At 36.5% G+C, this 72,089-nt stretch overlaps 1 protein-coding gene across 1 annotated transcript; it reads right to left on the reverse strand.

Moving 5' to 3' along the window:
• Window positions 1-26,001: 26,001 nt before the first annotated feature.
• Window positions 26,002-44,723, reverse strand: LOC129875786 (cytochrome P450 72A225-like). Its single transcript, XM_055951026.1, has 5 exons — window positions 44,472-44,723; window positions 43,973-44,205; window positions 27,367-27,439; window positions 27,007-27,138; window positions 26,002-26,461 (listed from the first exon to the last, which is right to left on the reverse strand). Exons 1-5 carry the CDS (start codon window positions 44,721-44,723, stop codon window positions 26,036-26,038), a joined length of 1,116 nt encoding a protein of 371 aa, XP_055807001.1. The 3' UTR covers window positions 26,002-26,035.
• Between the last annotated feature and the right edge of the window lie 27,366 nt (window positions 44,724-72,089).

Below are 72,089 nucleotides of genomic sequence, written 5' to 3' on the forward strand. Positions count from 1 at the left end.
TTGGTTGAATTATTAGAGGTCTCGAGTCCGTTTTGGTATTTTGAAGCCCTAAGTTGATTTAGTTGCGACTTGTGAGTTTTGGGTCAACGAGATCTCGAATTCAAATTCTGATGGTTCCATCAGCTTCGAAATGACCAAATTAGGCTAGTAGCACTGTTGGAATGACTATTGAGGCAATCGATACAAGTTTGGGGCCATTTGACACTTTTGACTTTGAAACCTAGCCTATGGTTGATTTTGGTCAACATTCTTGGAAAACGTGCTTGAATGAAAATTCTGACAGTGCGGTTAGTTCCAGAATGTTGATTTTGGTCTAGAACGACCCTTCATTCGCTTTCCGAGGCTTCCGGACTAATATCGAGACCCGTTGTGGAATGAGGCTTAAAATGGCTCTTGGGTGTGAAATTCACTTTTTATTAAAATAATCTCGTATGAAAATTCTGAATGTGCCATTGAGTCCGGAATGTCGAACTTAGTGGGGTAACATATTTGGTTTATTTTTATCGGATTCCGAACGAATCCCGAGCACCCCGTCGGAGATTTTGGAATTTTCCAAAATTACATATTGTAGCAAAAAGCTGATGCAACAAAAAAAAATCATTTTTGGGTTTTTCACTCAACTTAAAAACCCCATAACTTGAGCATTAGGGCTCCACATTGGGTGATTCAAAAGGCAAAATTGTGAGGTTTTTCGTGGAGAACTCATTGGAGAGATTGAAAACTGATTTGGAGCAATCGATTGAGGTAAAAATCGCGATTTTAATTGCAGCTGTGTCCATTTTTCTGATTGAGTTTTTGAAGAAATTTGAGTAATTGTTTCTTGACCTATATAAACCTGATTTTGGTGATTCAAGGGTCTAAATTCAAGAGCATTTCGTGAAGAATCTTGTGATAATCTCAGAAACACGAGGAGAAGCTTCGTTTGAGGTAGACATGCGTTTTAAGTTACTGATTTAGTCATTTTCGGAATGAAAGTTTGTGGAATTTTGGAAGAGTGTATCTTGGTCAATATAACTCCGTTTTGAGTGATATTTGAGGCTATATTGTATAGATTTTTGTAAGGAACGTCATGGTGTAATTTGTTTTGATCGATAAAATTTTGTTTTTGAAAAATCGACGTGTAAAGAGGCTGCCTTATATTGTTTTCTTAGTTTGAAAATGTGGGAATTGATTGTTTGATCGTCTTACATAATTTTGCACCCCGAATTGTGTTATAAATCTTATTTATGAGCTTGGGGTGACATTTAGAACATATTTTGGGGGTCAAATCCAGATTTTCATATGGGGGTCCCATAATTCCCATTTTCGACCACAAAATTGGTCCATCTCCAAAAATTATAAAATTAGTGTCTAAACGACCGTATCGACATTGTAGTTCTATTTTTGATAGCTTGGCAGCGTTTCGAGGCCGTTCGAAAGGGATAAGTTCCAGCACAGTAAATTGAAGATCGCATTTTTAGCCTACAGGTAGGCTACAGTTTTACCTTTCTTTAGATTGAGATGGAATATGTGAAATCATGTTGAAATAGTTGGAATTTGGGCTGGGTAGTTTGATTGTATATCTTAGGTGTTAGAAATTATGCTTTAGGCTTATTATCGGGGTTTCGAATATTTAGAAGCATGTGTATATTATCGTTATTTGTTAGTATTACAAGGAGAGTTGAATGAGCATGTTGTTGACACAGTTAGGTATGTTGGCCTTAGTATAGGATGTAAACTTGGTTTAGATGTCCCGGCGTCACTCCGGTAGACTTAGATCCTTGTAGAATGGTGTAGCGGGCTAGTGCCTGGTAGTTTGGCCTTAGCTAGACGTTACTCTTGCTCTTAAAAATACCATCATCCATAACTCGGTATAATCATGAATTTCGTGATGCATTGGGAATACTAGATTTCGTGATCATTGACTTTGGTTCCGGTTTCAGTTTTGGTAGCATATTGGTTGACTCATCGGGATAGAGATTCTCGGTACTATTATTGTTTAGTTGGAAAGGAGAATATTCGGCACCATAGGATAAAATATCTGTGAGCATCCAGGTACCCAGTCCCGGCCTCCATTTTGAATTATCGGGGAGCATCTGGGTACCCAGCCCCGGCCTCCACCGACTTGCTAGTATGACGAACATCCGGGTATCAAGTCCTGGCCTCGATCATATCGATGTGTTACAGCGAGCATCCTAGTACCAGTCCAGGCCTCGACCGCACCGATGTAATACAACGAGCATCCGGGTACCCAGTCCCGGCCTCGACCGCACTTATGTATTATGGAAAGCATCCGGGTACCCAGTCCTGGAGTTGGCCACTTTGAATATTCGGGTAAGCATCTGGGTCTCAGTTTCGACCTCGACCCCTAAGTTACCACTAGATCGATTGTCTCTTAGAGATTCAGGATTTGGGAATGATATAGTACTTCAGCTCCTAATTGGTTCCTAGCCTTGGTAGTTGTAGCTATTGTGTGTACTCGGCGGGCTTATGGGGGTTCGTCCGGGTTTTTATTTAACTTGTGCACGAGTGTCCCGGCTGGGCTTATGGGGGTCCAATTGGGTATAGTAAGCCGTAGTTCTCATAGGTAGTACTCTTTCCCCCTTTTATGCTTATGTTGACTCCTATTTAGGCTATTTCTCTTTTCATATTGTTTTTATCTTTTCTGCTTAGTCGGCCTATGATGCCTACTGGGTACCTGTTGTCTTGGTACTCATACTACACTATGCATCTACTTTCATGATGCAGGACTGAGCACCAGCTATCGAAGTAGATAAATTGAGCCTGTTGCAGCCAATTTCAGAGACTAGGGTGAGTACTTGGTATTTTTTGATCATTCCTATCTTCTTCAGCATGGATGTCCTGTCTTTTGCCTTATGAGACTAGCCAGTTGTTTTATATATTTTTGGTCCACTTTCGATACTTGTACTCGTATTTTATTTTATAACAGCTCTGTACTTGTGACTTCTAGGTTCTGGGAGGGATCTTTAGTTATTTAAAACATGTTTTGGTTTACTTCCGCTTATTCATTCTATTTACTTTTAAAATTCGATGCTCTTATATAGTTTCTGCCCTCAAACACATTACTTGAAGTTACGGGTTGAAGGGTTGGCTTACCTACTAGAGAGTTATAGTAGGTGCCATCATGACCTAAGGAATTGGGTCGTGACAAAATAGAGGCTTGATCTTCTTGGAGATGAAGGAAGAATGCTTGAGAGGAACTTGAGAGGTTAGGTCTTTTTTTTGTTTTTTTGAGTGTGAGTGAGAGTGAATGAGTGTAGAAAGACTTAGGGGTCTCTTAGATAGGTGAAAATATACCTTTAAAACGACCTCACTTTGGGTTAAACACAAGAAGTGACTAAAATGACCTTAAAATCTGGAAAATAGGCTTAAAATCCTGTAGACACGATAGATGGCGCTCTGTTCTAGCACCCAAACTACTGAGTCTAGTTTCGGGCTCTATAGTGGCGCGCCGCGCCATTGAAGCGCTAAGCTTAAAATTTTTGGAATGATAGTTTGTAGTAAAATGGTCATAACTTTTTACTCCGAACTCAAAAAAATGCAATATTGGTGGCATTTGAAAGAAGACTCAAAGACCTTTGATTTAATAGGTTATGATCTACCAATTCGTTATGTTCTAGGAGATATGGTCATTTGAAGTTGACCTTTATATGAACTCATTCTGAAACTTAACCGATAAAAATTCTTTGGAATCGGTTTGGTGTTAGAGACCCCTTATGATCCTAAAACACATCTAATACTCTTAAAATACTTAGGAATTGATCCTAACTCATATATACAATTAAACCTCGATGATTTCAACCCTATACGCCCAAAATAAATAGTTCAAATCTTGACATAGAAATTTTCGAGATATTACAAAAGAGGTCGGGCCACAAACTCCCTAGCAGGATGTGTATATTTAGGGAATGGTCCATACGCTCCATGATAGGTAACATGGAAAAAAATGTTCCCCATGGGTTTTGGACTATAATTCAGCAGATGTGTACTGATAGGACAAACATGCATCATCTCACCGCGTTGCATCGCATTTGGCTGATATTTGTGAATTCATGTTTACCACTTACTGCTTTGTATATGTTGAACTTGACTTGATATGATTCACTTGATGAGACTACTAAAGAGTATTTATGGAATATATTATTATTATTATTGTGTAGAGTGTAGAGATGGGCTAATTTTATCCAGGTTGTAGCTAAGAAGGTTTAGTTGGGATGACAAGAGTACTTGTATCTATTGAGCTTTACTTAGTTTTAGTTATCCACTTGCTGAGTATCGTGTTTGTTGGTACTCACCCCTTGCTTCTATAGTTGTGTAGGTTGTGAGCCTGACCTGCTTGATCTCCTACTATTTTCTACCACACCCGAGGTTATCATTTCGAGTGTTGAGGTAGTTGTTACATCTATCTAGCAGATATCTCTTACTCTTTCATTATTTTTTGATCCTATTATAGTGATAAAGACATTGTGACTGTATTTTCTTTCGTACTTCAATAATGTATTAGTGACTTGTTGTAACACCCCTAAAATTTTTTACTAAGATTTGGACCGTTCTTCGTCTACGTATAGGATCGTACTAGACGATTGTAAAGTGCATGCATGAGTTAGGATCAATTCCTAAGAAATTGGAGAGTTTCGAAGGTGATTTAAGGTCATAAGGGATCCCTAAAACCAAGCCAAGTCCAAAGAACTCATCTTGGCTAAGTTTCCGAATGAGTTGGTACAAGGGTTGACTTCCAACGACCTTATCTTTTTGATTATAAAGAACTGGGTGGCCCATGACCTATTAAATTAAAGGTCTTTGAGTCTTTTTTTCCAACACCTCCAAGATTGTATTTTTTTGGAGTTTGGAGTCGAAATTTATAACTGTCTTACGGCAGACTAGTGCTGCAGGAATTTTAGGACTGGGCCATAACTGAGGAAAAACTGGGCTTGGCACCGCAGTGGCGCGACGCGCTACTATAGCACCAGGAACAAGCCTCAGTAGTTTGGTCCTTGGCGTGACATGCCACTATTAGATGTGCAGGGTTTTTAAGCCTATTTTCCAGAACCTAGGAAATTTAGGCTTGGCGCTGCAAGGGCGCGATGCGCCACTATAGCGCCAGGAACAAGCCTCAGTAGTTTGGTCCTTGGCGCGACGTGCCACTATCAGATGTGCAGGTTTTAAGCCTATATTCGACTTGGCACTGCAGTGACGCAGCACGCCACTATAGCGCCAGGAGGGTTTTAGCCCGACTTTTGCAGATTTTTGAGGAAGGGCAAATTGGGCATTTCCCTAGTTATATATACTCCAGCCTTGGAACATTTTGGGACTGATTATTTTCAGCCCTTTCCCCTCAAAAAGCACTAGGCTCCACTCCCTTCTCTTCCAATACATCTCCAACAAGAAGTTGCCTTCAAAAATTTCAAGGATTCAAGATTTTCATTGAAGACCTAACATCAAAGTTCCTTCAAAGTCTTTACCAAGGTATGTAAGGCTACTCAAAGCATGGGTTAATTCCACCCATGTTCCCTACATCTTCTTTGAGATTGATTGTTCATAAGAATGGAGTTTGTTGAAAGATTTATGTCCAACTAGGTCTTTTTCATCTATTAACCTAATTTTTATTATGTTGATGTTGTGGAGTCAAGAAAGTGATGTGCTACATGTTGGTATGAGTTGATTGAGATGAGAGGTTGAACATATTTTATTGATTTTCTTAATTATGTTTACTATGTTAAATATGTTTATTTTCTTAAATATGTTGCTCATCTTGAATTGTTGATTTAGAATCTTGGAGTTTTGATGAGTCCCGAAAGATTTGTTAAATGAATAGAGGAATGATTGGATAGGTTTGTATGTTGTTATAAATGCATATTTAAACTACTCTTGAAAGATATGATTGGGATTGATCGGATAGTATGATTGGGAAAGGTTTGATTGTGATAGAATTGATGATTTGATAAGGTTCCAAATGAGACTTATCGATATGATTTGATTGAGTTGATTGGATGGAGTTTTATGAGCATTGAGTCTTGGGAGGAGTATCGAGCACCGAATTGGATAAGAGTAAGTAATAACTCAAATCCAATAACTATGTCGCCAAATATAGGAGGGGATTGAACCGTTAAAGTCAGATGCTTCCCCAATATTATTATCCTGACATGATAGGACTTGGTTGGATTGGATCCATGATTAGTTGATTCGTTCATACCCTGGTAAGGTATAAACGGACATGGCAACAACGTCGGCTTGTTGTACTATCACTAGCTCATAAGTGATGATTGTCGGATAAGAGAAACTCCCATATAGGTCTTGATAGTACTCTGAGTTGGATTGGGTTTAATTATATGTGATTGGTCCCATGTAAACCATATCGTTGTTTAGACTTAGGACACTTGATAGAGTTGTTCTTTCTCTTGAGTTGAAATTTTGAGTTGATTTGATTCTTCCTTGATATTTGTTTCATTCGGCCATTTTACATACTCGTACATTCCATGTACTGACGTTATTTGGCCTGCATAATTTTATGATGCAGAAACAGGTACTAGAGATCATCAACCGACGCACCATTGAAGATCTTCTGACTTCCAGCTAGTTGGTGAGTCCTCCTAGTTTCTGGAGGATATCGAGATTATCCTTATAGCTTTGTTTTGTTCCTTTATTTTGATTGTTGGTAGCCATGGACTTGTCATTGGCACCTCCTGATTGTTAATAGAGGCTTCATAGGCTAGAGTGTGGAAGTGTTGAATTGTTCGTCGTGCCTAGTTTTATTCTAGCTAGTTATTGATTTGGTATTTGTTGGCCTTTGACCCTAAAATATGAATAGTACCCTTATGATTGAGTCTTCCACTAATAGAACGTGAATGAATTGAAGTGTGACTGTACCAGGTGGTTCGCTTGAATGCCAGAAATGGCTTTTGAGTGCGGCCACGTCTAGGGTACCCTCCCGGGGTATGACACTTGTACACGTGACAACTAGTCTTGAGGGATTTTGAGATTATTTATTTGTTTTTAACTAAGTTAAACCTTTATTTATTTCAATTACTTCCGCATTTACTTTTCGTTGAGTTTTAGGCTGACTTGTCTCGGTGGGTCGAGATGAGTGCCATCACACCCGGATTCGGGTCGTGACACATACCTAATAAATAATGTAATTTTCTAATGGAGTCTAAATTGATACCTCTACTAGCTTGAAACAAATTCTTTTTTCCCGCGTGAATCATTGAGAAAATTATGTTCTAAAATCTGATATTTTCACCTATTTTCTATCGAACCAGCTTACTGGAAAATCGTAGGATAAGAAAACGTATTCTCATTATAACACTAAGAGGCTTCCTAATTTTTCTTGTGAAAACACTACTATTTTGTTTCTCACTGAATCAATCAAAATATCTATCAGAATAGCCACTAAACATTTTAATTTCCAGTAGTAAATTTCAATGAAAATATAGTTAATCTATACATAACGTTTTTTATTTATGGACATAGGGATTCAATAAAATTGATGATTTAAAACCAAATATTACTATAAGAAACCTTAAATATATTATTTTCAGACATCTTCCTTAGACCTAATTACTCATTAATTTTTCAGATCATGAGAAGTTTGCTTAGGCTCAAAGTCTTGTGATAGTGGTATTGCAAGCCAAGAGGTGGAGAGGGTTAGTATCTAGATACAATAGGTTGTAATAGATTACTTTGCTCTGGCATCTTAGTGAAGTATGGTTGAAGAAATTTTGTGGAATAGGTCGTGGTTGTTTCTCTCTTGAGCAAGGAGTTTTTCCACATAAAATCTTGTGTTGATTACTTTTGTATTTTACTTATTATTATTCTGTTTAGCTCAAATGGACCTGGTCCCTTAATGTAGTGGACGCATACCGTGACACCCCAGAAATATTTTCGCAAAGACTCAAACATTTCTTCACATGTGGTTAGACTCAGACCGGAGGACTTGTAATTCTACACATGAGTTAGGATTAATTCCTAAGTATTTGAAGTGTGTTAGATGTGTTTAGGGGTCATAAGGGATCTCTAACACCAAGTCAAGTCCAAAGAACTCCAATCGATTAAGTTTTCGAATGAGTTAGTATAAAGGTAAACTTCAAACGACCATAACTCCTCGAATATAATGATCTGGGTGGACCACGACCTACCAAATTAAAGGTCTTTGAGTGTTCTTTCCAATACCACTAAGACCACAATTGTTGGAGTTCGGAATCAAAAGTTATGACCATTTTACTACAGACTAGTACTGCAGAAATTTCAAGCCTGGGCGAAATTTGGGCTTGGCGCTCCAGTGGCGCCCCACGCCACTATAGCTCTAGAAAACAACCTCAGTAGTTTGGGGCTTGGCGCAATGCGCCACTAGTAGATGTGCAGGTTTTTAAGCCTATTTTGGCTTGGCGCTGTAGTGGCGCGACGCGCCACTATAGCGCCAGCAAGACTTTTGCCCAAATTTCTAGATTTATGGAAGAGGGGCAACTTGGACTTTTTTCAAATTATATATACACCATCCTTGAGCATTTTGGACCATTATTTTCAGCTTCTCTCTCTCTCTCTAAAAAGCCCTAGAAATTTTCCCTCTCTTCTTCTTCTTCTCCAAATCCTTCTCCAACAAAGGGTGCCTTCAAGAGTTTCAAGGATTCAAGTCTCCCATTGAAGACCCAACAACTAGGTTTCTTCAAAGTCTTCACAAGGTATGTAAGGCTAACCTAAAATATGGATTTATTTCTTCCATATGCCCATAGATGTGTTGGATAGGAGTTGTGAAAGAGTTGAACCTTCTAAGAAGGTTTTCTTGAAAGTTTTCCTAAACTATAGAATATTTTTAAGTACTATTAGTTGATTGATGTTTTTAATGACTTGAGTTACTAAATAGTTATCTTTTATATTATTGATTTCAAATATACCTTTATATATAGATTTATAGATGTTGACGATATTCTTGAGTTGAGTTTTGTTGAGAGTATGGATTTATGTTTCATTCACATGAACCCAATATGAGATTTCTTTGGTCATAATTTGTCTTGAGTTGAGATGGATGGTTTTGTGTATATGTGTATTAATTGGAATGAAAAGAATGAATTGGATAGTTAAGAATGTCCTTTTGCTTCCATAAATTGAACATAGGACTAAAATAAGAATTTTGGAGTAGATGTTTGATAATGATGTGATGATAATGTCTGATGATGATGTGATAATGATGTTTGATGATGATGTGAATAATGGTATTTGACGATGTTGTGTGATGAAGTGGATTGGAGTCTAATGTGATTTTGTGGTATGTGATGTGCATAATTTGAGTTGATTGGAGTCTTACGAATATTTTGAAAATAAATAATCTTTTGAGAATGAGTTTTTAAATAAATGTTTTTTTTTGAACATTTTTGCATAAATTATTTATACACTATTTTGAGTTTTAAAGGATGATTATTTTCATCTACGATTTAAAAAGAGTTTAAGCATGATTTGAGTTTGAGAAGTCTTTTAAATATTTTTGAACATGAGTATTTGGAGTATAAATGAGTTGAGCATTATTTTCCTTAAACATGTAAATTTTGAGATTTATATAGATTTTTAAAGAGAAGAGTTTGATGATTGGAGATGAGCCAATTTGAAAGAGGGTCCAATGAGGCCAGATTTAATTGAGTTTTGAAGAGAGTCCAATGAGACTAAATGAGTTGACTTGAAAGAGTCCGATGAGGCTAAATGAGTATTTTAAATATTTTACTCACTTAATAACTATGCGTGTATTGAGTCTTGGGAGAAGTATTGATCACCGAATTGGGTAAGAGTATAGTCCATACCCGAATCCCATAAACTACGTCGCCAACGTAGGAAGGGATTGTACCGTGTCAGATGTTTCCCTATTTTATTAACCTAAAATGATAGGACTTGATTGATTGACGGATCCATGATTGGTTTGAGCTGTTCATACCTTGGCAAGTATGAATGGACGGAGCAACTGCGTGACTCATTGTGCATCACCTATATATAGGTGGTGGGATCGTTGTCGGTTAGAGAAACTCCCAAATTGAGTAGTTTGTGCATGATATGATTGGTTCGATTGAGATTGGTTGATGATTGAGTTAGATTGTAAAACATTGCATAATTTAATTTGCATATTTATTGAGTTGAGTCCTTTGAGTTGATTGTTGAGTTGATTCTATATGACCGGATTAGGTGATGTGCAATGGATTGGATTATATGATATGTGATTGGATAGTGTACGATAGAAGGGTATATTATTGGATTGGATATGCGATATGATTAGATTGAATTGGATTATACATGATTGGATGGGATCGAATTGTGAATGATTTAATTGAATTATATTGTACTTGATTGGATTGGATTGTATGGTATAGGATTGATCTTTGTCATAAAAATTGTATTCTTACCTTGGACTTATGACACTTTGATTGAGTCTTTCTTATCTTTCTGAGTTGAGATATTTGAACCAACGTTACTCTCCCTTGAGGTATGTTTCATTCTGCCATATTACATACTCGTACATTCCATGTACTGACGTCCATTTAGACCTGCATCGTTTCATGATGCAGAGACAGTTTTAGGAGATCGTTAATAGGAGCAATCATCGAGGTTCTATACACACTCAGCGTATTGGTGAGTCCTTCCCTACATTCGGAGGACACCGCTTATATCATTCTTGCATCAAGTTAGCCTTTTTTATTTTGGTTTGAGGTAGCCATGAACATGTCATTGGCACCAAATAGATAGTAGTGATAGAGGCTTCATAGACTAGATAGTGATGGGTCGATTGAGTATTTTCCGTTCTTTAATTATTTTTGTCGAACTATTTTTAATGACAAAGATCGAAGTTTGATTTGTTGGCTCATGGACTTTCTTTCTTGAGTTAGATCGTTGATTTGGATTGCTCGCCAAATTATTTCTTTATTTTTAAATCTTCCGCTAATTGAATGAATGAACGGATGTGTGATTAGGCTATGTGGTTCGCTTGGGAGCCAGAAATGGTTTTTGAGTGCCGGTTACGTTTAGGGTACCCTCCCGAGGCATGACAAACGTGGTATCAGAGCATAGAGTTCAAGTGTCCTAGGGAGTCTATGAAGCCATGTCTAGTAGAGTCATTGTTATTGGTGTGAAGCGCGCCATATCCATAATGGGGAGGCTATATGACATTAGGAAGTGCTGACCTTCTTTTGGTATTCTATTTCGTGCTTTAGAGTTTAACTCTGTATAATCACTTCTAACTCGTTTTTTTACGCGGTGTCATCATACCATGCATCCAAAACACATAGTGGGCCTGAGAGAGGCTGTCAGTACTGAGATTTCCTCTCTAAGCATCCTCTCACAAACTGGAATAGAGACCAAATTCTGGACAAAGGCGCCCGAGCATGTTACTCATCCCAAGGTACGCGCCCAATGGATAGAGGAGGATAAGGGGAAACCTAGGAGCAAAAAGACTGAAGCGGTAGGATATAGGTCTCGTCAATAGAAGAAAGGGAATAAAAACCAGTCCTTCTTTCTCAAGAGGTCCTCGAGTTGTGCACCACCATCAGTGAGGACGCCCATGTCTAGTAACCGGTATAACCTAAGGCCACATGGTAACCAGAACTTTAAGGTCCAAAATCCTCATTTGAAAAGAGGTGTGGCCCGAGGTCCTAAAGGAAAACCGCCATGCGGTACTTCTGGAAAACTCTATTTGGGGAAGTGTCGCCAGGGCACCAAGGGATGCTATAAGTGTGGTCAATGGGGTCACTTTCATAGAGAATGTCCAATGTGGGCCAACAAATCCCAATCTTCTACCCCAGTACTACCAATTCAAGGAAATCAGAGGAGTGCTACTTATGGTATGAGCGGGGATACAAATCAATCATATGCCATGGGTAATCACCAAGATTAGGACAGCTCGCCAGATGATGTCCTTGGTATGTTTCGAATACTTTCCTATGATAGTTGTGAATTATTTGGTCGGGGTACCACATCTTTTGTGATACTCATGGATGAGCTTGCCATGATTGAGTGAGTCGATAATGATTGTGATATTGCTAGTATTAGGATTTGATTTAGTAGACTTGATATGATAGGTATGAGAGATTAAGATATTAACTTGTAAGGAGTGGGTGTTACGAATGAATGGGTATGTGACCCTCAAATGTAAATAGTGGATTGAGTCTAAGTCATATAGTAAGAAGAGGCTTAAGAGATGTATATGAGAGAGTATAGATTTGAAGGAGGCTCTAATTTTATGAGTTTCTTTAGGTGTCTAGTTAATATCCATTAGTTGTTGCCTTTGAGCGAAGGGGGAGATGAGATGATAGGGTAATGAACCAAAGTAAGTTTTGATGCTTTCGATAGTGATGAGTTGACCAAGATGATAGTGGGCAGAGCTGAGTGAGAGTAGATGGGGAAGAGTAAGTGTTTCTTGATTATGATAGTGGAGTTGCACTTGTCCAGTTAAGGATAGAGGTGTAGAAGAGGAGCGAGATGAGGCCCTATGATGTGCCATAGATAGGTAAGAGTATGTTAGTGTGTCCTTGGGTAAGAGCTCACGCAATAATAGAGGTATAAGTGTTAAAGCAAGCATGACACTTCTTAGATATAGTTGAAGTGGTTAGAGTGATAGGCTTAAGTGTGTGGTAGTCACTATGAGAGTGATAGGAGTAGGCTATTGTTGACTTTTGAGGGAGTGATTGGATGTACGTGAAGGGTATTATGAGGCTTGGAAAGAACGGGGAGCTTGGGCACTGATATATTGACCTCATGAAATAGTGAAGGGGATTGGAAATGTCGCTCGTGAATTGGAATTCGACAGTTGAATATGTAGATGTTTGAATGATTCGGTTGATGGAGTTTCGCTGTTCTATTCGTGCCAAATGATGAGAATGATGAAGGCGATGTCCCTATTCCTGAGTTGAAATGATTTGTCTATTCTTGAGTTTGAATAACCAATTGTCTAAATTGCTTGATTGGTTGATTCGATCAAGTTTCGATTTTTATTCATGCCTCGAGTCCACCATTAGTTTACTCATTATTCGAGGACGAATGATCCCAAGGGGGAGATAATGTGACACCCCGGAAATGATTTTGCAAAGACTCGAATATTTCTTCACATGTAGGTAGACTCAGACCGGAGGACTTGTAATTCTACACATGTGTTAGGATTAATTCCTAAGTATTTGAAATGTGTTAGATGTGTTTAGGGGTCATAAGGGATCTCTAACACCAAGTTGATTCCAAAGAACTCCAATCGATTACGTTTTCGGACGAGTTAGTATAAGGGTCAACTTCAAACGACCATAACTCCTAGAATATAATGAACTGGGTGGACCATTACCTACCAAATTAAAGGTATTTGAGTCTTCTTTCCAACTCAACCAAGATTGAAATTATTGGAGTTTGGAGTCAAACGTTATGACCATTTTACTATAGACTAGTACTGCAGGAATTTCAAGTCTGGGCGAAATTTGGGCTTGGCGCTCCAGTGGCACCCCATGCCACTATAGTGCCAGAAAACAACCTCAGTAGTTTGGGGCTTGGCGCGATATGCCACTAGTAGATGTGCAGGTTTTTAAGCCTATTTTGGCTTGGCGCTGCAGTGGCGCGACACGCCACTATAGCGCCAGCAAGACTTTTGCCCAAATTTCTAGATTTTTGGAAGAGGGGCAACTTGAACTTTTTCCAAATTATATATACACCATACTTGAGCATTTTGGACCATTATTTTCAGCTTCTCTCTCTCTCTAAAAAGCCCTAGAAATTTTCCCCCTCTTCTTCTTCTTTTTCTCCAAATCCTTCTCCAACAAAGGGTGCCTTCAAGAGTTTCAAGGATTCAAGTCTCCCATTGAAGACCCAACAACTAGGTATATTCAAAGTCTTCACAAGGTATGTAAGGCTAACCTAAAATATGGATTTATTTCTTCCATATGCCCATAGATGTGTTGGATAGGAGTTGTGAAAGAGTTGAACCTTCTAAGAAGGTTTTCTTGAAAGTTTTCCTAAACTATAGAATGTTTTTAAGTACTATTAGTTGATTGATGTTTTTAATGATTTGAGTTACTAAATAGTTATCTTTTATATTATTGATTTCAAATGTACCTTTGTATATAGATTTATAGATGTTGACGATATTCTTGAGTTGAATTTTGTTGAGAGTATGGATTCATGTTTCATTCACATGAACCCAATATGAGATTTCTTTGGTCATAATTTGTCTTGAGTTGAGATGGATGGTTTTGTGTATATGTGTATTAATTGGAATGAAAAGAATGAATTGGATAGTTAAGAATGTCCTTTTGCTTCCATAAATTGAACATAGGACTAAAATAAGAATTTTGGAGTAGATGTTTGATAATGATGTGATGATAATGTCTAATGATGATGTGATGATGATGATGTTTGATGATGATGTGAATAATGGTATTTGACGATGTTGTGTGATGAAGTGGATTGGAGTCTAATTTGATTTTGTTGTATGTGATGTGCATAGTTTGAGTTGATTGGAGTCTTACGAATATTTTGAAAATAAATAATCTTTTGAGAAAGAGTTTTTAAATAAATGTTTTTTTTGAACATTTTTGCATAAATTGTTTATACACTATTTTGAGTTTTAAAGGATGATTATTTTCATCTATGATTTAAAAAGAGTTTAAGCATGATTTGAGTTTGAGAAGTCTTTTAAATATTTTTGAAATGAGTATTTGGAGTATAAATGAGTTGAGCATTATTTTCCTTAAACATGTAAATTTTGAGATTTATATAGATTTTTAAAGAGAAGAGTTTGATGATTGGAGATGAGTCGATTTGAAAGAGGGTCCAATGAGGCCAGATTTGATTGAGTTTTGAAGAGAGTCCAATGAGACTAAATGAGTTGATTTGAAAGAGTCCGATGAGGCTAAATGAGTATTTTAAATATTTTACTCACTTAATAACTATGCATGTATTGAGTCTTGGGAGGCGTATTTAGCACCGAATTGGGTAAGCGTATAGTCCATACCTGAATCCCATAAACTACGCCGCCAACGTAGGAAGGGATTGTACCGTGTCGGATGTTTCCCTATTTTATTGTCCTGAAATGATAGGTCTTGATTGATTGACGGATCCATGATTGGTTTGAGCTGTTCATACCTTGGCAAGTATGAATGGACGGAGCAATGACGTGACTCGTTGTGCTTCACCTATATATAGGTGGTGGGATTGTTGTCGGTTAGAGAAACTCTCAAATTGAGTGGTTTGTGCATGATATGATTGGTTCGATTGAGATTGGTTGATGATTGAGTTGGATTGTAAAACATTGCATAATTTAATTTGCATATTTACTGAGTTGAGTCCTTTGAGTTGATTGTTGAGTTGATTCTATATGACCGGATTAGGTGATGTGCGATGGATTGGATTATATGATATGTGATTGGATACTGTACGATAGAAGGGTATATTATTGGATTGGATATACGAAATGATTAGATTGAATCGGATTATACATGATTGGATGGGATCGAATTGTGAATGATTTAATTGAATTATATTGTACTTGATTGGATTGGATTGTATGGTATAGGATTGATCTTTGTCAAAAAAATTGTATTCTTACCTTGGACTTATGACACTTTGATTGAGTCTTTCTTATCTTTTCTGAGTTGAGATATTTGAACCAACGTTACTCTCCCTTGAGGTATGTTTCATTCTGCCATATTACATACTCGTACATTCCATGTACTGACGTCCATTTAGACCTGCATCGTTTCATGATGCAGAGACAGGTTTAGGAGATCGTTAATAGGAGCAATCATCGAGGTTCTATACACACTCAACGTATTGGTGAGTCCTTCCCTACATTCGGAGGACACCGCTTATATCATTCTTGCATCAAGTTAGCCTTTTTTATTTTGGTTTGAGGTAGCCATGAACATGTCATTGGCATCAAATAGATAGTAGTGATAAAGGCTTCATAGACTAGATAGTGATGGGTCAATTGAGTATTTTCCATTCTTGAATTATTTTTGTCGAACTATTTTTAATGACAAAGATCGGAGTTTGATTTGTTGGCTCATGGACTTTCTTTCTTGAGTTAGATCGTTGATTTGGATTGCTCGCCAAATTATTTCTTTATTTTTAAATCTTCCGCTGATTGAATGAATAAACGGATGTGTGATTAGGCTATGTGGTTTGCTATGGAGCCAGAAATGGTTTTTGAGTGCCGGTTACGTTTAGGGTACCCTCCCGAGACGTGACACATACATTCCAACATAGACAAGTAAAAGTGAACTGGAGAAATACTTTCTTAGATAAAATAATCCTCCCAGTGATCCCAATAAAAATTCAAGGACGAAGCAGAGAACAATGTAGAAGAAAAGGTGGTAGAGTTTCAAAGAATTTATTGTGTGTAAAATGTAGTAGTGTGATTGTGGCTAGATAAAAGTGTTTAAATGTAGAGAGAAATCATAAAAATGATCAATCATTTGAAAGAATACATGTCACAAGAAGGACTAAGAGATGCAACTAATCTTATATCATTTGGCCCCGTTGCTATTTACCTATTTTATGAGTAAATTTCACAAATAGCTTCTATAATTATCCTTTTTAGCTATAGTAGGTATGATATAAAGTCCAATCAATTTCCTCAAACATACAACAAAAGACTCTGAGCTGACCACAATCAATCAGTCTATTGTTCTGATTCTATATAATCTAACAATATTTATTTGTGATTGAGCATGAATATCATTTATCTGCTTCTGGTGATATAGTGATTTCTTCTTTACCACCTATGCAATCTTTTGATATTCGACAAGATAATAGAACTATTAATTTTACTGCTTTCTCTAAACTATTTGAAAATAGAAATGCTTTTTTAAATTGTGAGCATGTTAATCTTATTTTAAAACAACAGAATTATGCCAATTATTATTTGAGTGTTTTGGGTGAACATATTATGTCTTTACAGCTTTCTCATTAGACTATTTTAACCAATTGTTTATGGCCTTTCTCTCTCTTCCTCTTTTTTGAAGGTAACCGTCCAGTCTTGGAAGTGAGGAAGTGAAATAAAAAAGACAGCTTAATCAAAAAGAAGGATGTCGATGAAAACATATTTTTGTCATTTTCTTTTCTCTATGATCCCAATTATTATATAATAGAAACTATAAGAATCCTTTACATGAAAAAATTGAGTCTTTTACAAAAAAGAATAAGGAGAAAGTTGAACAAAAAATTGTAAAAAAATACTTTACAACCACCTCCTAAAATTCAGAATTTTAAAACTGAATCTTCTGATGAGATTGAACAACTGTTACGAGATAAATTAAAAAGTATGGATTTATCTTCTCAAGTTACTAATTTAGATTTACAACCGCAACCGATTTTATCTGTAAAAGAGGAAGATTTTATCTGCCAACGGACAAGACATGATTTTTCTGTAAGTAGAATTAATACTAAATGGGCTGATAAGCCTATTCAAAGAATGTATTATTATAATAGGCCTACTCCTATTGATGTTTTAAATGAAGAAAGAGAGCATGTTTTTAATTATAGTTACAACAGTCGTGAAATTTATGAATATAATATTGATGGTTTAATGATGAACATATTTTTACTATTGTGCATAGGATGTTAATGTATAGCACAATTTGCAAGGTTAATAAAAGTACTAATAAAGATATTGCTAATATGATTATTTATGGTTTTACTGGTCAATTAAAAGGTTGGTGGGATAATTTTTTGAATCAAGATCACAAAACTATGATTATGAATACGACAATGGTACATACTATAACCGGTCAATTAGCTTATGACACTACTGATGTTAGTACTTCAAAAGGCCAAGTAAGGTCTAATGTTGTTTATACTTTAGTCACAACGATGGTTGGACATTTTTGTGGTCATTGGAGTGATGAAGCTGAAACTATTAGAACTACTTTACAGAATTTGCGCTGTAGACAACTATCTGATTTTAGATGGTATAAAGATATTTTTCTGAGTAGAGTCATGGAATTGCATGATTATAGTCATGAGCATTGAAAATTCAAATTTATTGATGGATTGCCTTCTATTTTTGCTGAACGCGTTAGAAAAACTCTTCGTGGTACTGAAACAAAGATTTCTTATGAAAAACTTACTTATGGTAAGATTATAATTGTTTGTACTAAGGAAGGTTTGAATGTTTGTAATGATATTAAAATGAATTATCATATTAAGAAAAATAGATTAAATGAGAAACAACAATTGGTTGAATTTTGTGATCAATTTGCTATTGATATGCCTATTACTTCTAGAAAAAAGAAAGTTTATTCTTCTACTGAAAAGTTTTACAAGAAACCTCACAAGATTAAACGTCGTCATTTATCCAAAATAGATTTGAAAGAATTTCCAAAAAAATATAGAAAAATGTATAAGAGAAAGGTTGGTAAAAAAGATTATAAGAACCATGTTAAATGTCATAAGTGTGGTAAATTTGGTCATTATGCTAATGAATGTAGAACTCAAGAAAAAAAATTAAACAATTAGATTTGGATGAGAAATTGAAAGATTCTTTATGCAAAGTTCTTTTAAATTTTGATAGTAATAATTCTTCTTCTGAAACTGTTGATAGTTCTGATTCTTCTTCTTCTGTTGAAAACCAAGTACGTGTTTTACAAAATTAGGATTTATATTCAGATTCTGATAGATCTTTTTCTAATAACGAATGTATGCCCTGTCAAAAGGGTTTGCCTTGTGAAAAAGATGATAATTTGTATAATTTTTTATCCAATTTTCAAGATTTAACAGTGACTGTTATTGATGATGATAAAATATTTGATATTTTGAAAACTGTTAAAGATAAAGATTTGAGAAATAAAATTTTTGATACTATTTTTGATGAAGGTTCTAGTAGCAGTAAAATAGAAGAAAAGTTTGCTGATATTATTAGACAACTTGCCTATTATTCTATGTCTAATTTAAAATAAATTTTAAACCAAAGAAATTTTATCAAAAAAGAAATTACTACTCCTGATTTACAGCAAGAAGTTAATATTTTAAAAGAAGAAATTATTCAGTTAAAAAATCAAAACAAGATTTATGACAAAAGAATTTCTAGTTTAGAAGATAATAGAACTTTTGATTTGCTTTTACAGGTTAATAAACCTGATGAAATTAATAAAGCTTTTTTTTGAAATCTAATTTGGATGACATGGATGATAGTTTCTTGAAAAATATTAGATTTGATGGTAACAGTGAATTTTTACAGAAACTCAGTATTATCACTTCGCAGAAATTCTATACTAATATTACTTTGCAAATAAATTATAATTTTCGCAAAGAATTTGTTGCTTTATTTGATAGTGGTGCTGATGTTAATTGTGTGCAAGAAGAAATTATTTCTTCCAGATATTTTCAAAAACTACTCATTGTTTAAGATCTGCTAATAGTAGAAAAATAAAATTACGTTATAAATTACCTGAAGCATTTTGTGTAATAATGATGTTTGTTTAACATAAAGTTTTATGATTGTTGAAGATATTTCTTGTCCTGTTATTTTAGATGTGCCTTTTATGAATGCTATTTTTCCTTTAAAATACTGGGATAATAGTAAGATTATTGGTACTTATAAAAATAAGGATTTTCAATTGAATTTTATTACTAGACCATTTATAAAAACTATTAATCAGATTGTCGATAAATTAGTTTTAAAAAATCAACAAATTAACTTTATTAAACAAGAGATTTCTATAATGGAAATAGATGTTATTTTGAAAAATTCTAAATTACAAGAATAAAAATCACTTTATTTTAAATATCTGTGGCGGTCATCCTAGTGCTTTTTGGAAAAGGAAAAAACATGTTGTTAATTTACCTTATGAAGATTCTTTTGATGAATTAAATATTTCGACAAAGGATAGACCTTGTCAAATGAATGCTGATTATTTAGAACTTTGCAAAACTGAAATTAATAGTTTGTTGAAAAAGAATTTAATTAGACACTCTAGTTCTGGATGGTCTTGTACTGCTTTTTATATTAATAAACATGCTGAACAAGAAAGAGGCGTTCCCAGATTAGTTATTAATTATAAACCTCTTAACAAAGTTTAAAAATGGATCAAATATCATATTCCTAATAAAAAAGATTTACTAGATAGAATGCATGATGCTATTATTTTTTCGAAATTTGATTTAAAATATGGTTATTGGCAAATACAAATTTCTGAATCAGACAAATATAAGACTGCTTTTAATGTGCCTATGGGCCAGTTTGAATGGAATGTTATGCCCTTTGGATTAAAAAATGCTCCTTCTAAATTCTAAAAAATTATGAATAATATTTTTATTCTTTATACTAATTTTAAAGAATGGATTGGTTATTTCTAAACCAAAAATGTTTATTTTTCAAACAAATGTTAGATTTTTAGGTCATAATATTGAAAAAGGTAAGGTTAGTTCTATAAATAGAAGTATTGAATTTGCTTCTAAATTTCCTGATATTTTAAGTAATAAAACCCAGTTGTAAGATTTCTAGGAAGTTTAAATTATATTTCTCCTTTTGTTAAAGACTTGGCTACAAACACTGCTATTCTGTATGACGGTGTCACGACCCAAGCCTAGGGCCTAGATGTGACATGGCGAATGAGGAACCCGAAAGTACCTCAATCAAGCCCCTTAGCATTCTTTTAGCCTTTCATAGGTAATGATGATAAATAAACAAGCGGAAATCATAATAGTAAATCTTCAACTTACATATGTCCAACAATACCTCTAACTATTAGATTTAATGAGGCTAAGACAAGTCCCTAGCTCACCCTCAATCATAATAGAAGAAATGTCATATAAAATATCTTAACATATCATAAGCTAGAAAGATAAAGGAGTATTGTTCCCGGAATATGAGAATTCACCAAAAATAGTCTTCAATGGAATATCAACTAGCCACATGGAGGAGAACAAGGAGGAGCACTGGTCCCTATATGGTGATATCATGTAGGCAAAAGAGTACGCGTTAGTACTTTGAATTTACTAAGTATGTAAGGATGCATGAACATTGAGAAAACATTAAAACATTTATGTAATATGGAACATAATTTAATGTATGCATAATAAATCATATAGATATACTTTAAAACATTCATTTTGTGGGAAATTAACCATAACCGACATTTAAGACCATGAAAGCTATTACATGGAATCCAACATAACCCCCTACGTTGGCCCGGGAGACTACTTGCCAGGTAGAACTCCGTCAACTTCATTCATTTCTTTAACTTTAACTTTAAGGGCTATTTATGGATCCATTAGCCTAAGCCTACAAGGGCTCCTATGTTGGCACATAGTTAATGAGACAAGGGGTTGCTACTAGGATTCTCTTACCGAATCCCACCTCAATACCCCATTCGGTGCTAAGTCAATCCCACGGAATAGTTTAATACTTCAAAATAGTCATAATATATAGCTTGAGAATTCAAAACATCATATTCGGTAGAATAGCTCATTAAAACATGTGGTAATTCAAATATGCAAGAATTGTCCTTATTGCATAAAGAATTCATCATTCATATCATTTCATCATTCTTTCATTTCATAAGACTCCCTTTTGATCATAGATATTGCTTTCCTAAATATTTATTTGGAGTCAAAGCTTTCAAGTCAAACTTTATTAAAAACATAGTAAAACTAGGTGGGTTCCTATCACTTCAACTTGCAAATATGTATGTAAATAAACATACATAAATACTTTCAAATCCATTAATTAAAAATCATACTTTAAACAACCTACCATGAATTTCAAGAACCTTTAAATAGATAAATAGAGGAATTACTTGCAAAATATCAATTCATACATATTAAATTATGTTGCATCAAAAATAGACCAATAATCATTAGTTTAACCATGATTCATACTATTAAGTAAAAATAAGAATTATCATAAGAAAATATTACTTGAAATCAAGAGACTTAGTTGAAAGAGTTTTTGGACTACATGGGTGGAAGAACCCATGGATAAACACAAATACCTTAAAGTAGAGTTTAAAGAAAATAAATATAATTTCTCATATAATCAAAATAATTTAGACATGAGAGTGGAAGGAATACTCTCATTGAAGCCTTACATACCTGGAATCCAAAGCTTTAGTCGGTACCGAAAGACTTAATGAACACTTTTGAGTCCTAACTTTTCTCTCCACCGGAACGTTTTGTGTACTACCCGGAGTATATGAATCACCGGAATAGTATTTCTTCACTACTAAGAACTAAAAATATATTTGAGAATGTGTAAAGAAGTGTATAGAGAGAAGACTTGCTTGAGAAAGCTTGATGAATAAAACAAGGAAATAAGGTGGGTATTTATAGGTGAGAAAGAAGGATCTAACAATAAATAAAATAATTATAAAGAAAAATCTAAAACTTTATTAGAATATATTGATGTCATGAATGATGTTAAATGGAGGACAATTTATGTCATGAGTGATGTCAAATGTATCTAGATCTTTCCATGGTAGGTGAAATGAGTTATCTTTGACAGAATACTCCTTTTCGGAGCTGCGTTTGAATAGGATAAATTACTTATTAGGATTTGGTGTCTTAATAATAATTGTAGATATAGAAGTCTAGTTTTATGTCGTTCAAGAATCAACTAATTTGGATAATCCTATAGTAAGATATGAATTTGTTTCTATAAACACTCCTTTCCGTCACAACATTCTGTCTTACAACAATTAATTTATTTGACCTACTTAACCTCCAAAACTTAAAATATGGTATTCACAAATGTTGTAGGTAATGATCTTGTGGTTACTCAGAAATTTGAATCACCCAATTTGGATAAACCTATAAAATGTTATGCCCAAAATACAGAGGCTGTATCATTTTTAGGCGAGAATTAAAATATCGTATACAACATTTTTGGGGATGTTACAGATATGAAGGCTAAATATCCTCATCTATTTGTGCCATCCGATGATGATGTTCAAGTTAATATTCCTTACTCCTACCTTTGAGTCGATGTATATTCTTGAATTTTCGTCATGAAGTTTTTGAGAAATTGATGTCTTGATGATACTCATTCTTGATGTCTCCTAGTTTCATCTTCATTCGAGGATGAATGATTCCAAGGGGGAGATATTGTAACACCCCCTAAATTTTTTTGATTCATGGATTTTTTCTTTCATGAAGTCCAAATGAATTATCAAAGTTTTCTATTTAATTCAAGCATGAAACTTTATGGGTTTTTCATATCATGATTCCAAATACATAGATTATTAAATATTTAAAGTTTAATTACCTATCTTATATTAACTTATATTGGCTTTTAAATGCATTAAACTGTTGATTTATCAAAAGTCCTTATATGAAGGCATGAAAAGATTTTGATCGTGTTCTAAAAGTATTTTGATCATGTTCTCTCATGCCTAAAGTATTTTGAGCGGTCATGTTCTCTCATGCCTAAAGTATTTTGAGCGTGTTCTAAAAGTATTTTGATCATGTTCTAAAAGTATTTTGAGCGTGTTCTAAAAGTATTTTGATCATGTTCTAAAAGTATTTTGATCATGTTCTCTCATGCCTAAAGTAATTTGGGAATAATTTTTTATAGATTAGTCCAAATTAGGTTATTCAAATTTTTGAGTAACCACAACGACATTACCTACAACTTTCATGAGACCATATCTCAATATGCGGAGGGTAGGTAGGTCAAATAAATTATTTCTTTTAAGACATGGTGCTGTGACAGAATAAAGTATTTGTAAAAGAAAAATCATATCTCACGGTAGGATACTTCAAATTAATTTATTCTTGAACGACATGAAACTAGACTTCTAGATCTATAATTCTTATGAGAGACAAATTCGAAATGAGGAATTTATCTTTTCCAAATGCACCTCCGAAAAATAATATTCCGTTAAAAGAGAGCTCATCTCACCTACCATGGAAAGATCTAGAACCATTTGACATCATCCATGACATCAAAATTCTCCATTGAATTTTCAAGATCATCATTTGTAATTATTTTTATTTATGGTTAGGTCCCTCCTCTACACCTATAAATACCCACCTTATTTCCTCATTTTATTCATCAAGCTTTCTCAAGCAACTCTTCTCTCTATACACTTTTTCACTCATTATCAAATATAGTTTTAGTTTTAGTAGTATAGAAATACTATTCTGGTGATTCTTATACTCCGGATAGTACATAAAACACTCCGGCGAGGAGAAAAGGCTAGGGGTTCAAGAGTGTTCCGATTTGAAGTAAAGCTTCAGATTTAAGGTATGTAAGGCTATTCATAGCATTGGATTGAGTTCGTCCATGCGTCCAATATAAAAATTCATCGTAATTGAGTTATAGTTGAGTTTTACCCTAATTCTTGAATTCTAAATGAGTTAATTCTTCTTCTATTAAATTAGATATATTTATGCATTGAGATTATTATTATTTTACCTCTCATATTATTATAATTATTGTTCGTGGTTACTTTCTCATGAACCCTAATTGATTTGATGTTCATGAATATTTTTACACGTTTTTGAGTAAAGATGTTGGCTATTAATATATTCATTGCCAAAAAAGGTAATTTGAATTAATACTATATATGCATTTTATTGAGTTTTGAACGAGCAAAAGAATTGAGTTTAAATGAATTTTATTCTTTGGATTAAATGATGTTTTGAGCAAGATGTTTTGATGAGATGTAAATTATGTTTTTTTTTGAAGTATAATGATTGATGAGATGAGTTTGATGATTTAAATTAAAGTCCAATGAGACTAAATGATGAGGTTAATGAGCACATATTTTGGGAGTAGTATTGAGCACCGAGTTGGGTAAGAGTTTAATTGACTCAAACCCCAGAACTACGTAGCCAGCATAGGATGGAGGCTATGTCTCTTAAGTCCCAAAAAAGGACTTTGATGATTGGATCCAAGATGGTGATGTCCTTTACCCTGGCAAGGTATTGGATGGATGTGGAAACGACATCTCTTCGTTGTATCATCGCTAGAGATGGTTTCTGAGTACTAGCCACGCCTAGGGTACCCTCTTGGAGCGTGACAGTTATTATTGTTATTATTATTATTGTTATTATTATTATTGTTATTGTTATTATTATTGTTGTTATTGTTGTTGTTATTATTATTATTGTTATTGTTATTATTGTTGTTATTGTTGTTGCTATTCTTATTGTTATTATTGTTGTTATTGTTGTTATTATTGTTGTTGTTATTGTTGTTGTTATTATTATTATTATTATTATTATTTTTATTATTATTATTTTTATTATTATTATTATTATTATTATTATTATTATTATTATTATTATTATTATTATTGTTGTTGTTGTTGTTATTATTATTATTATTATTGTTATTGTTATTATTATTATTATTATTATTATTATTATAATAATAATTATTATTATTATTTACTATCTATCACACACTTTAATACAATTATAATACACTGTGTCGATTTCTTATTAAGCAAGCAAAATATATTTTTAAAATAATTATAATAAATTTATATTACATGCATAATTCACTTTTAATACATAGTACAAATTTATTATAGTATTGCTATGTATTGTTATAAATGGTAATAAATAAAAACATATCGCTAAAATCAGTAATTATTTATTAAAAAACTCTTTTAAATAATTTTTACTTAAGAATATGACAGGTTGGCCCATTTTTGGAGGGTCAAAAAACATCAAGTCCAACCCATCACTACATGGGTTGTGGGTCATGCCAAGCCAACCAACTTTTTTTTTTTACTTTTTTTTAAAAATAATTTTTTGATTTAAATTCTAATTTTAAAATATTAACATAAATATGTATAAGACAATATTATATGTTGTTACTATGCAAATATCTTGGATACAACCAAACAAGAAAATGATCTTTTTGGAGATTAAGTTTCTATGAATCAAAAATGACTTTTGAACAATACCAATCGAACCAAACAGAGATATTAATAACCAAACTTCATAGTTAATGAATAACAATATAACTAGATATATGGAAAAACTAACTTGTGGCTACAAGAAACTCCAATAAGAAAAACATAGTCAGTGCAATCCTGTAAATGGGTCCGAAGGATAAAATTTATGCAAATCTTATCCGTATCTATAGCTTGTTTAGAATTAGTTGAGCACCATATTGAGGTAGAAGAGTGAACACTGAATAAGGAACATGAGCATAAGATGGAGAAACCTCAAAAGAAAATTGTTGTAGAATCATAGCAAGTGCCATTTTAGCCTCCAACATAGCAAAGTTTCTTCCAATGCAATTTCTAGGTCCCCAACTAAATGGAAAATATGCAAATTTCCCTTTTGTTGCTCTGTTGACTCCTTCACTAAACCTCTCTGGATTGAATTCCTTAGCATCTTCACCCCATATTTCTTGGTCATGATGCAACAGTATTGTTGGCAATAGGAGTTGCAGTCCACTTGGTATTGACAAGTTGCCCAATTTGGTTTCTTTGTGTACCTCTCTACCCATCAAAAACTTTGGTGTATATAATCTCAAGACTTCTTGGATAATCATGGTTACCTTTGTTAAAGTAGAAAAACGATCATCTTAGAAAGAGTTTAGCTTCTATGCATAGACAATGTAAAAGAGGTTTACACTATCAAGTCATCTAAAATATTGATATCTTTAAGTAAGTCCATAAAAGTTAAGATTAGTAATTTGGAAAATAAGACATGTTATATTTTCAGAAAGGCTTATAAGGGTAGGCGTCCAACAATATAATGTAAATTATATTTACACAATTAGGCTACTTATAAGGTAAACTTGTATTCGTGTGAGCTGTAAGTTATTGATGCTTGCACCAGAGTATGTTGCCTATATTACACCCCCATTGTGCAGCCCTTCTCATATACTGCGTGAACACAAGATGCTCCGTGAAAAGGGATTCCCTTTATGTTACTAATTGATAACTTGATAAAAAGGGTAAATGAGTCAACCTACTATCAAATATTGAACTATTCTCATAGTGTAAAAATATTGTCAATGTATATATATCTTAAATCCTTATTTAAAAAGAGTAGAAAAGGATAATATGCAAAAACCTTGTAGATAGATCATGAACTTACAACATTGAGTTGATTCAACTTATCATAATCAGGTATGTTGCTGCCAAAGACTTGCAAAACCTCTTCTCTAGCACGAGCTTGCCAATCGAAGTGTTTGCTCAGTAAAATCATTGACCATACAGTAGGCAAATATTTATGTCAAACGTATAACTGCTTATTGATAACCATCTTCAATACCTAAAAGTACTTTTCACTATTTTAAGCATTTGATGCTTATCATCTACTTTCAATCAGCCAACCTAAATGTGACAACCCCCTTCTTAGGGCCCACATATTCAGGTATTGTCTATGCCAGGGTCAGCCAGTTCGCACCTTCATCCCTCTTCACGCTGCAGCGCTATGGGGTATCGAACCCAGAACCTCTGGCTCCTTTACATCCACCTTAAGGGGATCACCTTTCACCAATTGGGCTGCACAGTCAGTGATGCCAGCACTGAGGTTCCACAGTCAGTGATGCCTCCACGGAGAACTAGGGGCTGACCTGCAAGGTCTACTGAGGTACCCCAAGTACCTACAGTTCAGACCACTCCTACTTCTGAGGAAGATTTTCGAGGAGCGATTGTTATGGTCACCCAGTTGGTGGCTGCTCGAAATAGTAGCCAGAGTTCACCAACTCCTAGCTCAAGTTATCAAGAGCCGTCTGCTGCCACGAGGATCAGATATTTTTAGAGAATGAATCCACCGGTCTTCATGGGTTCCAACGTTGATAACGACCCCTAAAATTTCATTGATGAGATGTGGAAAATACTAAAAGCGATGTATGCAAAGAGATTGAGGGGGTTGTATTGGTGTCTTATCAACTCAAGGATGTGGCAAATGTTTGGTATAACTAGTGGGAAGAAAGTAGAGGTGAGGATGCAGAGCCTACTCTTTGGGATGAGTTTGAAAGAGCATTTCTTGATAACTTCTTTCCCCAAGAGCTACGTGAAGCAAAAATTGAGGAGTTTGTGAACCTCAAGCAAGAGAGTATGACTATGAAAGAGTATAGTTTGAAGTTTATTCAATTGTCCAAATATTCCCCAGAAATGATTCCTCATATGAGGTCTAAGATGAGGAAGTTTGTCTCTGGCCTAGGCAAACATGTAAAGAAAGAATGTAAGGCAATGCTAATGATTTCTGACATGGATTTTTCTAGATTGATGGTGTATGCTGTCACGCCCCGAGAGGGTACCCTAGGCGTGGCCGGCTCTCAGAAACCATCTCTGGCTTCCGAGAGAACCACTTGGTCTCATTACTCATTTGTTCATTAGCGGAAGACTTAATAATACTAATGTGGGATTGTCATAATCAAAGGAAAAATATATAATTCTTAGAAGAAGTAGTTTCTAAGGAGAACTACTCCGATTACATCATCAGACTCTGTCTATGAAGCCTCTAATACTCTTAGATGGTGCCAATGACATGTCCATGGCTACCTCAAAAGAAACATCACACTCAACAATAATAAAAGGATAAGGAGTTCCTTCGAATACAAGAAGGACTCACCAAATAGCTGAAAAGAAATGATCTTCAATGATGCGCCTGTTGAGGATCTCTAACACCTGTATCTGCATCATAAAACGATGCACGTCGAATGACGTCAGTACGTGGAATGTACGAGTATGTAAAATGGCAGGAAGGTAAGGACAGATATCAAGAAACTCCTCTCAAGAAAACTCAGCTCAGAACTCAACATCATCTCAACATGAATATGTAATGCAAGTTTCAAATATAATAATAAAAATAATAGTAATAAGAAATGCTTACTCAGTTGGGAGTTTCTCTAACCGACAACCATCACTTATGAGCTAGCGATGATACAACGAAGCGATGTTGTTGCCACATCCATCCAATACCTTGCCAGGGTAAAGGACATCACCATCTTGGATCCATTCATCAAAGTCCTCTTTTTGGGACTTAAGAGGCATAGCCTCCATCCTACACTGGCTACGTAGTTCTGGGGTTTGAGTCAATTAAACTCTTACCCAACTCGGTGCTCAATACTACTCCCAAAATATGTGCTCATATTAAACTCATCATCTAGTCTCATTGGACTTTAATTTAAATCATCAAACTCGTCTCATTTCATGTTCATCAATCATTATACTTCCAAAAACATCATTTACATCTCATCAAAACATCTTGCTCAAAATATCATTTTTCTCAAATTCATTCAAATTCAACTCTTTTACTCTTTCAAAACTCAATAAAATACATATATAGTATTAATTCATATAACTCTCTTTTTATCAATAAAAATAATAAAAAGCCAACATCTTTACTCAAAACATATGTAAAAATATTATTGAACATCAAATCAATTAGAATTCATGGGAAAGTAGCCATGAACAATAATTCCAATAATATGAGAGATAACAATAATAATAATATTAATGCATAAATATATCAAACTCAATAGAAGAAGAATTAATTCATCTAGAATTCAAGATTTGAATAAAACTCAACTATAACTCAATTATAATAAATTTAAATATTGGGCGCATGGACGAACTCAATCCAATGCTATGAAAGCCTTACATACCTTAAATCCGAAGGTTTACTCCGAATTGGAATACTCTTGGATCCCTAGCCTTTTCTCCTCGCCGGAGCGTTTTGTGTACTAACCGGAGTATAAGAATAACCGGAGTAGTATTTTTATACTACTAAAACTAAAACTATATTTGAGAAGAAGTATATAGAGAGAAGAAATGCTTAGGAAAGCTTGATGAATAAAATGAGGAAATAAGGTGGGTATTTATAGGTGGGAAAGAGGGACCTAACAATAAATAAAATAATTATAAAGAAAAATCTGAAAATTTAATGGAATATATTGATGTCATGGATGATGTTAAATGGAGGACAATTTATGTCATGCATGATGTCAAATGCATCTAGATGTTTCAATGGTAGATAAGATGAGTTCTTTTTAACAGAATACTCATTTTCGAAGCTACGTTTGAATAAGATAAATTCCTTATTAGGATTTGGTTTCTTCATAATAATTGTAGATATGGAAGTCTAGTTTCATATCGTTTAAGAATCAACCAATTTGGAGCAACCTACAGTGAGATATGAATTTTCTTCTATCAACACTCAATTCCGTCACAGCACTATATCTTGCAAAGATTAATTTATTTGACCTACTTATACTCCGAATTTGAAGTTATGTTCTTCATGAAAGTTGTAGGTAAGGATGTTGTGATTACACAGAAATTTGAATCACCTAATTTGGACCAACCTATGAAAGGTTATGCGCAAAATACAAAGGCTGTATTATTTTTGTCGAGAATTAAAATACCGACATACAACATTTTAGGGGTTGTTACAATATCTCCCCCTTGGGATCATTCGTCCTCGAATGAAGATGAAAATAGGAGACATAAAGAATGAATATCATCAATACATCAACTCCGATACTCAAATAGTTAATGACTCAAACTCAAGAATAAACATCGACTCAAAGGTAGAAGTAAGGAATATTACCTTGAATATCGTCATCAGAAGGCATAAATAGATGAGGATAGTTAGCCTTCATATCTTCTTCAGCTTCCCATGTAGCCTCTTCAACAAATTGATTTCGCCATAGGACTTTGACAGATGCCACTTCCTTAGTTCTTAATTTGCGAACCTGACGATCAAGAATTTGAACTGGAATCTCTTCATAACTCAAACTCTCTTTCACCCCAATGCTCTCAGCTGGGACAACAAGTGAAGGATCTCCCAAACACTTCTTAAGCATAGAGATGTGAAACACGGGATGAATAGCAGCTAATTCTGGAGGCAACTCTAATTCATAGACTACGTTACCTACCCTCCTCATAATCTGATAAGGACCAATGTAGCGGGGACTAAGCTTCCCTTTCTTTCCAAATCTCATCACACCCTTCATGGGTGAAACTTTCAAGTATACCCAATCGTACACTTCGATCTCTAAATCTCTTCTTCTAACATCAGTGTAGGATTTTTGGCGACTTTGAGCAGTCCTCAACCTCTCTTGTATGGTTTTCACCTTCTCCATAGATTGGTGAACCAAGTCTGGTCCAATTAACTCAGCTTCACCAACTTCAAACCAACCAATTGGTGATATACATCTCCTCCCATACAGAGCTTCATAAGGAGCCATTTGAATACTCGAATGGAAACTATTATTGTATGCAAACTCAATAAGAGGTAAATGATCATCCCAATTACCTTTGAAGTCAATAACACAGGCTCTTAACATATCCTCCAAAGTCTGTATCGTACGCTCTGCCTGGCCATCTGTTTGCGGATGAAAAGCAGTACTAAGGTTCACTCTTGAACCCAAGCCCTTCTAAAATGATTTCCAAAACTGAGCAGTAAATTGAGCTCCCCTATCAGAGATGATAGACAAAGGAACTCCATGCAGTCTAACAATCTCTCTAAGATACAGTTTGGCATAATCCTTTGCAGTGTTCGTAGTCTTAACCGGCAAGAAATGGGCCGATTTGGTCATCCTATCCACAATCACCCAAATAGAGTCATGTTGTTTGCGGGTTCGTGGTAAACCGGTAATGAAGTCCATATTGATCATTTCCCACTTCCATTTCGGTATCTCTATATTCTGAGCCACTCCACAAGGCCTTTGGTGCTCAACTTTAACTTGTTGGCAATTTGGGCACTTGGACACAAACTCTGCTATATCTCTCTTCATTCCACTCCACCAGTATACTTCTCTCAAGTCATGATACATCTTTGTTGAACCTGGATGGATGGAATACTTAGAATTATGGGCTTCTTTCATGATTCTCTCCCTAATACTATCAACACTTGGAACACATAATCTTTCTTGATATCTCAACACTCCATCTCCCCCTTTGGTAAAAGCCATTACCTTCTGCTTGTGAACCTCATCCTTCAGTTGAAGAAGAATAGGGTCCTGATCTTGCTTTTCTTTCACCTCTGCAACTAGAGATGATTCGGCTCCATTTCGTACTATTGTACCACCCTAACTAGAGTCAATAAGTTGAACTCCCAAACGCGCAAGTCTATGCACTTCCTTTGCCAACTCCTTCTTTTCCTCTTCCACATGAGTTGTACTTCCCATAGATAACCTGCTAAGAGCATCAGCAACTACATTTGCTTTACCTGGGTGGTAGAGAATGCTCATGTCATAATCCTTGAGCAACTCTAGCCATCTCCTTTGCCTCAAATTTAGCTCCTTCTGGCTGAATACATACTGTAAGCTCTTATGGTCTGTGAACACATCCACATGTACACCATAAAGATAGTGATGCCAAATCTTAAGAGCAAATACCACAGCTGCCAACTCAAGGTCATGAGTGGGGTAGTTCCTCTCATGAGTCTTAAGCTGCCTGGAGGCATAGGCAATGACCTTACCTTTCTGCATCAATACACATCCCAACCCAACTCTTGAAGCATCACAATAGATTACAAAACCATCCATTCCTTCGGGTAGGGATAGTACTAGAGCAGTAGTCAATCTAGCTTTCAACTCTTAAAAACTTTTCTCACAAGCATCAGACCATTGAAACTTAGCCTTTTTCTGAGTCAGCTTAGTCAATGGTGAGGATATGGATGAAAATCCCTCAACAAACCTCCTGTAGTAACCAGCCAAACCTAAGAAACTCCTTATATCGGTTGGAGAGGTGGGTCGGGGCCAGTTCTTAACTGCCTCAATCTTTTGAGTATCAACTTGGATTCCATCCCCAGATATAATATGACCTAGGAATGCTACAGACTCAAGCCAAAACTCACACTTTGAAAACTTAGCATACAACTCCTTCTCCTTAAGAGTTTGAAGGACAATCCTAAGGTGATTAGCATGCTCACTCTTACTTCTAGAGTAGACCAAAATATCATCGATGAAGACAATTACAAACGTATCTAGGTATGGCTTGAATACTCGGTTCATGAGGTCCATAAAAGCTGCTGGAGCATTTGTCAATCCAAAGGACATAACAAGAAACTCAAAATGACCATAACGGGTTCGAAAAGCCGTCTTCGGGATGTCACATTCTCTCACTTTCAACTGGTGATAGCCTGATCTGAGGTCTATCTTAGAGAAACATGTGGCACCCTGAAGTTGGTCAAATAAATCATCTATTCTGGGGAGAGGGTACTTGTTTTTAATGGTGACCTTGTTTAGTTGTCGGTAATCAATGCACATTCTAAGGGACCCATCTTTTTTTCGCACGAATAGGACAGGAGCGCCCCAGGGTGAGACACTTGGCCTAATAAACCCATTATCTAGGAGGTCTTTCAGTTGTTCTTTCAACTCTTTCAACTCAGCAGGAGCCATCCTATAAGGAGGAATAGAGATAGGTTGTGTATCAGGAAGGATATCAATACCAAAGTTTATCTCTCTATCAGGTGGAATTCCGGGTAGATCCTCAGGAAAGACTTTAGGAAACTCATTCACAATGGGAACAGACTCAAGAGATGGAGTCTGATCATTAATATTTTTGACTCGAACTATATGATATATACATCCCTTAGAGATTAATTTTCTGGCCTTAAGGTAGGAAATAAATTTACCCCTAGGCACTACAGAATTCCCCTTCCACTCTAAGATAGGCTCGTTTGGAAATTGAAACTTGACAATTCGGGTCCTACAATCAATCGAAGCATAATAAGAATAAAGCCAGTCCATACCAAGAATCACATCAAAATCAACCATGTCCAACTCAACTAAGTCAGCCATGGTATCCCTATGATAGATTGACACAGTACAATTTCTATAGAGCCTCTCAGCTAAGATAGAATCATCAACAGGAGTAGATACACTGAAAGGCTCAAGAAGACACTCAGGAAGGATCTCAAATTTACTAGCCAAGTAAGGAGTCACAAAAGATAATGTAGCACCTGGATCAAGTAATGCATACACATCAAAAGAAAGGACTCAAAGCATACCAGTAACAACATCGGGTGCGTTTTCTTGGTCTTGGCGACTACCCATAGCATACAGGCAGTTGGTTCCCCCACCTGCACTTGAAGCTGCACCTCTATGATTACCTCTATTCTGTGGAGCTGCAGAAGAAAACTGAGCTCTACTACTTCCATCTCCCTGCCTTTTTGAAGGACACTCATTCTGGAAGTGACCTATCTTTCCACATCCGTAGCAAGCATTGGTGCCCACACGACACTCTCCCAAATGGAGCCTTCCACATCTAGCACACGGTGGTTTCCCTCTAGAACCTTGAGCCATACTTAATTGGGACTGAGAACCTTGAGATCGGAAGTTTTGGTGACTTAGAGATCTTTGATCATACCTGGTATTAGGTGTAAAAGTACTTGTTGGGGAAGGTGCATAATTGGAAGACCTTTTCTGAAAGAAAGACTTGTTACCCTTCCCTTGCTTCTGCTCATTCTCATGCCCAGCAGACTTAGCCTTCTTACTTAGGTGTTCTTCTCGGTCCTTTTTCTTATCATCCTCAACCTGCTGAGCATATACCATCAATCTAGAAAAATCCATGTCAGAAATCATTAGCATTGCCTTACATTCTTTCTTTACATGTTTGCCTAGGCCAGAGACAAACTTCCTCATCTTAGACCTCATATGGGGAATCATTTCTGGAGCATATTTGGACAATTGAATAAACTTCAAACTATATTCTTTCACAGTCATACTCTCTTGCTTGAGGTTCACAAACTCCTCAATTTTTGCTTCACGTAGCTCTTGGGGAAAAAAGTTATCAAGAAATGCTCTTTCAAACTCATCCCAAAGAGCAGGCTCTGCATCTTCACCTCTACTTTCTTCCCACTGGTTATACCAGACATTTGCGACATCCTTGAGTTGATAAGACACCAACTCAACACCCTCAATCTCTGTAGCATGCATCGCTTTTAGTATCTTCCACATCTCATCAATGAAATTTTGGGGGTCTTCATCAACGTTAGAACCCGTGAAGACCGGTGGATTCATTCTCAGAAAATCTCTGATCCTCGTGGCAGCAGACGGCTCTTGATAACTAGAGCTAGGAGTTGGTTAACTCTGGCTACTATTTCGAGCAGCCACCAACTGGGTGAGCATAGCAATCGCTCCTCGAAAATCATCCTCAGAAGTAGGAGTGGTCTGAACAGTAGGTACTTGGGGTACCTCAGTAGACCTTGCAGGTCGGCCCCTAGTTCTCCGTGGAGGCATCACTGACTGTGGAACCTCAGTGCTGAGAGCGTTCCTTTGACTAGCTGAACGTTTAGGAGGCATGTCTGAAACGTGTAAACGCACGAATTAGAAAGAAAGCTTTTATAGAGTTAAACTCTATCGCACGAACTCAGATTATGAAAGAAGTGAAATAATTCCTAATGTCCTATAGCTTCCTGATTATAAGTGTGGTGCACGACACACCTATAAACAAGACTCTACTAGACACGGCTTAATAGACACCCTAGGACTCTTGAACTCTGTGCTCTGATACCAAGTTTGTCACGCCCCGAGAGGGTACCCTAGGCGTGGCCGGCACTCAGAAACCATCTCTGGCTTCGAGAGAACCACTTGGTCTCATTACTCATTTGTTCATCAGCGGAAGACTTAATAATACTAATGTGGGATTGTCATAATCAAAGGAAAAATATATAATTCTTAGAAGAAGTAGTTTCTAAGGAGAACTACTCCGATTACATCATCAGACTCTGTCTATGAAGCCTCTAATACTCTTAGATGTTGCCAATGACATGTCCATGGCTACCTCAAAAGAAACATCATACTCAACAATAATAAAAGGATAAGGAGTTCCTTCGAATACAAGAAGGACTCACCAAATAGCTGAAAAGAAATGATCTTCAACGATGCGCCTGTTGAGGATCTCAAACACCTGTATCTGCATCATAAAACGATGCACGTCGAATGACGTCAGTACGTGGAATGTACGAGTATGTAAAATGGCAGGAAGGTAAGGACAGATATCAAGAAACTCCTCTCAAGAAAACTCAGCTCAGAACTTAACATCATCTCAACATGAATATGTAATGCAAGTTTAAAATATAATAATAAAAATAATAGTAATAAGCAATGCTTACTCAGTTGGGAGTTTCTCTAACCGACAACCATCACTTATGAGCTAGCGATGATACAACGAAGCGATGTCGTTGCCACATCCATCCAATACCTTGCCAGGGTAAAGGACATCACCATCTTGGATCCATTCATCAAAGTCCTCTTTTTGGGACTTAAGAGGCATAGCCTCCATCCTACGCTGGCTACGTAGTTCTGGGGTTTGAGTCAATTAAACTCTTACCCAACTCGGTGCTCAATACTACTCCCAAAATATGTGCTCATATTAAACTCATCATCTAGTCTCATTGGACTTTAATTTAAATCATCAAACTCATCTCATTTCATGTTCATCAATCATTATACTTCCAAAAACATCATTTACATCTCATCAAAACATCTTGCTCAAAATATCATTTTTTTCAAATTCATTCAAATTCAACTCTTTTACTCTTTCAAAACTCAATAAAATACATATATAGTATTAATTAATATAACTCTCTTTTTATCAATAAAAATAATAAAAAGCCAACATCTTTACTCAAAACATATGTAAAAATATTATTGAACATCAAATCAATTAGAATTCATGGGAAAGTAGCCATGAACAATAATTCCAATAATATGAGAGATAACAATAATAATAATATTAATGCATAAATATATCAAACTCAATAGAAGAAGAATTAATTCATCTAGAATTCAAGATTTGAATAAAACTCAACTATAACTCAATTATAATAAATTTAAATATTGGGCGCATGGACGAACTCAATTCAATGCTATGAAAGCCTTAAATACCTTAAATCCGAAGGTTTACTCCGAATTGGAATACTCTTGGATCCCTAGCCTTTTCTCCTCGCCGGAGCGTTTTGTGTACTAACCGGAGTATAAGAATAACCGGAGTAGTAATTTTATATTACTAAAACTAAAACTATATTTGAGAAGAAGTATATAGAGAGAAGAAATGCTTAGGAAAGCTTGATGAATAAAATGAGGAAATGAGGTGGGTATTTATAGGTGGGAAAGAGGGACCTAACAATAAATAAAATAATTATAAAGAAAAATCTGAAAATTTAATGGAATATATTGATGTCATGGATGATGTTAAATGGAGGACAATTTATGTCATGCATGATGTCAAATGCATCTAGATGTTTCCATGGTAGGTAAGATGAGTTCTTTTTAACAGAATACTCATTTTCGAAGCTACGTTTGAATAAGATAAATTCCTTATTAGGATTTGGTTTCTTCATAAGAATTGTAGATATGGAAGTCTAGTTTCATATAGTTCAAGAATCAACCAATTTGGAGAAACCTACAGTGAGATATGAATTTTCTTCTATCAACACTCAATTCCGTCACAGCACTATATCTTGCAAAGATTAATTTATTTGACCTACTTATACTCCGAATTTGAAGTTATGTTCTTCATGAAAGTTGTAGGTAAGGATGTTGTGATTACCCAGAAATTTGAATCACCTAATTTGGACCAACTTATGAAAAGTTATGCCCAAAATACAAAGGCTGTATTATTTTTGTCGAGAATTGAAATACCGACATACAACATTTTAGGGGTTGTTACATATGCTCAGCAGGTTGAGGATGACAAGAAAAAAGACCGAGAGGAACACCTAAGCAAGAAGGCTAAGTCTGCTGGGCATGAGAATGAGTAGAAGCAAAGGAAGGGTAACAAGTCTTTCTTTCAGAAAAGGTCTTCCAATTATGCACCTTCCCCAAGAAATGCTTTTACACCTAATACCAGGTATGATCAGAGATCGCTAAGTCACCAAAACTTTCAATCTCAAGGTTCTTAGTCCCAATTAAGTATGGCTCAAGGTTCTAGAGGAAAACCACCATGTGCTAGATGTGGGAGGCTCCATTTAGGAGAGTGTCGTATGGGAACCAATGCTTTCTACGGATGTGGAAAGATAGGTCACTTCCAGAATGAGTGTCCTTCAAAGAGGCAGGGAGATGGAAGTAGTAGAGCTCAGTTTTCTTCTGCAGCTCCACAGAATAGAGGTAATCATAGAGGTACAACTTCAAGTGTAGGTTGGGGAACCAACCGTCTGTATGCTATGGGTAGTCGCCAAGACCAAGAAAATGCACCCGATGTTGTTACTGGTATGCTCTGAGTCCTTTCTTTTGATGTGTATGCATTACTTGATCCGGGTGCTACATTATCTTTTGTGACTCCTTACTTGACTAGTAAATTTGAGATCCTTCCTTAGTGTCTTCTTAAGCCTTTCAGCGTATCTACTCCTATTGGTGAGTCTATCTTAGCTGAGAGGGTCTATAGAAATTGTACTGTATCAATCTATCATAGGGATACCATGGCTGACTTAGTTGAGTTGGACATGGTTGATTTTGATGTGATTCTTGGCATGGACTGGCTTTATTCTTGTTATGCTTCTGTTGATTGTAGGACCCGAATTGTCAAGTTTCAATTTCCAAATAAGCCTATCTTAGAGTGGAAGGGGAATTCTATAGTGCCTAGGGGTAAATTTATTTCCTACCTTAAGGCCAGAAAATTAATCTCTAAGGGATGTATATATCATATAGTCCGAGTCAAAAATATTAATGATCAGACTCCATCTCTTGAGTTAGTTCCCATTGTGAATGAGTTTCCTGAAGTCTTTTTTGAAGATTTACCCGGAATCCCTCTTGATAGAGAGATAGACTTTGGTATTGATGTCCTTCCTTGTACACAACCTATCTCCATTCCTCCTTATAGGATGTCTCCTGCTGAGTTAAAAGAGTTGAAAGAACAACTGAAAGACCTCCTAGATAAGGGATTTATTAGGCCAAGTGTCTCACCTTGGGGCGCTCCTATCTTATTCATTCGAAAGAAAGATGGGTCTCTTAGAATGTGCATTGATTACCGATAACTAAACAAGGTCACCATTAAAAACAAGTACCCTCTTCCCAGAATAGATGATTTATTTGACCAACTTCAGGGTGCCACATGCTTCTCTAAGATAGACCTCAGATCAGGCTATCACCAGTTGAAAGTGAGAGAACGTGACATCTCGAAGACGGCTTTTCGAACCCACTATGGTCATTTTGAGTTTCTTATTATGTCCTTTGGATTGATAAATGCTCCAGCAGCTTTTATGGACCTCATGAACCGAGTATTCAAGCCATACCTAGATATGTTTGTAATTGTCTTCATCGATGATATTTTGGTCTACTCTAGAAGTAAGAGTGAGCATACTAATCACCTTAGGATTGTCCTTCAAACTCTTAAGGAGGAGGAGTTGTATGCTAAGTTTTCAAAGTGTGAGTTTTGTCTTGAGTCTACAACATTCCTAGGTCATATTATATCTAGGGATGGAATCCAAGATAATACTCAAAAGATTGAGGCAGTTAAGAACTGGCCCCGACCCACCTCTCTAACCAACATAAGGAGTTTCTTAGGTTTGGCTGGTTTCTATAGGAGGTTTGTTGAGGGATTTTCATCCATATCCTCACCATTGACTAAGCTAACTCAAAAGAAGGCTAAGTTTCAATGGTCTGATGCTTGTGAGAAAAGTTTTCAAGAGTTGAAAGCTAGATTGACTACTGCTCTAGTACTATCCCTACCCGAAGGAACAAATAGTTTTGTAATCTATTGTGATGCTTCAAGAGTTGGGTTGGAATGTGTATTGATGCAGAGAGGAAAGGTCATTGCCTATGCCTCCAGGCAGTTTAAGACTCATGAGAGGAACTACCCCACTCATGACCTTAAGTTGGCAGCTGTGGTATTTGCTCTTAAGATCTGGCGTCACTATCTTTATGGTGTACATGTGGATGTGTTCATAGACCATAAGAGCTTACAGTATGTATTCAGCCAGAAGGAGCTGAATTTGAGGCAAAAGGAGATGGCTAGAGTTGCTCAAGGATTATGATATGAGCATTCTCTACTACCTAGGTAAAGTAAATGTAGTTGCTAATGCTCTTAGTAGGTTATCTATTGGGAGTACAACCCATGTGGAAGAGGAAAAGAAGGAGTTGGCAAAGGAAGTGCATAGACTTGCACGTTTGGGAGTTCAACTTATTGACTCTAGTGAGGGTGGTGCAATAGTACGAAATGGAGCTGAATCATCTCTGGTTTCAGAGGTGAAAGAAAAGAAAAATCAGGATTCCATTCTTCTTCAACTGAAGGATGAGGTTCAAAAGCAGAAGGTAATGGCTTTTACCAAACGGGGAGATGGAGTGTTGAGATATCAAGAAAGATTATGTGTTCCAAGTGTTGATGGTATTCGGGAGAGAATCATGAAAGAAGCCCATAATTCTAAGTATTCCATCCATCCAGGTTCAACAAAGATGTATCATGACTTAAGAGAAGTGTACTGGTGGAGTGGAATGAAGAGAGATATAGCAGAGTTTGTGTCCAAGTGCCCAAATTGCCAACAAGTTAAAGTTGAACACCAAAGGCCTTGTAGAGTGGCTCAGAATATAGAGATCCCGGAATGGTAGTGGAAAATGATCAATATGGAATTCATTACCGGTTTACCATGAACCCGCAAACAACATGACTCTATTTGGGTGATTGTGCATAGGATGACTAAATCGGCCCATTTCTTGCCGGTTAAGACTACGAACACTGCAGAGGATTATGCCAAACTGTATCTTAGAGAGATTGTTAGACTGCATGGAGTTCCTTTGTCTATCATCTCTGATAGGGGAGCTCAATTTACTGCTCAGTTTTGGAAGTCATTTCAGAAGGGCTTGGGTTCAAGAGTGAACCTTAGTACTACTTTTCATCCACAAACAGATGGCCAGGCAGAGCGTACGATACAGACTTTGGAGGATATGTTAAGAGCCTGTGTCATTGACTTCAAAGGTAATTGGGATGATCATTTACCTCTTATTGAGTTTGCATACAATAATAGTTTCCATTCGAGTATTCAAATGGCTCCTTATGAAGCTCTGTATGGGAGGAGATGTAGATCACCAATTGGTTGGTTTGAAGTTGGTGAAGCTGAGTTGATTGGACCAGACTTGGTTCACCAAGCTATGAAGAAGGTGAAAACCATACAACAGAGGTTGAGGACTGCTCAAAGTTGCCAGAAATCCTACACTGATGTTAGAAGAAGACATTTGGAGTTCGAAGAGTACGATTGGGTATACTTGAAAGTTTCACCCATGAAGGGTGTGATGAGATTTGGAAAGAAAGGGAAGCTTAGTCTCCGCTACATTGGTCCTTATCAAATTATGAGGAGGGTAGGTAACGTAGCCTATGAATTGGAGTTGCCTCCAGAATTAGCTGCTATTCATCCCGTGTTTCACATCTCTATGCTTAAGAAGTGTTTGGGAGATCCTTCACTTGTTATCCCAACTGAGAGCATTAGGGTGAAAGAAAGTTTGAGTTATGAAGAGATTCCAGTTCAAATTCTTGATCGTCAGGTTCGCAAATTAAGAACTAAGGAAGTGGCATCTGTCAAAGTCCTATGGAGAAATCAATTTGTTGAAGAGGCTACATGGTAGGCTGAAGAAGATATGAAGGCTAACTATCCTCATCTATTTGTGCCTTCTGATAACGATATTCAAGGTAATATTCCTTATTTCTACCTTTGAATCGATGTTTATTCTTGAGTTTGAGTCATTGACCATTTGAGTATTAGAGTTTTTGAGAAATTGATGTATTGATGATATTTATTCTTTATGTCTCCTATTTTCATCTTCATTCAAGGACGAATGATCGTAAGGGTGAGATATTGTAACAACTCCTAAAATATTGTATGTTGGTATTTTAATTCTCGACGAAAATAATACAGCCTCTGTATTTTGGGCATAACTTTTCATAGGTTGGTCCAAATTAGGTTATTCAAATTTCTGGGCAACCACAACATCCTTACCTACAACTTTCATAAGAACATATCTTACGATTCGGAGTATAAGTAGGTCAAATAAATTAATCTTTGTAAGATATAGTACTGTGACGGAATGGAGTATTTATAGAAGAAAATTCATATCTCACTGTAGGATGCTCCAAATAGGTTGATTCTTGAACTATATGAAACTAGACTTCCATATCTACAATTCTTATGAAGAAACCAAATCCTAATAAGGAATTTATCTTAGTCAAACGCAGCTTCGAAAAAGAGTATTCTGTTAAAAAGAACCCATCTTACCTACCATGGAAACATCTAGATACATTTGACATCATGCATGACATAAATTGTCCTCCATTTAACATCATCCATGACATCAATATATTCCATTAAATTTTCAAATTTTTTTTATAATTATTTTATTTATTGTTAGGTCCCTCTTTCCCACCTATAAATACCCACCTTATTTCCTCATTTTATTCATCAATCTTTCTTAAGCATTTCTTCTCTCTATATACTTCTTCTCAAATATCGTTTTAGTTTTAGTAGTATAAAAATACTACTCCGGTTATTCTTATACTCCGGGTAGTACACAAAATGCTCCGGCGAGAAGAAAAGGCTAGGGGTCCAAGTGTGTTCCAATTCGGAGTAAACCTTCCGATTTAAGGTATTTAAGGCTTTCATAGCATTGGATTGAGTTCGTCCATGCGCCCAATATTTAAATTTATTATAATTGAGTTATAGTTGAGTTTTATCCAAATCTTGAATTCTAAATAAATTAATTCTTCTTCTATTGAGTTTAATATATTTATGCATTAATATTATTATTATTGTTATCTCTCATATTATTGGAATTATTGTTCATGGCTACTTTCCCATGAATCCTAATTGATTTGATGTTCATGAATATTTTTATACATGTTTTGAGTAAAGATGTTGGTTTTTTTTTTATTATTTTCATTGATAAAAGAAAGTTATATGAATTAATACTATATATGTATTTTATTGAGTTTTGAAAGAGCAAAAGAGTTGAGTTTGAATGAATTTGAGCAAGATGTTTTGATAAGATGTAAATGATGTTTTTGGAAGTATAATGATTAATGAACATGAAATGAGATGAATTTGATGATTTAAATTAAAGTCCAATGAGACTAGATGATGAGTTTAATATGAGCACATATTTTGGGAGTAGTATTGAGCACCGAGTTAGATAAGAGTTTAATTGACTCAAACCCCAGAACTACGTAGCCAGCGTAGGATGGAGGCTATGCCTCTTAAGTCCCAAAAAGAGGACTTTGATGAGTGGATCCAAGATGGTGATGTCCTTTACCCTGGTAAGGTATTGGATGGATGTGGCAATGACATTGCTTCATTGTATCATCGCTAGCTCATAAGTGATGGTTGTCGGTTAGAGAAACTCCCAACTGAGTAAGCATTGCTTATTACTATTATTTTTATTATATTTTAAACTTGCATTACGTGTTCATGTTAAGATGATGTTTAGTTCTGAGCTGAGTTTTATTGAGAGGAGTTTCTTAATATCTGTCCTTACCTTCCTGCCATTTTACATACTCGTACATTCCACGTACTGACGTCATTCGACCTGCATCATTTTATGATGCAGATACAGGTGTTAGAGATCCTCAACAGGCGCATCGTTGCAGATCATTTCTTTTCGGCTATTTGGTGAGTCCGTCTTGTATTCGAAGGAACTCCTTATCCTTTTATTATTGTTGAGTGTGATGTTTCTTTTGAGGTAGCCATGGACATGTCATTGGCACCATCTAAGAGTATTACAGGCTTCATAGACAGAGTCTGATGATGTAATCGGAGTAGTTCTCCTTAGAAACTACTTCTTATAAGAATTATCTATTTTTCCTTTGATTATGACAAGCCCACATTAGTATTCTTAAGTCTTCCGATGATGAATAAATAAGAAATGAGACCAAGTGGTTCTTTCGGAAGCCAGAAATGGTTTCTGAGTGCCAGCCACGCCTAGGGTACCCTCTCGGGGCGTGACACTAAACGACCTCCTACTATAATAAGTTAAACTACACTAATGTACGTAATAAAATCTTTACATTGTCAATTTATAAAACTTAAATCTTTATGAAAATAGCATCCAATCACAAAAAGAACTTCTCACAAAGTTTTGATGTATTAAACAATACGTGGTGTTTAAAATATGAAGGTAACTTACCTAATGTAACTTGCCTCTGTCTCTTTTACAATAATTTTGGCTAGTTCTTGTTGAAGTTTGTGTATCTTTCTACCTTCTTCATAGCTACTTCCAAAAGCAGTTCTTGAGATGGCATCACTTGTCAAAGTTTGAAGATATGGCCACACATCTACCTCTGATATTTCCGTCGAGACAATTTTCTCCCATTTGGTCAACATCTCACAAGTAGTCAAATGAAATGAAGGTACCATATGCTGTATATTTTACATTGCATTAGAAACAAATTAACAATCACAATACTAGACATGGCATATACTTATATATGCTGCCCAGTATAAAGAACTTTTACACTATCAGTGAACATGTTGAACATAATAGGTTACATATCTTATTTTACAGGTTACTAATCTCACTCATTATGAACAGTTATCTGCGGTTATCTTTTGGATAATCCGATAGTGTAAAAGATATTGAAAATAACCCATAATCTAAACAGTAATCGTACGGAAATATATCAAACCTTCAACTTGTCAAGATGAAAAGTAGGATTGATGATTCTTCTATGTTTAGCCCATTTATCTGCTTCATAGCTCAAGATTCCTTTGGCTAGCAGCTTCGTGAGTGCTGGGGGAGGTTTCTGGAAAATATTACTCTTCGACAAGATCTCCCTTATAAGTTCTGGGTCCATGATGAGCATTGCTGGATTTGGTCCCAACCATATAAAAGAATTCTTACCTACAAGTAAGTAATATCTCATTAGTGGGAAAAACATCGAAGCCGACTTCTAAATATCTTACACAAAGTCAAGTCGACATGTTGGTTCTGTATAGATCTAACAACAAAGAAATAAACATGTCTCATCTCTAACAATTTAAGCGTTTTATTAGTTAACATAATTTTATAAGTTACCAGAGAAAGTGGACGTTTTGTATTTAAGTTTCATTATCATCTATGTATGAAATATTTTCATTTATTTGATTAATAAGAAATATCTTGTCAACACGCGTAGTTGTGGAGATACATGCTCCAAAAGGGGTTCAATTGAATCGCCTTTCTTGGAGAATGAATTTTTTAAAAATGGGGTAAAAGCAATTTCTCTTTTTCAATATATATTGTAAATTGTTGAATTCTAACATAAGGTAAATTTAGCATATCAACAAAGTCGGATTTTGGTTATCACATATGTTTATTTGTGCTTCAATCATCGCATTATTTTATTGTCATTAATGTTCTTTCCTCTATAAGTTGTACTGTTCTCCATCTCACATTATTTAATTTTTGTTACTGTTCTCATTTCTGTATTTCTTTTTTCAAACTGCTTAGAAATATTTTATTTTAAGTTGAGCGTCTATCAGAAATAGGTGTGTATCTGTACCAGATAGGAATAAGGTCTGCGTACACTTTACTCTACTTATGAAATTACACTTCAGACTTTGTATATATGTTCTGTTTTTATGTATTAAGGTTGAAAAGTAAAATGAATATTCAGGTTAATACGTGCGCTCTATTGTGATATAATATTCATAATACATTTCACAACAATTTATGACTCATTGAACCTGTTTACACTATCGCTGGTCTCGGATTAAGTTTCCTTATATATATATATATATATATATATATAGAATTTATTAAACTCAACTTCTATGGTAGAGTTAATTATAATAATTTTTTATTTTCAATAAATAGTACCAAATGTTAATAAAATGAATAAATTATTGATTCATTCAAATTTAAATTTTAACTCTGTCCCTAATTATCTATCTAACTAGAATGATGAGCAGAATTAAGACAAATCAAGAAAGCTGAAGCAACAAGGTAAAAAGAAGAAAAGTTAAAGATTATAATTGAAAAATAAAGTATTGTTTGCCAAGCAAATCAGACGTTTTTCTTTTGGTGTTCTATTTTTAAAGGTTTAGTTAAGCAAACCAATCAAAGAATCACATATCTCTCAGTTGTTAATATAAAAATATATATCTATTTCTTGATCTTGCATTTCTTGCCTGTAACACCCCAATTGTTTTTTTCCGCTAAGACTCAAACCATTCTTTATGTGTGTGTAGGATCGAACTCGATGACTTCGAGTTATGTATATGAGTTAGGATCAATTTCTAAGTATTTGAAGTGTATTATATGTGGTTTAGGGTCACAAGGGATCTCTAACACCAAGTCAATTCCAAAGAATTTCTATCGGCTAAGTTTTCCAATGAGTCCATATAAGGGTCAACTTCAAACAACCATATATCCTAAAGTATACCTAATTAGGTGGACCATAACCTATAAAATTAAAGGTCTTTGAGTCTTCTTTCCAAAGCCACCAAAATTGTATTTTTATAAGTTCGGAGTCAAAAATTATGACTATTTAACTGGAGACGCTCTATCCTGGCAGAAGTCCGAGATGAATCCGCGATGCGGAGAGAACACAGACTCCACTCCAATATCGCTAAACTTGTAGAAATCAATTTTCCTCATTAAAAACTCTCTCATTCACTTCTAAACATCAACGCTCAAGAATTTTCAAGAAAGCATCAAGTTAGGGTTCTTTTTTCAAGATTCTTCAATAAGGTAATTCTTTCATAGATTTCAATCGTTCCAAATCAAACTTCTTCATCTATTCATGAATCACTAAGAGAAATCTTCAATCCTAACCATATGATTTTCAAGAAAACAAATCCAAGAATTTCAAGAAAGGGTCTCTTGATTGAGTTCTTCCATATGCCCCATAGATGTTTTCCTAAAAAACTTCATGTTAGTATGAAGAAGTTTGAAAAACTTGTTATTATATTTTGTTGATCTCTTTAACCATATGATTATGTTGCATAAGTCAAATTTCTTGAATGTGTTATTCTGTTTGAATTGTTGGGTTAAAGCCTTAGAGTTGTGATGAGTCCTAAGGAGAGGTTATAAATGCTTATCTAAATGAGTCTTGATTGAGTTGATTGGAGGATAGAATTGACAAGCGGACGAGGTCCTAAATGAGGCTTGCCATTATGACTTAATTGAGTTGAAAATAAGAATAGAGTTGATGAGTTGGCAATGTCCCACATAAAACTAGCCATGAGGGCTTGTTTGAGATGATTGGAGGGAGTCTTATGAGCATGGAGTCATGGGAGGAGTATCGAGCACCGAAGCGGGTAAAAGTATAGTCCATACAGGAACCCCAGAAACTACGCTGCCAACATAGGTAGGGATGGAATCGTTAAAGTCAGATGCTTCCCGTGGGATTGAACCGTTAAAGTCGGATGTTTCCCATTTTATTATCCTGAAATGATAGGACTTGACTAATAGATGGTATCCAAGATTAGGGAGGCGTTTATGCCCTGGCAAGGTATGGACGAACGTGGCAACAATGTCTGATTATTGTATTATTACTGGCTCATAGGTGATGGTTGTCGGATAAGAAAAACTCCCATTTAGATCTTGATAGTGCTCCGAGTCAGTTGAGTTGAGTGTCTTATGAGTTAGTCCCGTCTAAACTATTTCTTGTTAGACTTAGGACATTTGAGTTAGTTGTCATTTATCTATGGGTTGAGATCCTGAGTTGATATTGATGTTTTCTTAATGTTTGTTTCATCCGGCCATTTTACATACTCGTACATTCTATGTACTGACGCTATTTGGCCTACATCGTTTCATGATGCAGCGAAAGGTACTAGAGATCATCAACTGGTGCACCATTGAAGATCTACATACACTCCCCGCCAGTTGGTGAGTCCCCCTAGTTTCCGGAGGATGTTGAGCTTTCTTGTATAGTTTTGTTGTCATTTCCTTTATCTTGATTGTTGGTAGCCATGGACTTGTCATTGGTACCTTCTAGACTTTGATATAGGCTTCATAAACTAGAGTGTGGGGAGGTTGGACTGTTATTTTAAGGAGCCTTACTATATTTGTTTTGTTGAATTGATAGTGTTTGGCTTTTAGACCCCATATTGTGAATAGTATATTGTGATTGGACCCTTCTTTGAGTGAACATGATTGAATGATAGTGTGACTGAATTAGGTGGTTCACTTGAAGGTCAGAAATGGCTTTCGAGTGCCGGTCACGTCTAGGGTACCCTCCCGGGGCATGACAAACATGGTATCAGAGCACAGAGTTCAAGAGTCCTAGGGAGTCTATGAAACCGTGTCTAGTAGAGTCTTACTTATGGGTGTGTTGTGCACCACACTTATAAGCAGGACGCTATAGGATATTAGGAATTGTTTCCTTTCTTTCATACTCTGAATTCGTGCGATTGAGTTAAACTCTATGAAACTCCCTTCTAATTCGTGCATTTATACGGCTAGCTAGAGAAATGTTGATAACACTGAGATGGCCTAATTAGAGGTACGCCCAGCAAGGGCTAGAGGCCGACCTGCGAGATATGCGAAGGCACGTCAAGTTCCTACTACTCCACCTGAACCCACATCAGAGGCAGAATTTTGGAGCAAGATGTTTGATGATGATGTGAATGATGGTTATCTTTAACATAGGTAGAATGATTGATGAAGAGGTATGTTGATGATTATGTTTGAGATGAAATGGATTGGAGTCTAATATGACTACATGATATGTGATTTGCATAATTTAATTTGATCGGAGTCATATGAGTATAAATGATTTTGAGAAGAAGTTTTAAATAAATGATTTGTGAATATTTTTGCATAAACTATTTATACATTATTTGTAACACCCCTCAAAATTTTTTCCCTAAGATTCAGACCCTTCTTGTATTTGGGTAGGGTCAAACTCGAGTATTATGGAGCATTTGCATAGTTAAGATGAGTCTTCGAGAAATTGAACAGTGTTAGAGGTGATGTGGGGTCATGAAGGACCCCTAGGACCAAATCAAATCCAAAAGATTCATCGTGGCTAAGTTTGATGAGGAGTTCGCATAAGGGGTTGACTTCTAATGACCCTATCTTTTGAAAGATGGCAATCTAGGTGGACCATAACATATTAAATTAATGTTCATCGAGTCTTCTTTTCAATGCCACCAAGCATGTAAATTTTGAAGTTTGGAGTCAAAAGATATGGCGATCCTAAGACAAACTAGCACGGCAGGGATTTTAGTCCCAGGTTGCATTTGCTGGAAAAATGGGCCTGGCACCATAGTGGCGCGATGCGCCACTATCGCGCCAGGAACATGCCTTAGTAGTTTGGTCTCTGGCGCGGTGCGCCACTACGAGGTGTGCAGGTTTTTTCAATCCAAATTTCCAAAACCCGGAGACTTTGGCCTGGGTGCTATAAGGGCGCGACGGGCCACTATCGCGCCAAGAATGTGCCTTAGTAGTTTGGTAGTTGGCGCAGCGCGCCACTAACCGATGTGCAGGTTTTAGGCATAATTGACCTGGCGTTGCAATGGTGCAACGCACCTCTATCGCGCTAGGAGCATTTTAGCCTATTTTTCAGAACTTTTGAGGAAGGGAAATTTGGGAATTTGTCCCAAATTATATATGTATCACCCTTGATCATTTTGGGATCATAATTTCCAGCCCCTCTCTCTCTCTAAAAGCCCTAGGAGCCTCTCTCTCTCTCTCTCTTCTTCTTCTTCCCCATTTCTAACAAGATTTTGATCTAAGAGCTTCAAGATTCAAGTTGCCATTGAAGACCCAACAACAAGGGTTTCTTCAAAATTTTCACTAAGGTATGTAAGGCTATTTAAAACATAGGTTGAGTCCACCCATGTGCCCTATACCTTCTTTGAGGATAAATGTCCATAGAAATGGAGTTTCTTGCTAGGGTTGTGTTCAAATGAGTCTTGTTATCTATTAAAGTGATTCTTGCTATGTTGATGGGGTTGAGTCAAGAAACTTCTAAAAAGAGCCTTTATGTGAGCATGAGTTGATGAGGAAGAGTTGTTAAATATGATTTATTAACCTTCTTAACTATGTAGATTATGATAAATGATGTTATTTTTCTTAAAAATGTTGTTTAGCTTGAATTGTTAATTTAAAGCCTTGAGATTGTGATGAGTCTTAAAGATTGATTAAGTGGATAGAGGAAATGATTGGTGATGTTTATAGGTTGCTATACATGTGTATTTAATTTTACTCTTGAAAGATATGATTGGGAGATGTTGATTGTGCTAGAGTTGATGAGTTGACAAGGTTTAAATGAGACTTATCGATATGATTTGATTAAGTTGATTGGATGGATTTTTATGAGCATTGAGTCTTGGGAGGAGTATCGAGCATCGAATTAGGCAAGAGTAAAGTCCATACTAGAACTCAATAACTACGTCGCCAAACGTAGGAGGGGATTGAACCGTTAAAGTCAGATATTTCCCCAAAATATTTGTCCTGACATTATAGGACTTGATTGGATTGGATCCATGATTGGTTGACTCATTCATGCCCTGGCAAGGCATGAACGGACGCGGCAACAACGTCGGCTTGTTGTACTGTCACTGGCTCATAAGTGATGGTTGTCGAATAAGAGAAATTTCTACATTAGTATTGATAGTACTCTGCGTCGGATTTAGTTGAATGATATATGATTTGTCCTGTCTAAACCGTATTCTTGTTTAGACTTAGGACACTTGATTGAGTTGTCTTTTCTCTTGAGTTGAGTTCCGAGTGGATTTGATATTTCCTTGATGTTCGTTTCATTCGGCCATTTTACATACTCGTATATTCCATGTACTGACGCTATTTGGCCTGCATCATTTCATGATGCAGAGACAGGTACTAGAAATCATCAACTGGCGCTCCGTTGAAGATCTACATACACTCCCAGCTAGTTGGTGAGTCCTCCTAGTTCTAGAGGATGTTGAGCTTTCTTGTATAGTTTTAGTGGTGTTTCCTTTATTTTGATTGTTGGTAGCCATAGGCTTGTCATGGTCACCTTCTAGATTGTAGATAGAGGCTTCATAGACCGGAGTGTCGAAATGTTGGATTGTTCTTTTGAGTAGCCTTTTTTTTTAAAATTGCTTGTACAGTTGACGATTATTTGGCCTTTAGCCCTAATTTATGAACATTATGTCATTAATTGAGTATTCTGCTGAGAGAATGTGATTGAATGAATGTGTGACTGGACCAGGTTGTTCGCTCGAAGGTCAGAAATGGCCTTTGAGTGCCGGTCATGCCTAGGGTACCCTCCAGGGGCATGACAAATATGGTATCAGAGCACAGAGTTCAAGAGTCCTAGGGAGTCTATAAAGCCGTGTCTAGTAGAGTCTTGCTTATGGGTGTGTTGTGCACCACACTTATAAGCAAGAGGCTATAGGACATTAGAAATTTTTTCCCCTCTTTCATACTCTATATTCATGCGATAGAGTTAAACTCTATAAAACTCCTTTCTAATTTGTGCATTTATACATTATAGATAATGCCTCCAAAACATACTGGTAGCCAGAGGAATGCTGATAATGTAGGGATGCCCCAGTTTGAGGTGCGCCCAGCAAGAGCTAGAGGCCGACCTGCGAGGTATGCGGAGGTGCCTCAAGTGCCTTCTACTCCGCCTACACTCACGTCAGAGGGAGAATTTAGAGGGGTGATTGCAATGCTCTCTTAGTTAGTGGCTTCCCGGAATGGTAACCAGAGCTCGCCGACTCTTAGCTCTAGTTTCCAAGAGTCGTCTGCTGTAGCCAGAATTCAAGACTTTCTGAGAATGAATCCATCGGTATTCACGAGTTCTAAGGTTGATCAAGACCCCCAAAACTTTATCGATGAGATGCGGAAAATTCTGAAAGCTATGCATACTACAAAAATTGAGGGGGTTAAGTTGGTGTCTTATCAACTCAAGGATGTGGGAAACATCTGGTATAACCAATGGGAGCAAGGTAGGGGTGAGGATGCTAAACCTGCTAAGTGGGATGAATTTGAGCGAGCCTTTCTTTACCACTTCTTTCACCAAGAATTGAGGGAAGAAAAAGTGGAGGAATTCATGAATCTGAAACAGGAGGGTATGACAGTTAAGGAGTATGGATTGAAGTTCATCCAACTGTCTAGGTATGCTCCAAAAATGATCCCAGATATGAGGTCAAAAATGAGGAAATTTGTCTCTGGTTTGGGAAGATATGTGAGGAAGGAGTGCAAAACGGCATTGTTAATCTCTGATATGGACATTTCAAGATTAATGGTGTATGCTCAACAGGTGGAGGATGAGAAGAGAAAAGACAGAGAGGAGCATATGAGCAAGAAGGAAAAATCAGTGGGACATGAGAATGAACAGAGGCAAAATAAGGGCAATAGGTTCTTCTTCCAGAAGAGGCCTTCAAACTATGCCAGGAACATGCCTCAGTAGTTTGGTCCCTGGCGTGGCACGCCACTACGAGGAGTGCAGGGTTTTTCAAGCAAAATTTCCAAAACCTAGAAAATATGGCCTTGGCGCTGTAAGGATGCAACGCGCCACTATCGTGCCAAGAATGTGCGTCAGTAGTTTGGTCATTGGAGCGGCACGCCACTATCAGATGTGCAGGTTTTTAGGCATAACCAACCTGACACCGCAATGGCACGACACGCCACTATCACGCCAGGAGTGTTTTAGCCTATTTTTCAGAACTTTTAAGAAGGGGCAATTTGGGAATTTTTCCCAAATTATATATGTATCATCCTTGAGCATTTGGGAACATAACTTTCAGCCTCTCTCTCTCTCTCTAAAAGCCCTAGGAGTCTCTTTCTCTCTCTCTCTCTTCTTCTTCTTCATTTCAAACAATGATTTGTTCCAAGAGCTTCAAGATTCGAGTTTCCATTGAAGACTCAACATCAAGGTTTTCTCTAAGTATTCACTAAGGTATATAAGGCTATCTAAAACATGGGTTGAGTCCACCTATGTGCCCTACTCTTTCTTTGAGGTTAGAGGTCCATGAGAATGGAGTTTCTTGGTATGGTTTATGTTTGAATGAGTTTTGTCTCCTATTAATTTGATTTTATTGGTGTTGTTATTATTGAGCTAAGAAGTTCCTAAAAAACTTCATGTTAGTATGAGTTGATGGAGATGACTTGTTATTATATTTTGTTGATCTCTTTAACCATGTGATTATGTTGCATAAGTCAATTATCTTGAATGTGCTATTCTATTTGAATTGTTGGGTTAAAGCCTTAGAGTTGTGATGAGTCTAAGGAGAGGTTATAAATGCTTATCTAAATGAATCTTGATTGAGTTGATTGGAGGATAGAATTGACGAGCGGATGAGGTCCTAAATGGGGATTGCCATTATGACTTAATTGAATTAAAAATGAGAATAGAGTTGATGAGTTGACAATGTCCCATATGAAACTAGCCATGATGGCTTGTTTGAGATAATTGGAGGGAGTCTTATGAGCATGGAGTCATGGGAGGAGTATCGAGCACCGAAGCAGGTAAAAGTATAGTCCATACTTGAACCTCAGAAACTACACCGCTAAACGTAGGTAGGGATGAAACCGTTAAAGTCAGATGCTTCCCGTAGGATCCTACCGTTAAAGTTAGATGTTTCCCATTTTCTTGTTTTGAAATGATAAGACTTGACTAATTGATAGTATCTATGATTAGGGAGGCGTTTATACCCTGGCAGGGTATGGACGGATGTGGCAACAACGTCTGATTGTTGTACTATCACTGGCTCATAGGTGATGGTTGTCGGATAAGAGAAACTCTCATTTAGGTCTTGATAGTGCTCCAAGTCAGTTGAGTTGAGTGGCTTATGAGTTAGTCCCGTCTAAACTATTTCTTGTTAGACTTAGGACACTTGAGTGAGTTGTCATTTATATATGGGTTGAGATCCTGAGTTGATATTGATGTTTTCTTGATGTTTGTTTCATTCGGCCATTTTACATACTCGTACATTCCATGTACTGATGCTATTTATCCTACATCATTTTATGATGCAGCGACAGGTACTAGAGATCATCAACTGGTGCACCGTTGAAGATCTACATACACTTCCCGCCAGTTGGTGAGTCCTCCTAGTTTCCGGATGATGTAGAGCTTTCTTGTATAGTTTTGTTATCGTTTACTTTATCTTGATTATTGGTAGCCATGGAATTGTCATTGGTACCTCCTATACTTTGATAGAGGCTTCATAGACTAGAGTGTGGGGAGGTTGGATTGTTATTTTGAGGAGCCTTACTATATTTGTTTTGTTGAGTTGACAGTGTTTGACTTTCGACCCCCATATTGTGAATAGTATGTTGTGATTGGACCCTCCTTTGAGTGAACATGATTGAATGATAGTGTGACTAAATTAGGTGGTTCGCTTGAAGGTTAGAAATGGCTTTCGAGTGCCGGTCACGTCTAGAGTACCCTCCCGGGGCGTGACATTATTTTTAGTTTAAAGAATGATTATTTTCATCTTTGATTTAAAAGAGTTTAAGCATGAGTTGAGTTTGAGAAGTCTCTAAATTATCATTTTTTTGAACATGAGTATTTTGAGTATAAACGAGTTGAGTATTTTTACATAAAAAATGTATATTTTGAGTTTGAGTTGAGGAGTTGAAATTATGTTTTAAATGCATCTAATATTTTCTGCTTTCATTAAGTTGAGATGGTATCAAATTCAAAAAGGAAGAGTTTGATGATTGAGATGAGTTGATTGTGAATGAAGGTCCAATGAGACCAGATTGCTTGAGTTTTGAAAAGGGTCCAATGAGACTAAATGAGTTGATTTGAAACTAAGTCCTAAGAGACTAAATGAGAATTTTGAGTATTTTACTCACGTGACAGATATGAGCATATTGAGTCTTAGGAGGAGTATTGAACACCGAATTAGGTAATAATATAGTCCATACTTGAACAAACAACTACGTCGCCAAACGTAGGAAAGGATTGGACCGTTAAAGTCGGATGTTTCCCAAATTACTGTTCTGACATAATAGAACTTGATTGGTTATGGATCCATGATTGTTGATTCATTCTTACCCTGTCAAGGTATGAATGGACGTGGCAACAACATCGGCTTGTTGTACTATCACTAGCTCATAGGTGATGGTTGTCGGTTAGAGAAACTCCCAATTTGAGTGGATTGTGCATGATATGATTGGTTGATTAAGATTGTTGATGATTGAGTTCGATTGTAAAACATTGCTAAATTCTAATTTGTATATCTATTGAGTTGAGTCCTTTGACTTTATTATTGGATCGAATTGTATACAATTGGATTGGATCGGATTGTATACGATTAGATTAGATCGGATTGTATATGATTGGATTGGATTGAATTGTAAATGATTAGATTGGATTGAATTGGATTGTATATGATTGGATTGAATTGTATATGATTGTTTTCTCTCTAAATTGTGTCCTTACTTTAGACTTATGACACCTTGATTTAGTCTCTCTTATTTTTATGACTAGAGATATTTGAACAAATATTATTCTATCTTGACACATGTTTCATTTTGTCATAATACATACTCGTACATTCCACGTACTGACATCCATTTGGACTTGCATCATTTCATGATGCAGAGACAGGTTTAAGAGATCATCAATAGGCACAGCATTTAGGATCTATTCATACTCAGTTTATTGGTGAGTCCTCCCATACATTCGGAGAACACCACTTATGTTATTCTTGCGTCGAGTTTAGTCTTTCCATTCCGATTTGAGGTAGCCATGAACCTATCATTGACACAAATTAGATAGCAATGATAGAGGTTTGATAGACTAGATAGTGATGGGTCGATTGAGTATTTTATGTTCTTGAATTATTCTTGTTAGACTATTTTAATAACATAGAGGGAGGTTTGATTTGTTGGCCCTTGGCCTTTATTTATTGAGTTAGATTGATGATTTGAGTTGCCCACTAAATTATTCCTTTATTTTAAGCCTTTCGCTGATTGATTGAATGAACGGATGTGTAATTTGACCAAGTAGTTCTCTTAGAGACCGGCAATGGTCTTCTAGTGCCGGCCACGTCTAGGGTACCCTCTCGAGGCGTGACATTTCCCCTGCACCTTACAAACGTGAATCGCTTGTAAATAATAATAAAGTAATAAAATTATTTTTATCATATATAAGCAACAGTCATCGTGTCGATGGGTTGTTGTAATGGTTCTTCCGCTAATGAGTTAGTGTGGATGCCAATCAAGATGGGTCGGGGTCATGACATTAGCACATTTAAATATAGTTAATTTTAAACAAGTTCAGGTGTCTGGATGAAACTTCGTGAAGTACAACGAGTTGAATGACAAATTGAATAAGTAATTGAAAGGGTTTCTCATACCGTTCCGCTTTTCAAGTATTGAAGTTTATATTTAGAACATTCACATATTGATGGTTAAATGAATTTGGAAAAGCGAGAATATTCACTAAGGAAAGTCAAATAATAAAGAAGTAAACACACGATAAAATCAAAGCAATTCTTTTTACCTAATAAATAATGTAATTTTCTAACGGAGTCTCAATTGATACCATTACTAGAAACATAGGCTTTACCCCCACACGAGTGAATGAGGAATTTGTGTTATAAATTATAATTTTCTCACCCATTTTCATCTAACCATCTCACTAGAAAAATATATGGTGGAAAACATATTCTCATTGAGAAGCTTTCTAATTTTTTTCATGTGAAAACACTATATTAATTTTTTTCTCACTAATTCCATCAAAATATCATTGGGAATGTCATTCGACATTTTCTAGTAGTAAAGTCCAATGGAAAAATAGTTATTCTTAAATAGTAGTGTTCCCTTTAGACAAAGGTGGTTCTATCACTTACTGGAGATTTCCATGCATGCCACAAATTAAACACAAAATATCATAGATGTAATAATAATATATGTTTCCTGATCTTTAAATACTTTAGTGTGAGGACTTTTTTTTAACATCAAACAAATAATAAGTATATCATAACTAATTATGGCATTGAAAGTTGTATTGGTTTTGTTTCTTGCAATGCTTTTCTCTACACAGAGTAATGGAGATTGTTACAGTGATTGTGTTCAATCTTGCAGAAGTTTCAACATGTAGTGCAAACCTGTATCAAATCCAGTGTTTAAACACTGGTGGTTCATCAGATACACAAAGCCGTGTTTGTAATGTTGGATGTTCCCTGGGCCATTGTTACAAATTTCTCATCAACAAATATGGTATGTAACTAACACTCCTTGTACTCTTGCTAGCTACGTAGTTGGATTTTAACATCTGTTATAACGTATACACAGAGCGATTCAATAAAATATATGATCTAAAAAGCTTAAATATTTTTTATGTAACATTTTTAAATAAAATTTTCTATTCTTATCTAACATTTTTTATGCATTTATGCTTTTACTGAGCCGAGGGTCTCCAGGAAACAGCCGTCCTACCTTGGTAGGAGTAAGGTCTGCGTACATTCTACCCTCCCAGACCCCATGTTGTGGGATTTCACTGGGTTGTTGTTGTTGTTGTAAGCTTAAATATATTTGAGACATTCATATATATATATTTTCCATGAGACTCATTAATTAATACTCCATTAATATATATTTTACATGCTTCTTAGTCCTAATTGCTCATTAATTTTTCAGATCATGAGAAGTTTTGAAGTTGCATGACAAGCTGCAATGAGATCTATTGCATTGATGGCAATATTGCTCCACCAAAAGCGTAAGAAGAAATTATGGCCACAAAGTATGTGTCTATGACACTATACTATGTACTAAGCTACTAAATACTTTTGTGGTTAGAATGTTCAAATTATGTATTTGTGTTCTGTATTGAATAAAACTTTAGTGTTTTAATATTTTTATATATTAAAGCATGAGAGGAGTTGTAGTTCCTCTTGGTGTTCTATTATGTTATGTATGGGTCTTTGTTAGTTTAAAACATCTGGAAGAGATTTTTATTAATAAATGCTTGGAAGTGCACAATTACATCTACAGTCAAACCTTGTTGTAACGGTCATTCGTATAAAAAATTATTTTTTCTATCTAGAAAATTTTCAACCTAAAACACCCTATGGACGAGCGAGAGTAGTTCTGTCACTCCTTGAACGAGAATTCTCCAACACATTTTTAAATTTAGGTAGAAGGAGTAATTTTTATTTTACAATTATATTTTTTTTATAATCTTAATAAGGTGTGTGAATTTTTGTGATGGAAAATCCACAATTGGATTATTGTACCATGATCCATTGTAGCACCTCAAAAGAATTTCAACCATTGGAATTTAGAACACGTTTTTTTTACAGCTGGAAATAAAAGTCATTTTCTTTCTCCCTCTCCATTTTCTTTATTATACAATTTTAAAAAAAGAAAAAAGAAATTAAGTCATACTCTGTAATTTAATTCCGTGTATTGTGAGTTGAAAAATTATGACAGATAATTAGTTAAATTGTGACGGATAATTAGTTAATTTATAAAGAAAGGATTGCTATAAGTTAACAAAATTGTAATTGATTTTAATGGCTTAAATGTTAGGATTTTTAATATAGTTTATAAAAGGAAAGCCTTAAGAAGCAAAAAATTAGTTTTGAACATGCTCAAGTGTCTAGATGAAACTTCACAGTAACCAAAAGGATCTCCCAAGCTACTCCATCTTTCAAGTATTGAAGTTTAGGATTAAAACAAGCAAATATTGATTGTCAAACAAATATTGAAAAGTCAGACTATTCACTAAGTGGACGTCAAACTATAAAGAAGTAACCACACTATAACCGAAGTGATTCTTGTGTGTGTATATACATAAAATATGTTTCCGAATAAACAGTGTAATTTTTTAATGGACTCTCAGTTGATACCAGTACTAGAAATATAGGCTTTTTTCCGCACGAGTCAATAAGAAATTTGTGTTATAAAATATAATTTTTTCATCTATTTTTCATGTAGCAATCTCACTGAAAAAACACATGTTGAAAAACATATTCTCATTGAAACACTGAAAAGTTTTCTAATTTTTTTCATGTGAAAACATAATTAATTTTTCTTTTCTCACTAATTCAATTAAAATATATGTGGAAATGTCTTTTGACATTTTTCGGTGTGTAAATTTTAATGGAAAAATAATGAATCATTAATAGAGTACCTTTGGATAAAGGTAGCTCTACCATGATTGGGAATTCTCCATGTCACACATTAAACACAAATATCTAAGGATCATTTCAGAGAACATGAAGTTTCAAAAGTCTTGGTTTTTCTTCTTAAATATCTTACCAAGTCAAATGGTACCACACAAAATGGGAAGGGGGGAGTAATAAAAAAGATTTAAGGGATATTTTTTTCATTTTAATAATATTATCTCAGGATAAGTTATTCTGATATTGTTATTCCACCAAAAATGAGGAATAACTTATCCCAGTATTATTTATATTTGAAAGATTAAGAAGATGGCTGAATACAAGATAATCAAAACGCGTTTTGAACATGTAGTCAACAAAACGCGTTTTGAATGCATTGTCAAAAAGGGAACAAAACGCGTTTTGAACGCGTAATAAAAAAGGGAGGTGCAATATGCGGATTTTACGCATTTCTAGTTTCCTATAAATAGAGGACCTCTTGCCCTCATTTAGATTATTCCACAAAATACAATCCAAAAGAGTAAGAACACAAAAGAGAGTTATATACCAAGATAAATATTGTAGTCTTGAGTGAGTTGTTTCTTTTACAAGAGAGAAGTGTTAATTGTTGCTTTCTTCTTGTATTTGAGAGCAGTGTACTCCATATTAAAATAGTGAGATTCTTCTACCCCGTAGTTTTTCCCCTCTATCAGTTAGAGAGGTTTTCACATAAAATTCCCGTGTCCAATTTATTTTCATTATTTATTATCATATCAAACTTTAGTTGTGGTGCTTTCTCCCTCCAATAGTGGTATCAGAGCCCTCGGTTATTCTTTCCATTTTATGCGAAAGTATTATTCATGAATAGTAAATTTTGGTGACGGTACAGTTTGTCATTATTGTTCGCAAAAATATTCTGACATGTGTCACCCCTTGGGACCACCCATATAAGTGATATGTATCTCAAACTTCATCTTGTTCGTCAAAATTTCCAGCATCAACGTGAACAAAAAACCCTAAAGCTAAGGAGAGAAACTTGCGACGGCTTTGGGAGAAAAATTGGTAAGTTCCGTTTTCGTTCCGTAAATTAATTAATTAGCGTATACTATGATGATATGGAAGTATTAGTAGTACAAAATTAGGATTTGGTGCAGCAAAAATCAGACAGCAAGCTGCCACAACGATTCAGCACGTGAAAATAATTCCGAGGCACGATTTTGGCGAGTTCTAGCCAATTTCGGGAAAGGTAAGTTATTCCCCTCTAATTTGAAGTTTATGATGTTAAATTATGGTGTATTACACACCTTAGGAGCTGCTGGAAGTTGAGGAAAAGGTTTGAAAAGTTCAGCATTCGGAAAAACAAATTTTGAATCGCTATAGTTAAGTTGTTGTCGAAATAAGGTGTTGTACGCGTAGGGGATGCTGCTGGTTGTGTTGTGGCGTGTTGCAGGGTCTAAATGTTATCTAAATGAGGTGTGGGAGCTGCTGTTTGCATCCACATGACCCTCCGCTTTGCAATTAAAGAATTCGCGAAAGAAAGATTAAAGACTCTGGTTTTGGTAACTTAGTTTCCAGTTAATTGTCGGGGGTTTATATTGTGTAATTTTGGTCGTAATATGTATATGTATGGGCTGCTGGTTTCATTGTTGGTTGGATGCAGGTGCTAAGGACATGGTTGGGAATTCGGATAGGGCACATTATAGGGGAGGTGCTGCCCGATTTTAGTTAACATCCTAACTAGTTAAGGAACTAGCCGAGAAGGCGAGCGAAGGGATGAATGTTATGAATACTCGTGGGTAGTCTAAGTTGCTGAAAAGTCCAAAGTTGTTAATACTTACATTACTTCCATGTTAAATAGGTTTCGAGGACAACGATTTGGACGTGATTAAGAAAAGTCCATACAAGGTATGTGAAGCTTTCCATTGGCGTGTTTTTGGAATAGATATGTAGAGCTATTCTTCTTTTCTTTTGTCATGTCTTAGTTATAGGCTATAAATGATATGTATATGATATTTGGGATTCAATCCATTCGTAAAGCCCTGAGTATGAGTCGAGACTCTCATTTACTTCTGGATATATTAGAACTTCTGCAATAGCTGAGTTATTGCCTTTAAGTCTTCTATCTAATGAAAATTAGTACATGTAAGGCCCATTTCTCCTTTCCTTTGGAATGGCTTGATTTTAAGTGAAATGGTATATAATATAGGTTTAGAGGTAATTCCATTTACGAGTACTGAGTGTAACTCGTGACTTGTAATCACTCCTGAACATAAGAGTCTGAAAGTAGTCAAACTACTATTCTCGAGCCTTCTATATAATGAATAGTAAATGGAGGTACCAGCTCCTCTCTTTTTAAAGGATCTAAAATGGTAAATGCGTCTGATTGCATAAGTTGAGTCTTTGACTAGATAACTGTATCTCTGATTGCATAACTATGTCTCTGATTGCATAATCGTGTCTTTGATTGCATAACTCATGTTTCTGATTGCACAAGCTATATGGCATTGTCTGGATGCATGTCTGTGATTCTTGAGGCCCCAACTGATGTAAGCCCTAATGACATCTAAAGGGATACCTCAGATAATTACTCCCCTAGTCTTCATGTGACGGTTCACTTGATTGTTTCATCGAGTCTTAGATAATGACTTAGTTGCATATGGTTTCTCACTACTCTACTCGTGCATACTATAGCCCATCCTTCCTCGAGTCCCATGATGGGCCGGGATATGTTATCATGCATAGTGTTACTGCTTCTTTCACCGCATCTCGGTCTGGATGTGTATAGTTCCACGCACGAGGAGACGATGCCGTCCGTGAGGTATGATATATGTTATATGTTATGACGATACGATTATTCACCGAGTCCCGGGCCGACTGTAATATGATAGTATATGTGGTGAAATAAGGAAGGAACACCGAGTCCCTCCTTAGAAGGTTGGGTACATATGTATATTATGATGGTATGCTATAAACGTACACCACTCCATTCATCGAGTCCCTCACTAAAGGGCCAGATACTTTATGTAGGCATGTATATGAGATTAAAGCAATACATTGTGACCCTGAGCCCCGTAGTGAACCGAGTATAATACGATGATATACATGATAAGATGATACCGTATATGATGGTATGATACCGTATACGATGATATGATGAAATAAAATGCATTATGATATGATTATATGTGATTATGAAGTAATGATGATGACACCGAGTTCACTAGAGGGCCGGGCACAGTATATGATGGTGTATAGGATTACGTGTCCTAAGGTGCAGGTATAGTAATTGGTTAATAGTTATACTTATCCCCTGCATCCCTATTTCAGTTATGATCTCAGTTATGATGTGTTATGCTTTACATACTCAGTACATATATTGTACTGACCCCCCTTTTCTCGGGGGGATGCATTTCATGCCCGTAGGTATAGAAGTTTATTCTAGAGATCCATCAGCATAGGAGTTCCTCTCAGCTGTGTCGGAAGTGCTTCACTGTTCTGGAGCCTAAATTTTGATGCTGGTCAGTTAATGTATATATTTGTACATTCAGGGGTACGGGGCGGGCCTTGTCCCGCCATATGTTGCTGTTACTATTCTAAGAGGTCTGTAGACATATGTATATGTGGGTTGTTTGTGAGTTAGTTTCGATGTTGCCTATTCGATATGTTGTGAATGTTTTTGTTATAGCAGCCTTGTCGGCTCGCGTGCCCTTTCATGATATGATACAAATGAAAGAGGCTACATGTACATGAAAAAGTTTTAAACTATTGGGGTTTTTTTATATAGTATCACATCACACACGGTTCAACTTAAGTGTAGTTGATAAATATGCATAAGAGGGTCCAGGTAGGACCCCAGTTGCGGCCTACGGGGTTGGGTCGTGACAGAAGTGGTATCAGAGCAGTTCGTCCTTGGAGTGTCTACAGACCGTGTCTAGTACAGTCTTATTTATCGGTGTGTTGTGCACCACATCTATAGACAGGAGGATACAGGACAATTAGGATGTTACATTCTTTCAAATCTAAGATCGTGCGGTAGTGCTATGTTATTAGGATGATACTTCACTAATGTACCATTATGTTTGCAGCAATGCCTCCAAAGAAAGCGACAGTTGCTCAGAAGGGCAAGCCAATAGCGGATGAAACACGTCAGACTTCGGGGGTTATTAAGGCTCATGCCCAGTCTATGCCGGGAATCATGCTCCAGTCGGCAAGCTCTACTACGCCGCCACCCCCAAAGGAGCCTAGAGAAGCAATAGCTGCAGGCCCCGAGGCCCCAGTACCTAGGCCTCTAGCCCCACAGCTAGGGCCAGAAGATAGGGCAATGAGGGATGCAGTTCAATTATTGACCAGATTAATGGCAGAGCAGGTTCAAAGGCATGGGCTGGGGATAAAGAGGCGATGCAGTGAGCGCCAGACCGATAAAGATTACGGCAGAGGCCAGCATAAGAAGGCTAAGTTGGCTGGTGATTCGGGGGAGCCTCAAGGCAGACAACCTTACCAGTATAGTCGATACCCTACCCAACCAGCTTGGAGGGTGCCTCTTCAGTCCCTAGGTGGAAGATTCAATAACACGGGATGTTCAGGAGTCGGTCAAAGCTCTAGCGTTTCGGGTTCACTAATAAGCAAAGGTTCACGTCAGTCAAAGACACCTTTGCCCAAGTGTCCTCACTATGGAAAGACTTACTTTGGGGAATGCCGTCTTACTACAGGTGCTTGTTTCGCCTGCGGCCGTCAAGGCCATTTGGTGAGAGAGTGTTCGTCCAGAAAACAATTAAGGGATACAGCTCAACCTATTGGATCAATTGTTGGAGTTCCTTCTTCGTTGGCTACGTGCCCTAAAAGGCAGGATATTCATACCTGAGTAGGCCATGGTAGAGACCGCGGTAGACCTTCTAGTTCTAGGAACTCGTCGAACCGCATTGATGCTTTGGCTAGTGGATAGGATTAGGAGGTGTCGTCAAATGTAGTTCCAGGTATATTATTAATCTCCTCTCAGGATGTATATGTATTAATAGACCCAGGCTTCACCTTGTTGTATATGTCTCTGTTGGCTATTAGTATTGGGCGCCCTGTGTGGCTTTGATATAATACGATAGGAATATATATGATATTGGCCCTGTGAGGCATTGTTGGCATTTTCTGCATGCAGGTGTTGAGATAGTAAGAAATACAGAGGAAACTCTGCCCAAATTTTCGTAGAAATAAAAAGGAGAATAAGCTGCAGGGCTATAGTATGTCTTGAAATGTGGTTCTCGCAACAATGATGAGATTTGACTAAACAAGTATGGCTGACCTCGAGAAATGAGTTAATTGCTAAATTAATGGCAATAGAAACTAGGAGATCGATATTGATATAGTAGAACGAAGTTGGAAAGGAGCTATAAGCCAAGGAAGATGACTTATAGAAGACTGATAGATCGGGATAAAACGATATGGCGAGGCATCTCCTGAATTGATACATAGGGATAAACTATGACAAGTTATGGTTGAAGGAAGTAACGGTATGACTAAGACAAGAGTACGAGGGATAAAGAATTGTGATGGATATGAAGTGTTAAGAAGACAACTACGAATGGAAAGTATAGTATGATGAAAAAGTAATAAGATAAGGCCCCTACTACAACGAAGTTAATATGGTTTTAAGCAGGATTAGAAGAGAGCCTGAAGCACATGACAAAGATGAAAGCTTAGAAGGCATAATGAGGTTAATATACGTGACTCCACCTTGATGATTAGTGAGATCCTGCAAGGAGAGGGTATGTTGATTTGCAGAACAACTGCTGCATTACGAGGTTATTAAAAGAATAAGCTGGATTCACGAGAATAAAGTTAGTGTAATGATAAAGCTTAAAAAACGAGTCATTAAAGTATAAGTACACTCGAGTGGGGAATTTGCACCAATTATGAGCCCTCGCTAATTACTGATTGGGATGAATGAAATATGGCTTTGAGTGCACTACTACATTACGGATACTACTCGAGTATCAATCATTAGATGAGATTCGATTTGAGATATTCCAAATATTAAAGCACCCTACGATTGTGCTAGGGTTTCCTAGAAAGGCAACCTAACGTGGGGATGATTTAACAGAAGATGTAGATATGGTGCAGCCCGTTAAATATGTTGGAATAGAATCATTCGCGTGTAAATAGCTGAAGATATACGGAGAATGACATAGGTACACCCTAAAAGGGGGGAAGTGGACAAAAGAAGTACAAGCGTAAAAGAAAATCAACCGATGCTATCTCATGTAAATGGGGATGCTTAAACGTCAAACGAGACCCCATAAGGGATGGATGTGATCATACCCAAACTAATGCACCGGATTCCGTCAAAACTCCGAAGTTAAGCGTGCTCGAATGAGAGTAGCACTGGAATGGGTGACCCCCTTGGAAGTGAGAAAGAGAACAAAACAAGTATGACAAAAAGAGATTATAAAGGCATGTTGGTACAATGACACATATAGAACAGAGTAAGCCAAGAGCAGAAAAGATTATGACTGAAATACAACGCACCTCATGAAAATAGCACAAGAATAGTTGTGCAGCTTATGAATAATGGCATACTAAGAGCGAGGTCAAATGATTACTCGATAAAAGAAAGTCAGTAATAACAATGTGATTGTCATATTTAGAATCTATTCAGGAAAAGTGTAAGATGGTTCGAGGCAGAACTATTCAGATATAATCGGTATTAAGGACAAGAGCCATAGTGGAGCCTTGACCCCGACTAAAGGAGGTAAGCCACTAGTATAGCAACGCTAAGGAATTTTCTGGACTGCTCTATGTCCGTACACACGTTTATGTAAGGATTACAATATGATGTATGGTAAGAAAACTAGAGAAAAGATCTGAGTAAAAGAGAAAGATAGCATACCTAAGGGATTACAAGTTGGATTAAGAGGAGTTGTACCATAACTTAAGTTAAAAGAAGCATCAGCAGTTTGATAGCCTATCTCAGGGAATGGAAACCCCGACTCAGAGGTGGGAAGCAGTTAATATGTATTATAGTACGAGCTGACCTCGCATTCTAAGGAAACTAGGAGTTCATACGGGCTATGGTAGATGGGCTGACAGAATCAACCTGTTCCCCTCCAGTTAGAGAGGCATATTCAGCTGAGGGTTCTGCGAAATGACATAGTAGGTAAATAATATGGTTTCACGGAGTCCCCACATCTATTATTTCAGATAGAAAAGTTCAATTTACAGCTAATTGCTGGAAATCATTTCGAAAGGGATTGAGGAACCCAGATGAATCTTAGTATGACATTTTTCCCTTCGATTAAGGGATAGCCCAGATGTGATCCACTAAATTATTGATAAAATAAAGCTTATTCTGGGATAAGGTATCGATTAGCAGCCTAAAGTCGGCAAGAAGGGATACATTGATCCTTTGCAGGGCATTTTTAGAATAGATAAAGCTGTCTATGAGTGGGACCTACCGTCCGATTTGAAACAATACATTCAGTTTTCACAGATCAATGCTCCGCAAGAATGTGAACGACGCTCCCAGAATATTTCCCGTGGAGGAGGTCCACGTAATAGGGAGTTATCCTACGAGGGGAAACCTATCTCCATCAGGGATTAGCAGATTAAACATGTTGCTAACTAAGGACATAGCTTCCGTCAAGGTACTGTGGCGGAATAAGACTCGTGAAGACATAAACTGGGAGGTTGAAAAGGACATGAAACACAAGTGTCCGTACCTATTCTCGATGTCTACGGATAGCCCTAGTCTTGGAACTCGTATATTAATTACTTGGATGAAAATGTATGTCATTCCAGTAGAAAGGCATCTCCCTATGATCCATATAAAGTCTTAAGGAAAGTTTTATTCAACATTCGGGGACGAATGTTCTAAAGGGGGGAAGGATGTTACACCCCACACTCTTGAGCTCGGAAAGTCTTCTTAAGTTCATTAGACACTATCATGTGAGCCGGATAAGCTACGACACTATCAAACTACTCTAAGGAAAGAAGATTGTGATACCTCGCGAGAAGGGAGGTTGGAGATAGAGTCATAAGAATCCGGAAAGAGTTAGAGGCTAAGAAATGAGTCGTAGGACTCGATTTACCTACGTAAGACACTAAATTAAGAGTCTTATACACTTAAGTTGCTTAAGGATATACCAAGCTTACGTAGTTCGGATTACATGAGCTCTTAAAGTAAGACGAGATTACGAACCCGCGAGGAAGGAAAAAAGATGATGCGTGGCAGCCAATGGAGGAGCGACACGTGGAATCACCTCAAGCAAGCAGGTGATGCACCTACTTAGGGTCAAGTAGGTGATGCAGCTGCTTCGGGGAGGTGGACCCCGCTGCCACATGGCAGCCCCTAATTGGCAGCATGACACGATGGCCAATCATGGCTTGACACGTGTCATCCTTAGGGGATGACACGTGTCACCCCTTGGGACCACCCATATAAGTGATATGTATCTCAAACTTCATCTTGTTCGTCAAAATTTCAAGCATCAACGTGAACAAAAAACCCTAAAGCTAAGGAGAGAAACTTGCGACGGCTTTGGGAGAAAAATAGGTAAGTTCCGTTTTTGTTCCGTAAATTAATTAATTAGCGTATACTATGATTATATGGAAGTATTAGTAGTACAAAATTAGGATTTGGTGCAGCAAAAATCGGACAGCAAGCTGCCACAACGATTCAGCACGTGAAAACAATTCCGAGGCGCGATTTTGGCGAGTTCTAGCCAATTTCGGGAAAGGTAAGTTATTCCACTCTAATTTGAAGTTTATGATGTTACATTATGGTGTATTACACACCTTAGGAGCTTCTTGAAGTTGGGGAAAAGGTTTGAAAAGTTCAGCATTCGGAATAAACGAATTTGGAATCGCTATAGTTTAAGTTGTTGTCGAAATAAGGTGTTGTACGCGTAGGGGCTGCTGCTGGTTGTGTTGTGGCGTGTTGCAGGGTCTAAAAGTTATCTAAATGAGGTTTGGGAGCTGCTGTTTGCAGCCACATGACCCTCCGCTTTCCAATTAAAGAATTCGCGAAAGAAAGATTAAAGACTCTGGTTTTGGTATCTTAGTATCCAGTTAATTGTCGGGGGTTTATATTGTGTAATTTTGGTCGTAATATATATATGTATGGGCTTCTGGTTGCATTGTTGGTTGGATGCAGGTGCTAAGTACATGGTTGAGAATTCGGATAGGGCACATTATAGGGGAGGTGCTGCCCGATTTTCGTTAACATCCTAACTAGTTAAGGAACTAGCCGAGAAGGCGAGCGAAGGGATGAATGTTATGAATACTCGTGGGTAGTCTAAGTTGCTGAAAAGTCCAAGGTTGTTAATACTTACATTACTTCCATGTTAAATAGGTTTCGAGGACAATGATTTGGACGTGATTAAGAGAAGTCCATACAAGGTATGTGAAGCTTTCCTTTGGCGTGTTTTTGGAATAGATATGTAGAGCTATTCTTCTTTTGTTTTGGCATGTCTTAGATATAGGCTATAAATGATATGTATATGATATTTGGGATTCAATCCATTCGTAAAGCCCTGAGTATGAGTCGAGACTCTCATTTACTTCTGGATATTAGAACTTCTGCAATAGCTGAGTTATTGCCTTTAAGTCTTCTATCTAATGAAAATTAGTACATGTAAGGCCCATTTCTCCTTTCCTTTGGAATGGCTTGATTTTAAGTGAAATGGTATATAATATAGGTTTAGAGGTAATTCCATTTACGAGCACTGAGTATAACTCGTGACTTGTAATCACTCCTGAACATAAGAGTCTGAAAGTAGTCAAACTACTATTCTCGAGCCTTCTATATAATGAATAGTAAATGGAGGTACCAGCTCCTCTCTTTTTAAAGGATCTAAAATGGTAAATGCGTCTGATTGCATAAGTTGAGTCTTTGACTAGATAACTGTATCTCTGATTGCATAGCTATGTCTCTGATTGCATAATCGTGTCTTTGATTGCATAACTCATGTTTCTGATTGTATAAGCTATATGGCATTGTCTGGATGCATGTCTGTGATTCTTGAGGCCCCAACTGATGTAAGCCCTAATGACATCTAAAGGGATACCTCAGATAATTACTCCCCTAGTCTTCATGTGATGTTTCACTTGATTGTTTCATCGAGTCTTAGATAATGACTTAGTTGCATATGGTTTCTCACTACTCTACTCGTGCATACTATAGCCCATCCTTCCTCGAGTCCCATGATGGGCCAGGATATGTTATCGTGCATAGTGTTACTGCTTCTTTCACCGCATCCCGGTCTGGATGTGTATAGTTCCATGCACGAGGAGATGATGCCGTATGTGAGGTATGATATATGTTATATGTTATGACGATACGATTATTCACCGAGTCCCGGGCCGACTGTAATATGATAGTATATGTGGTGAAATAAGGAAGGAACACCGAGTCCCTCCTTAGAAGGTTGGGTACATATGTATATTATGATGGTACGCTATAAACGTACACCACTCCATTCACCGAGTCCCTCACTAAAGGGCCGGATACTTTATGTAGGCATGCATATAAGATTAAAGCAATACATTGTGACCCTGAGCCCCGTAGTGAACCGGGTATAATACGATGATATACATGATAAGATGATACCGTATACGATGGTATGATACCGTATACGATGATATGATGAAATGAAATGCATTATGACACGGTGATATGTGATTATGAAGTAATGATGATGACACCGAGTTCACTAGAGGGCCGGGCACAGTATATGATGGTGTATAGGATTACGTGTCCTAAGGTGCAGGTATAGTAATTGGTTAATAGTTATACTTATCCCCTGCATCCCTATTTCAGTTATGATCTCAGTTATGATGGGTTTCACTACCCTTTTGTGAGCATTGTATTACTAGTAAGCAAAATAGACTAAAGTTTAGCAGTTCCACTGCAAAAAGTAAGGAAATATTAGATCTGGTCCACTCTGATGTCTGGCAAGCACCGGTGAAGTCCCTAGGAGGAGCAAAATATTTTGTGTCATTCTGTAACACCCCCCAAAAGTTTTCGCTAAGATTCGAACATTTCTTCACGTGAGTGTAGACTCAAACCGAAGGACTTGTAATTTGACACATGAGTTAGGATCAATTCCTAAGTAATTCAAGTGTATTAGATGTGTTTAAGGGTCATAAGAGATCTCTAACATCAAATCGAGTCCAAAGAACTCCAATCGATTAAGTTTTCTGGTGAGTTAGTATTAGGCTCAACTTCAAATGAGCATATCTCCTAGAATATAATGAACTGGGTAGACCATGACCTATCAAATTAAAGGTCATCGAGCCTTCTTTCCAATTCCACCAAGAACGTAATTTTTGGAGTTCGGAGTCAAAAGCTATAATGATCCTAAGACGAACTATCTCGACAGGAATGTTAGGCATGGGTTGCAACTGTTGGGAATCTAGGCTTGGCGCCGCAGTGGCGCGATGCGCCATATGAGATGTGTAGGGTTTTCAAGCCTATTTTTCAGAACCCAGAAAACTTGGGCTTGGCGCTATAAGGGCGCGATGCGCCACTATCGCGCCAGGAATATGCCTTAGTAGTTTGGTCCCTAGCACGGTGCGCCACTAACAGGTGTGCAGGTTTTAGGCCTAATCGACCTAGCGATGCACCATTATCGTGGTAGGAGCTTTTTTGGCCTTTTTTTCCAAACTTTTGGAGAAAGGGCAATTTGGGAATTGTCCTAAATTATATATACTCGAGCCTTAGGCATTTTGGGACCATTTTCATCCTTTACCTCTCTCTCTAAAAAGCCATAGAAATTTTCCTCTCTTCTTCTTCAAATCCTTCTCCAACAAAGATTGCCTTCAAGATGCTTCAAGAATTCAAGCCTTCCATTGAAGACCCAACATCAAGGTTTCTTCAAAGTCTTCAAACAAGGTATGTAAGTCTAACCTAAAATATGGATTGAGTTCTTCCATATGCCCATACATGTGTTGAATAGGAATTGTGAAAGAGTTGAACCTTCTAAGAAGGTTTTCTTGAAAGTTTTCCTAAACTATAGAATATTTTTAGATACTATTGGTTGATTGATGTTTCTAATGACTTGAGTTACTAAATAGTTATCTTTCATATTATTGACTACAAATGGATCTTTGTATATAAATTAATATGTGTTGATGGTATCCTTGGGTCGAGTTTTGTTGAGAGTGTGGATTCATGTTTCCTTCACATGAACCCAAGATGAGATTTGTTTTGGTCATAATGTGTCTTGAGTTTGATATGGATGGTTTTGTATATATGTGTAAAGAATGACTTGGATAGTTAGGGATTTCCTTTCGCTTCTATAAATTGAACATAGGACTAAAATAAGGATTTTGGAGTAGATGTTTGATTGTGATGTGATGATGTTTGATGATGATGTGAATAATAGTATTTGACGATGTTATGAATAAAGAGGTTATATCGATGAGGATGTTGTGTGATGAAGTGGATTGGAGTCTAATGTGATTTTTTGGTATGTGATATGCATAATTTGAGTTGATTGGAGTCTTAGGAATATTTTGAAAATAAATGATCTTTTGAGGAGGAGCTTTAAATAATTGATTTGTGAACCTTTTTGCATAAACTATTTATACACTATTTTGAGTCTAAAGAATTATTAGTTTCATCTTTGATTTAGAAAGGAGTTTAAGTATGAGTTGAGTATGAGGAGCCTTTAAATGAGTTGAGTATTTTTACATTAAAGTATCTATTTTGAGTTTGAGTTGAAGAGTTGGAATTATATTTCAAATGTGCATAATATTTTCTACATCCATTGAGTTGAGATTGTATCAAATTTGAAGAGAAAAGTTTGATGATTGAGATGAGTCAATTTGAAAAGAGTCCAATGAGACTTGCCATTATGACTCGATTGAGTTGAATTGAGGATAGAGTTGATGAGTCGGCAAGGTTCTAAATGACACTAGCCGTGAAGGCTTGTTTGAGATGATTGGATGGAGTCTTATGATCATGGATTCATGCGAGGAGTATCGAGCACCAAAGCGGGTGAGAGTATAGTCCATACTCGAATCCCAAAAACTACGCCGCCAACGTAGGTAGGGATGGAGCAATTAAAGTCGGATACTTCCCATGGGATCGAACTGTTAAAGTCAGATGTTTCCCATTTTATTGTCCTGAAATGATAGGACTTGACTAATCGATGGAATCCATGATTAGGGAGGCATTCATTCCCTGTCAAGGTATCGACGGACGTGGAAACAATGTCTGATTGTTGTACTATCACTGGCTCAAAAGTGATGGTTGTTGGATAAGAAAAACTCCT

Source organism: Solanum dulcamara, chromosome 12 (genome assembly GCF_947179165.1).
Source record: "Solanum dulcamara chromosome 12, daSolDulc1.2, whole genome shotgun sequence".
Taxonomy (NCBI): Eukaryota; Viridiplantae; Streptophyta; class Magnoliopsida; order Solanales; family Solanaceae; genus Solanum; species Solanum dulcamara.

Excerpts from the sequence above, each read along its gene's own strand:
- LOC129875786 (XM_055951026.1), bottom strand. The coding sequence starts at position 44,723 with ATGTTTTTCCCACTAATGAGATATTACTTACTTGTAGGTAAGAATTCT. Across the intron at positions 27,440-43,972 it reads ACAGAGGCAAGTTACATTAG|TGCTGGCATCACTGACTGTG; the intron begins GTAAGTTACCTT and ends GTGGAACCTCAG. Across the intron at positions 26,462-27,006 it reads AGTTGAATCAACTCAATGTT|GTAACCATGATTATCCAAGA; the intron begins GTAAGTTCATGA and ends ACTTTAACAAAG.